General features: G+C 35.9%; 1 protein-coding gene across 4 annotated transcripts; it reads right to left on the reverse strand.

The window, feature by feature from the left end:
• Positions 1 to 3,363: 3,363 nt before the first annotated feature.
• U2SURP (U2 snRNP associated SURP domain containing) lies at positions 3,364 to 57,879 on the reverse strand. 4 transcript variants are annotated; one of them, XM_059391793.1, is made up of 28 exons: positions 57,780 to 57,879; positions 48,526 to 48,570; positions 46,983 to 47,114; positions 44,254 to 44,352; positions 41,434 to 41,548; positions 40,856 to 40,989; positions 38,231 to 38,298; positions 37,556 to 37,650; positions 37,440 to 37,472; positions 37,264 to 37,346; positions 35,907 to 36,072; positions 35,508 to 35,719; positions 34,535 to 34,578; positions 31,314 to 31,418; positions 30,164 to 30,230; positions 29,926 to 30,089; positions 28,560 to 28,722; positions 28,097 to 28,176; positions 27,129 to 27,216; positions 26,022 to 26,144; positions 20,493 to 20,649; positions 19,785 to 19,880; positions 18,960 to 19,026; positions 14,665 to 14,824; positions 9,866 to 9,976; positions 7,458 to 7,576; positions 5,900 to 6,076; positions 3,364 to 4,736 (listed from the first exon to the last, which is right to left on the reverse strand). In XM_059391793.1, exons 1-28 carry the CDS (start codon positions 57,822 to 57,824, stop codon positions 4,598 to 4,600), a joined length of 3,087 nt encoding a protein of 1,028 aa, XP_059247776.1. In that variant the 5' UTR covers positions 57,825 to 57,879; the 3' UTR covers positions 3,364 to 4,597. The 4 variants fall into 4 exon arrangements, with proteins under 4 accessions (XP_059247776.1, XP_059247775.1, XP_059247777.1 ...); XM_059391792.1 differs by having other exon boundaries at positions 37,437 to 37,472; XM_059391794.1 differs by lacking the exon at positions 5,900 to 6,076 and having other exon boundaries at positions 37,437 to 37,472.
• Positions 57,880 to 72,089: the final 14,210 nt, after the last annotated feature.

Raw genomic sequence — 72,089 nt, forward strand, 5'->3', positions numbered from 1 at the left:
ACCTAAAAATGGCTATGATGGTGTATTTTGTTATGACTATAACATAATTAAAAATTTAATTTTAAAAGAAACCAATGGATTATTTTTAATGTAATAATGATATTGTGGTTATGGCAGGTTTTAAAAAGAAAACATTTAGAGATACATATATGCAAGTTGATTGGTATTTGGGATGTTTGTCCTTTTTTTGTATGTTTGAAATCTTGCCCAGTGAAATAAAAAGGAACAAAATGACCCTTCATAGAAGGGGGAACCAATAATAAAATTTCCTAATCAAGAGAATCATCTATCATGAAAATATTTTATTAGAGTTTAAACATATAAAATGTAACATTGTAGCTATAACTGATAAATGTGACACATAACTTATTTCACTTGATAGAAAGCTGCTGAAAACCAGACATGGTTTACTGGGCTCGCATTAGAAAAACTACATGGAGAAAATTACATGAACAGGCTAGTTTGCTATGAAAACAATGTATTTTTATTAAAGTAATTAAAAGTCAAAAAACAACAACAAAAGGGAAATTCCACAACCTTTGCAACTATATAATCTTTATGTAGAAAAACTATAAAGTGACAGTCTGGAAAGCAGCTCCATAATAAACTTAATCCTTACATCAAGAGTAACTAAATTATGGAATCCGTTTACCCAAAAGAAATTGTCTTGCTGTAAAATATTTCAGCTGAGCTGATTTCAACTATATTATTCTCATTCCTAAAAAATTGTCTTTCCTGATATTTCGAATCACCAGAGATGTAACGTACAAGAGCCTGTTGAAGTAAAAGGAGAAAACAAATACTCCAAGCACAATTACATGTGAAAATGAATGAGGGCATTTTATCTATAGAGCTACAAAACTATATAAATAACCAATTATACACATAATCCATTTACACCAAAGCTCCATGAGGTGGTACTGAGTAAACACTGAGGCATTGAATTTTCAACAACGGAACATGGCTCACTCTGAACAGCAGCACATTCCCACCTTTTAGTCTACCGTCACAACACTTCCCCTGGCATCTGCATTTGGGGATTATCTAAATCCTGGGAAGTTGATAACAAAAATGAAGAAAAAAAGCCAAAAGGCAACAAATTAAATACCCCCTATAATCTGTCTAAAACCTGCATGTGAAATAGGAAGAAACCAAGCACTATGTGAGCTTTTACAGTCATGTGTTCTTTTCAACTTAGACTAACTAGTGTCTTCATTACTATCTGGACTGAATTTTCTGTAATTTGCTTTTCCATGAAAGTATAAAAGGAAAACGACAAAGAAAAAAGCTCAAATTTTGTAAATGTACTGTCTTAGAAAAGTGGTACTATTTATTTAAAAAAAAAAACAACCTTCGCTGTTGAAGAGATCACACTGTTGTGGTCATCAGAACAGCTTAAGCCACTTTGGCAATACAGGGATTTATTTGCTCTTATTTTTTAATAATCATAATGATAGGCAATTATCACGGCCACATAAAGTCAGAATTTATGTGATCGCAAAGGCAAATGTGTAGAACACAGCTAATAAATTAAATCATGGTTGGAACCTCTTAAAAATATTTTCAAGACTATTAAAATCTGGGGGAAAAATACAGAAGTCTTAAGCAAGTATTTCTTCTAAGATTCTTTAATTGGGATAAAAGTCTCAGGGTTAGCTCACAGGAATGGTCTGCAATAAAAAAAAATTAGGTCAGTGTCTAGTAATTTCTGCAAACTTTAGCAGAAAAGCCAAGAATATTCTGAGCATCATAAAAGCATTCTTTTGGGTCAGGGCTTTTTGTTGTTTTAGTTCTTTAATTTTTTACCTTCTCAACATATTACAGTTTAGAAATGCCCATATGCTTAACTAATGGGAATAAGGAAATACAATGTCACAGAAAAGATACACAAACATGATCCTTTTCAATCATAGGTCTCTCTTTGGTAAGAAATAGACCACCATTTATTTACTTTCTCTCAGTGTAGGAGGAGATTAAATAGTATTAACCTAGTAAGAAATCCCTGTGTTTAAATGTTAGGACAGAGGGGAAAGAGTTTAAGCCACACTCTTTGTGAAAAGAGTAGGTAACCGAGGATTTCCTCTTACTCGTAGCTATGATAGAGCAAAACTGTCTACTACAGAGCTGGACCAGGTTATTTCCTATAACTAGAAAGTTATCCTATGAACATTTTAGTCAACCTGAAAAAATTCTGCTATCTAATGAAGAGTGCTCTTTAGATGTGAAACATGAATACGCTATTTTTTCAAAAAATGGTAAAGTATCTCCGTCCTTAGAATTAACCAATTTCTGATCTTGTTAAACTTTCATAGAATCCATGAAGAATTAAACAGGCTTATTCTAGATATTTTCTAAGTAAAATTGGAAATAACCATTTGCAATTCCAGAAAAAAAAAAAATCCAATACAATCTAATACACCCATTAGTAAACTTTACAGAACACATACTCTATCAAGCCTAAGCAATCCCCACCCACCCACCCCAAAGGAAGCCAATCTAATCCTCCTTAAGATATTCCTTGTACCTGGATCCACATTAAAAGAACTGCTAATTCCACTGCAGTAGGAAAAATACTACAAATAAGTACCCAAAACTGACCTAACAATTTCTAATCACTCCTCCTTCTTCAGGATATTTTTTTGAGAGAGAAATAAGCATTCCTTGTAATTTGACCACAAAAATCATTACCTGCCATTATTATGTCTAAGCCTATATTAGATACCAACTAATTATGGAATGCCCAAATCACCAGGAACTCAACATTATTGTTATTTATTTATTTATTTATTTATTTGCAAAGAAAGGTATATATAAAATTTCCTCCCCCCAGGCTAGCAACAGGGGAGGAAAAAAACACTTGAAAAATGGCTATATCTGTAGGTTTTTAAAAACCTTTAAAAATGGCTGTATCTGTAGGTTTTTAAAAACCAGCACCAAATGTTCACATTTAATTATTCTAAGCAACATTTAGGAATTAACATTCCCTAACATCATGAACAAACAAAAGAGTGAACAATAAGGGAATAACCTTGAAGCAATATTGCATGTTGGTAAGAACCATTCAGTCCAATAACAGGATTGGCTCATTTATAAAGCTGCTGTAGGTTTGCCCAGTTTGGAAATAGCACACCTCACCACCAGCTAATATACCTACTTCCCACATCATCAGTGCAGCTTATTTTATTTTATAACTAGGCAACATTAAATAAAGCAACTTGAAAATATAGTTTTAAAAAGGTAACTCAAAACAATCCATTATTAGAATGGCTTTCTATGCTATTAAGGGGGAAAAACCAAAACATCAAAACCACTGCATAACGTGTCCAGAAAAGCTGAAAGATTCACAAATAGTAGTAGTGTCAGTTCAAGACTACATAACCCTTTATTACATTATATTGTAGCAATATTATGATCAACATTATACAAGTTTTATTTCGTTCTCATACTGCAGCAATTTTATTCCCACTGTGTAACAGATTTAACTCTGCAAATTGTTTAAATCAACTTTTTGCACCTTGAATTTACAAACCACTGGATGTTAAGTTTCCTGAAAACTATTTTATTTTTAAGCTTTACTTAAAGGTAAAGCTAAAACTCAATTCTTAAAAAACAAACAAAAAAAACAACTAAGGTGCTTTAAATAGAACTTTGTAGAAATATACTGATACCAGTGTTTGAAAGATAACCTACACAGGACTATAAAAGGGCAATTATCATACAAAAAACTTCTATGGCCAACTCTTATTAGAAAATTTATTTTATAAATAAACTTCTTTCATGATAGAAGATGAAACCAAAAGATGGAGAGTTAATTTTTCCTAAAATAAATAGTTGCTCAGGACATAGACTGAGTACACTGAAATCATATTGCTTCTTTGATAAAAGAAAAAATATTCCAGCCAGGCATTCCATTAACAAAAAGACCATGCCACCTTTCCTTAGTTTTTTGATCTCTGGGTACTAGTATTACCCAAGATAGCCTTACCGAAGAAGTTGGTTGGCAAACCTACCAAATAGGAATCTCAGGTCCCTTAATTTTGATAGTTATCTTAGTAAATATAAAACTTTAGCTACTTGAACAATGGAGCTTATAAAGTGCTTTAAGTATAAGAAACACAACAGAAGTGCTAAACTCACTTAATAGGACTTTAAGGGACTTGATGTCACCAATAGGGCAAAAAAACAACATTATAGTTTTCTGTTCAGATTTTATTTGAAATCTAATTCAAATTGTCAAAGCTACAAAAGGGGGGAAGACATCTGTATTATTTTTGCTAAGTCACAACATCCTAAAACAAAATACTACTACTGCCAGCAGATCCATTATACACATTTCTGATGAAATTCATTAGCACAATAAAAATTTCATCTTCAGAAACAGCCACAACGAAAGTAATTTATACAATATAAAACAAGGACAGGTCTACAGATGCAGTTACTCATGAGTTTACACATGCATTCACAAACAAATAAACAAAAAATCCAGGAATGCTCTTTCATTTGATTTTTTGTTATTTTTTTTTTTTAAAAAAACAGACCATTCAGGCACAAAACAAAATTGCATTTCCAATAAGTGACAGCATCTTAAAAATTTATGTCAGTGTTTGTTTTTCTTTGACTTTTTATGAGACCTGTGTGGAGATCGGGACTGGGATCTGGATTTCTTCCCTGACTTTTTAGGGGATCTAGACCGTGATCGCCTAGACCTTTTAGGTGTCCTCGAACCAGATGGTGATCTGAGGAAACAAACAGAAACAATTTATCAAAAATACTTATATGATCAAAATGGACCATCCTTTAATTATCTAAAATGATCCTAAACAGAGCACAATGAAAGTCAGAAATAAAAAAGGCTGTAAAATTTCCCAAAATTTATACTTTGCCTACTTTATATACACACACACACAATTTTATACCTTCTGTGCACTGCATCAATCAGTGGTGTGCTTACTTAAAAAAGACTCATTCCTGAGTCCTACCACTACTCTATTTAATCAAAATCCCAAGAAGTAAGGACTGGGAATTTGCATTTTTAACAAGCTCCACAGGTTATTGATATACCCCTAATCCAAACCTCTTCTACAAGGTAAAGTTCAAAACGGCATCTAAGATCATTCACAAAATTTTTTTCAACACAACAGTGTAGCAGCCTATCTTCCTGAAGGAAAAAGCACCAACTACTACGTATCTTTCAAGGGAATCTTTTAAGATACCATAATTCTGTAAGTGCAGTTCATGAAGATTACCAAAACAAATAAATGTGCTTTTTATATATGTGCAAGCGCCATTTAGAAAAGGAAAAACTTATCTTTTACAAAAATTTTACTAAAAATGGTCACAAAAATAAATTTTTAGGCTATAAAGCAGTTTTAGTTCTCAGGAAAATTCCAATATATAGCACCAAATGAATAAAACATTTCTTAACCAGTTTTCTGGAACTACAAGGAAAAAAAAAGTATATAACACACATTTAAATTACCCACTGAAGAAGGGTATTTATTTCCACAAACATCTACCCAAGAACTTGCTAATAAGATGCAGGGGCAGGAGGGAGGAGGTAATGTATTTTGCTTTCAACCTTGACAAAATCAAAGAATATTCTATAGAAACTGAAGAACAGAATGAGAAGTAAAGCAGCTCCCCCTAGTCCACAGAAAACACTGGATATAATGTTTAAAATTCTTGGCTGGTCTTTACTTGTTGGAAGCCTTCTTGTGCTTTAGTCATGAGGAGACTGGGGTGGGGAGGTGGGAAGGAATAATCTAAAATGGAAGTGTACTTCTCTGGTTTTCTAAAGCCCTTTTAAAAAATGGCTGCCAGCCAAATTATTTTCAAAAGCTGGTAAAAATGACAAGGAAACTGGCATTTGAAATATTACAAAAAAATAACTTGCATTTACCTTTTGGCCTTTTTGCTAACATCTCTAGGAGAATCTTTGTGAGATGACCTGGATCGTGAGCTCTCTTTATGAGATCTTTCTGAACGCTCTGATCGCTCCGATTTGGGTGAAGGGGATTTCACTCGTCTACCACTGCTACTGCGAGATGGGCTAGGGGATGTGCTGTGTCGCCTCTTCCTAAGGAACAAAGCCCCCAAAATATTCCATAAGTGAGTAAAGGATCAGGTATTCATTTTCCTTCTACTGAATTAGCTATTAATTCCTATCAGTTTACACTATTTTCACTAACCTTGTTAATGTTATTTTCCAACAACATTCAAAGCCCTTTATAAAGAACAAGAAAGTCTCAAAGACAGTTTAATCAAAACAAAAACTGATTTCAACTAAATTGGAGTTTCTTTTGCTATACGAGACTGGGACAATGGATAAAATTTCATTAAAGTCTCTGGTTAGATAATAGTATTTGTTTTAATGTTAATCCTCCAAACTTGAAACTTTGATTGTGGTTATGTAAGAAAATGGGGCATCATGTTGGCAAGTTGTTCTTAAATGACTAGGAGGAGGGAAAGGAAGGGAGAAAATTTTAAACAAAAGTAGAACTATTTCAACATTTGTTGGAGAATGTGGGTGAAGGATATCTGGGAATTCTTTACATTATCTTTGTAACTTTTCTATAAATCTGAAAGTATATCAAAATAATAAAAACCAGACAAACAAGTGGTAAATTTAGCATTTAGCCAATCAGTATACTATTTTATTTGTACTTTATTTTACAACAGTATTATAGTATAATAGTATTATAGTATTTTATAAATACTATGTTATTTGTAATTATCTGTAGAGTAACTAAGCCAGAATAAATTTATTTGCATTCACTTGGATATTAGGAAAATCTCAGTTAACTAAAGCAATTTTCTCTATTAAACGAGAGATTTGGGAACTGTGAAAGTAAAATAAAAACTAAAAGAGAAAATTATTTTGATTAGAACGAAGACAAAGTGAGGAGTGAGTACTTATGGCCTATGCACACAAACTCCATTTAGACAGGACTGGGAGACTCAAGTTCACAAAGGTAGCAGCCTCAGCACAGCACAGAAGAAAAGCTTATACTAGAGGCAACAAGGAAGATGTAGCAAGCCTGTTTAGTTATTTAAACCTTAGGGTTGATACCTAATATGGTAACTGAATTCTTGCACTTAACTAAGGCTAAGGTACCATTTGAACCATGCAATGGGATTATGTCCTAATTAACCAAGCCAAGTGCCAACTAACTGCCCCATTTCTCAGTTAATTCTGCCTCCTACAGGCAGGAGCCAAACATGTTTATCATGAAAAAAATACTTTTCAAGTTTGTTGGCATCAGTGATGAAAACATGACAAAATGAAGTATCATCCCAGAACTTAATTTATTTGGGGGGGGGCGGGGTGGGGAGAGAAGGCACATAGTAATGTCATTTATTTTTTTTCTTATGTTCAATTAGCCAACATATAGTATATATCATTAGTTTTTGATGTAGTGTTCAAAAAGCAATACAGGCATTAAATGAGAAATATATACCTTTCTTTCCTTGTTGGAGTACATTCATCTTTTTCCTTCTTGTCTTTGGATCGAGATTCCAATTTTTCTTTATCCTTTTTATCTCTTTCTCGTTCTCTTTCTAATTCTTTCTCTTTCTCCTGTTTTATTTTTTTTAAAGAAAGAATATTTAGTCATTAAAAAATACCAATCTGAGTTAATCTCATTTATGCAATAATGTTTCACTTTTTAAATCACTACTGAAGGTATAATGCCATTTAAAAAAAAAAATACCTACTCTTCCAGGAAAACTAGTTATTTCTTCTACTTATACTGACCAGTTACTGAGTCCCTACCATAGACCAAATAATTACTAAACAACTTTCCATATAACATTGCATGTAATACTTCAAAACATCCCTAGGCATATTACTAATATCCTCATTCAAGAGATGAAAAATGAGACTCAGAAAGGTTAAGTACCATTTCATAGTCACACTGGATGGTGAAGTCAGGATTTGAGTCCAAGCTCTAGAGAAGGATTCTTAACTACTTCCTTTGTCCCTCCACTTAAAAAAAAAAAAAAAAAAAAGGAAAATGCCAACAATATACTGCCCCTTCTATCTTAAACTACAATAAAATAGTTGTGATTCTGTAACAAGTTGATTTAATCTGAGAGCTCTCTCCAAAGCAATAGGCTGAAAAGAAAAATAGTTATTCCCAATAATCGTCCTTAAGAAAATCTTATTAATAACAGGTATCACTTTTAATGGAAATTTTACAACCTAATTTATAAAAGTGCAAACTGACTACATGACTATACAATTATAAAAACCAGAAAGATGACCTATCTGCTTTTTCCCACTGCTACAATCACCACTTCTCAGCTGAAATTATTTCTATTGATAATTAAGGGAGTGGCTACAGAAAATAAACCCATAAAGCCAACTTAGCTCTTCATTAATAGGAATTTAATTTCTCTATGATTTATATGCATCAAGAAAGCTACCTGGTTGCTGATAAACAGCCTATAGCAGACGCTGCAAACAGAAATACTCTTAACAACAACCAGATAGTAAATACTTTCTGCTCTGTGGGTCACATACATTTTCTGTCCCTGGATTCAACGCTCTCATAACAGTCCAAAATCCACTATCGATAATACATAAGTTAAGGCACATGTTCTATGTTCTAATAAGCTTATTTAAAATGAGGTGATGGCCTGTGAGGTGATGAGTCTCCTGACCCTTGGTATATACCTTCAAGAAACACATCCTCCTCTCCAGTTACAACCATGGAATGCAAAGAGATTAAAATATTATTACATGCATTACAATCATCAGGACCAGTGAGTATCTCAAGGTTTAGTCTTCCATGCAGATCAAATACCTGCCACCAACTCTAAAGATTCAGGGAGTACAGATACACCTTTGAAAAATGTCATTTTTCTTTTTTTGAAATGTAAGATTTAGAGTACAGATTTAAAAGTAATGCAGGGGATGCCATCTTCCTCTGGTGATCTGTAGGAACTATTTTCCTAATTAATAATTTTATAGGAATCAAACTAGGTAAAATACTTAAAATATTTTAAACAATTTAATCCTATAAAGAGTTAGCTATTATCTCACAATCCTACAAAACTGGGGCTATTGATCTAGTTTCGCAGAGAAAAGCAGGCCTCAGCGACTTGCCTAGGAGCACATAGTGAAGGCACACAGGGAAGGGGGGCACCAAGACCACACAGGTGTGTGCAGCACCAAAGCTATCTGATACACTGCTGCTCCCATCACCAGTCCTCTGCCATCAATAGCTTTAGTGAGTCTAATTCTGTTCTAGCTTGTTCTTATCTCTCTCTCTCTCTAGTCTTTTTGTAATGATAGTCAAGATACAGGTAAAAATTAATAGCAGTCCCAATAAAATTCCAGGGTTCTTTCAACAATTAACATGCGTTCTAAATTCTCTGTATATAGCCACATATTTTTTACGCATAAAGAATTCAAGGATTAGAATTCACTGATGAGGTATTCTACTACTTGGTGTCCCTCTTTGGAAACAATGGAAAAGGAGTCCTAAATCAACTTCCCAAACTAATTCCATCTTTGTCTTTGTGCCACTGCTGAGGGTTGCTGGCATTTCACTGTCACAAACGTTGAAGTTTCATAATATACTGTCTTCCAGTTTTAAAAGCATGCTCTTAGCAGATTTTCTAGTTCACAGGTAGCATATCCAGAACAAAGTAGTGTGCTGTTGCCCTGAGACTCTTTTCCAAGTTGAAATAATTGCAAAACATCAAATTTCAAATGTTCCTGTCTATCAGTATTCAGCATTTACACATGAAAGGATGTAATCTAAGATATACATTTCCTTAACTATACCAATATACCAATATCCTAGTAGTCAAACAAGTTAACTTTGGAAAATGCATATTATTGAATATACTTATTCCTTACTCGTTGAAGAAGTTTATCTCTGTAATGTTCTACTTGCTCCTGAAAGCTTTGGCCTGGTTTTTTAGGTCTTTTTCCAGATTCCAATTCATCCTGAAACTTCATAACTTTGAGCTGTGAAAGAAGATATTTTAAAATAAATCTTTTCATCACTATAGTTTTTTTAGTGCTTTACTTCTCAAAAAAATGTTTTTCCTTTGAAATATGTGTGTAAAAAGAAAAAAACAGAAACACAGCACAAAGTAGTAACTGATTAGAACTCAGTCAAAAATATAACACCAACATAAAGTTCCCTTATCTGAAAGCCACTTGTTAGAGAGCTCAGCCATGCAGAAATCAAGTGATCACATGTGGGCCCACGTGCTCTCTATACAGCCACATGAGATGACTCAAAAACCCATGAACTACTATTAAGAATCTACTTATTACCTCAGCACAATGATAATGAATTTGCTATCTGGATCCCCAAATGTGAAAGGCAAGGCTGCTAAGCACAACCTACTTTCAACAAGATAGGACAGCAAGCACAACACAAGATACATAACAATTTTTTTTTTTTAAGCAGCATTCTTTATAGTTCACGTAGGACCAAACACAGAGCTGTAGAGTTTGAAGGTTTCACTCTATTTACAGTATAGTGCAATCACTGAACATCAAGACATTAAGAAAAGGTTAAACCACAGTAGAAATATAGAGCACATACTAATAAAAAAAGATTAGAAAATCTTCCAATTCTGTTTATCATTTATCCATATGAGCTCAGAACTATTCGTACAAAACTATTCACCACTGTTTGCACATGTATTATGTATTTTATTTTAATACATATTGTATGTTAATACACATTCTCTATAGGTTCACTTATGTTACATATATAAATATATACTTTATTATCTGTTATATTAATATAAACATAATTATATTAATACGTATTATAAAAATATATATTTAAATTATAATCTAAAGATATATATACATCTTTACTGAACTAAGGGAGAACAAGTAAGATGAAATGCATGAGAACTCAGAGGATGTTGGAGGTGGACACAGAAAGCACATACAGATCCACTGAGTTATAGTACCAAACCTGTCCACCTTGTTTCACTCAAAGAGGGGAAGGAAACATTCTTGTCTAACAGAATTACTATATATGCAAACATCTTGACCTATTTTATTAAGCACTGATAGGTCCTTTAAATGGACTAAATGTTATTATAAATGTTTCATTTTTATTTGGAAACAAGACCTCATTTGTTTTAGGTTCCCCCCCCCCACTACATATGAAGTTTTCCAACAGAATGGCAACAAGTTACAAAAACTTTCTTCCATTCAAAGTGTTACTTTCACTATTTTTGACTTCATGAACATTTCTCATACATTTCCCAATTTTTGCCCTTTTTCTCCTTCCACTTCTATAATTAAGGGTCGTTTATAATCAGAGATTTCAAGTTCCTGCCATTTTCAAAATGCTTAAAAAAATCTTTGCGTTTTGTTGTTTTAATGAGGACTACATTTTAAAACACGGAAGACATAAGGGTAAGAGAGAGGGGAAAGGGGGAAGAAATGTAAATGTCTCACCTCACCACTGTGTGTAGCCTCCTATGACTAAAGTGACTCCGTTCTACAGAATGCATTTGCGACAAATCAGTTTAAGAGTTAAGCACCCAAAGGTCAAATAGACCCGAGTGCTACTTTGGAGAATGAAAGGCATTCCTTAAAAATCTTTTTAAAAATCATTATAAAATCCTTATAGTACCTGCTCATGTGGCCTAACTGAGGAACAAACACAAGTCCGGGGCACCCAGAAAACAGGTGACAAAAGGTCCCAACTCAAATAAGAACAGCACAGGTAATGGCTTGATTGCCAGCTACTTATCTCCCTGTTGCCCTGGGACAGCAACAAGGTTCACCTTCCAACTCAACTACCCACTTTTTCCTCTGGGACCAAGGCAAAAAAAAAAGGTCTTTCTGCTCCAACAACAAAGAAGATAGCCCCCCACACCACCAACCAACCCAAGCATTCCACACCTCCAACCTTGTTGTTAGAAGTGGGGATGCAAACAGAATAAGAAAAGACAACTCCAACATAGGTCAGGCTCTAAGCAGTTATCTGAAAGATTAAGTACTTCCTTCTAGCCAACACCAGTAATACTCTATGCCTGCATGTTTTCTAAGTGCTTTGTGAAGAATGTCAGTATTTTATAACACAAATTCTTTGGTTTTATTAATCCCATGCTAAAAAATGTTCAGCTATATAACTGAAACCAGTCAAAGACGAATACCATATGTTTTCATTCATATATAGAATCTAAGAAACAAAACAAATGAACAAAGCCAGGGGGAAGGGAGAGAGACGCAAACTAAGAAACAGACTCTTAACCACAGAGAACAAATTGACAAACCGACAGTTATCAGAGGGGAGGAGGGAGGCAGGGATGGGTGAAATAGGTGATGGGGATTAAGGAGTACACCTGTGATGAGCACCAGCTGGTATGGCACGGCTGAATTACTGCGCTGTGTGCCTGAAACGAATACTACACTGTGTGTTATCTAACTGGAATTTAAATAAAAACTTAAAAATGCTCAGCTATAGACAACTTTATTACAATATATTTGAAAAGAGTTTTCAAAAAGAAAAACTACAATATATAATTTTGTTACAGTAATTTATAGTAATATAACAACATATAACACTATAATAATGACCTTATATATATATATCCTTATTGAACTAAGGAAGGTCATGTAAGTTGAAAAGCATAAGAACTTAGAGGATGCTGGAGGTGGAGGTAGAAAGCACACAGATCCTGGATCAAATTTAGGGGCAGAAAGAGGACAGGAATAAATCTCATGAACCCTGAGTTCTAGTTCAAATTTGCCACCAGTTGTGAATCTTTATTCCATACAACTAAATCTTAAACAATGGAGAAAAATTAGATAACTCTAAAATGAAGCCAAGACCTAGATTTTAAAATTAGGGATGTGGTTCACAACTTAAATCTCAAAAAAGGGCAGTAAATTGTGAGAAGTAGGCACTACATGAATAGGAGAAACAATCAGAGTATGTAACAACGGAAAGGCCAGACAATCAAAGAGCACAGAAGTATGGAAATGGATGCATGTAAACACACACACACACACACAGAGACAGATACAGTGTGGAAATAATAATGTTCATAAAAGCCATCCAAGTTACCAAAAAGTAAATTATGTGGCTTTCTTCTCCAATTTAAGCCAATAAGGAAATAGGAGTGTTTAAAAACTATCCAACAGTTTTGGCATTTAAAAGGGGTAACTTCACTATCAAGAAAATATATTTTTATTCAACTCCAGCAAAGCAGAGTTCAGTAAGGTTGGGAAGCGTTCTGAAAGTTAAGAAGGGGCATGTGCAGCTTGGAGAAAACCCACAGGTAGAATACTTTCATTGATACATTTCTGCCCCTAAAAAATTTATAAGGAATGTATATAATTACATCCCAGGAAAAATGAATCAACATGTTAACTCTGAAAATCTCTCCTCTTCACTTATAATACACAGTATACTCATTCCGTGTAGGTTAAAACAAAATACTTTCCCTGTTAACATTCTGGCTTGGTGATATCCAAGAAAGAGTTTGGCAAAAACTTGTACCAGTGCAACAGTATTAGAGAACTGGAAACAAGGAAACCACTATGGCAGATATTATAAAGTATTAAGAGGAATAGTGCTGATACACAGTAGGCATGCAAGAGATACTGTTAGTTAAATTAACGGATAAAGAATTAAAAATACACTCTCATATACACTTCTGAGACTCTGGGCTGAGTGCTACACCAGCGTTTACTGGGAATGTTTCATCTCCTTGGGGCAAGGAATGAGGAAAGGTTCCCATTACAACACCCATCCTTCTCTGAGATGTCTGACTAGTTTTGGTAATAAAAAAGGCATTAAAAAAGGAGAGGGTATTGAAGGAGGGAAAAATCTGCTTGAGATTGTTCGGACTCATTGTCGTAAGTTTTCCCCTGTCTTACTGTTAAGTCCCACTTAATGTCTACTCTCCCCACCCCAAAAGGATGCAGATACTTAAAATGATCACATAATTTGAATGTGCCAGAAAACCTCTCTTTTCCTTGTTACATACTATGTGCACTCAAACGTTATGGACTTCATAATGCCAAATGTAATGTACTCATTGGAAGAATCAATATCTTTTTTTTTTTTTTTTAAAGATTTTATTTATTTATTTGACAGAGAGAGATCACAAGCAGGCAGAGAGGCAGGCAGAGAGGGAGGAGGAAGCAGGCTCCTTGCTGAGCAGAGAGCCCGATGCGGGCCTCGATCCCAGGACCCTGAGATCATGACCTGAGCCGAAGGCAGTGGCTTAACCCACTGAGCCACCCAGGCGCCCGGAAGAATCAATATCTTAAAAGGATCTCCTCTGTGCCAGGCACTAGATTTATGATGATGAACAGACAAGCGCCACAGCCCTTTCCCCTCACGTAAATCACAGCCTTGTCAGGGATAGAGACATTAAACAAGCAAGCTAAGAATACAAAATTAAATAAACACACACCACAATACACGTAAAATCACAAGAGAAATAAATAGGGAGAAGTAAGCAAATGCTGAAGTGTAAAAAAAAAGGATAGCAGGAGAGAAGGGATGCTTGAACCAAGAGGCCTACAGTAAGTCAGGTGGTATGAAGGTTTCCAGGCACAGAGAACATAGTATACAAAGGAATGATGCCTAGAGGGAACCTAGGTTGGTGGAATAGAGAAAGGCGGCCAGTAAAGCATAGTTTCAACCTCATTGCCATACTAACTTCAATTTCACGAAGTTTAGCTCGTTTTTCCTCACTCATTTCAGAGTACTTAGAGAACTTGGACTCAGTCATTTCTTCTTTGATTGGATTAGAGTACAAATGATGTTCTTCTGATTTGGAACTTTGAGTATCTTCTTCATCTTCACTTTCTTCTTCTTGACTGGAAATAAACAGAATATATCATATGTTAAGGCAGGAAAAAAATGTTACATTTTACAGTCTGGCTTTTTTATTTTTCAATGTCTCAACCTGTAAATAATGTTAACAAAACGTTAAGAGGCCAATTCATCACTAAAACATTTCTAGAAAATATTTTACCAAATACTACAATTTTATAAAACTCTTGGGTTTCTTCCATATAGAAATTTTTAGCTTCAGCATAATCATTTTAAAAAATTCTGTGTGTGTTAAATGTTATCTGTGTGCCTTTCATTCTGCAACAAACTTTTCTTGCAGTGTTAAGTGAAATGAATCATCAGGCAATGATTCCCCAAATTTTCCAGTTAAGCATGAGTTTGGGAAGCCTAACACTAAAAAAGCCAAATGGATTTACCTTTTCTTCAGCAGAGGCTATACAATGGAAAATACATGAGTTTGTGTCACACAGTTAACTATGAAATAATGTACCATGTAAAGACCTTATCTGATTAGCACATAACCCTAGAAATAAAGCAAAGTATAAATTTTAAATATTATCACACATTAGTACTCATGTCAGAGTTGATTTTGAAAACTGTACTGGTTCTACATCAGCCAAGAAGAAAATGAAAAACTAAGTGATTGCCAAGGGTAAAGATACAAAGAAGAAAATAATCTACCCTTCACAAACAATATAGTGGAAACAGATAGGCAAGCAACTATGTGCAAAGTTGGTCCTCACTGCTGAACAGAGACTGGTAAAAATGTTCTTGAAACACAATTGAAGGGGCCCAAAAAAGCTGTATGCTCTGGGACAGGGCTTTGTTGTGTACATATATGTCAAATCTGGGCAAGACATGTCATCCACACACAAACTCAGAATGTTTATGTATATACAAACAAAATTCCTTTTATAAACAATATTGATTATGACATATAAGCAGGGGTCCTTTCAGTATATATTTAAAGCTATTCATAATAATATGAAAGTAGTTACAACCAAATTTGTTCTAGATAAAAATAATTTGAAAGACTGATAACAGAACTCACAGAATGACAAGGAAAATGTAAGGAAGGCAGATAAAAAGAAAGTGCTCGCAATTCAGAATCAGAAATTTGGTATTAAGACTATGCTACTAGCTTTGTAATACCTTACCCAAATGTCCTTTCCTGAACATAACTAAAATGTTTTACAAACTTTTTACTCTAAGAGCCCCACAAATCATTAGTACCACATAAAGATACAACTCACTATAATACTTAAAGAAAACAGTAAAAGGAAACTATTTCTAAAAAACCAATATCCTTTTTGGAAATAAATCTTTAACTTAACACTTCTCATTAATTTGTCAGAAACTTCCTAAATGCAGTTTTTAGTTAATTTTTTTAAACATAAGAATTTCTTGTTTTATGGTGCATAAATGCTTTATAAGTGTTTCAGATGCTTTTAAATGGCTAAACTATAGGCCTGTGTATGTGTAAATACAGAGGTTTGCTGTGATTATTCCAGAAAGGGGCACTCAAAAAGGACGAGACACAATTAAATTGTGGTATCTAAGCAATGGAAATTACTTAACCAATTCCAGCCTGTTATTTACAAATTTTCAGCAATTTTTTTGCAAATTCAAATATTCCTTAAACATCCTTCAACATTTACCTGAATGCTTTCAATTACAGACAAATACAGAGCAATAACTATATGGATTGACAAAGAAAAATGCCCATGACACTTAAGTAAAAAATGGGGTCAGAGAATAGTATGTGCAGTATACATTATATCATTCATGCTTAAAATAGATATACATGGGGGTGCCTGGGTGGCTCTGTCATTAAGGATATGCCTTTGGCTAAGGTCATGATGATCCCAGGGTCCTGGGATCGAGCCCCATATTAGGCTCCCTGCTCAGCGAGGAGCCTGCTTCTCCCTCTCCCACGCCCCCTGCTTGTGTTCCCTCTCTCTCCCTGTATCTCTGTCAAATAAATAAATAAAATCCTTAAAAATATAAATAAATAAATAAATAAATAAAATAGTTATGCATGTTTTATGTAGACAGAGAAAGGATCTAGATGGCAAGACACCACACATTAACCACATTATTTACTTTCAAAGTAAGCTACACTTCACAACCTGAAATATGTATTTGTTTTACAATTGCTATTTTAATTTTTCAGGGCCCAAGCAGTCTGTTCTCATTGGCTTTGACTTTAGCTCTTAGTTACCAGTGCTTGGTTCAGATCTCAACATAGTTTCATCTTACTCTTTTAAAGAAATGCAAATTCAAGTCTATAAAACCATACAGAATTCACTATAAATGAAATTAAGTTACTACTTGGAAGTTTTCTACAAAACAACAGTAGGGCTATGTTTTCTTTTAATCACTTTTCTGCCATAAAAAATTAATTAATAGTTTCAAAATGGCATTTTGGATTCAGCCACTAGAGAGCAGTAGTGATGCATAAGAAAATTTCAAGGACCAAAAACGTGTATGGGGAAAAAAGTCTTTTCCTTGCTTTGTACTTTCATAAAATTATTTTTACGTTATTGTGATTTGGAGCTCTTATGAAAAATCAAAATTAAAATTTTATTTCCTGTGATCCAGGCCTTGCTGTATAAACATGATTATTCTGTCAACACTAAAATGCAGTCACATTCCAAACTTTAAATATCAAATTTATGCAAAAAAAAAAAAAAAAAAAAAAAAACTTTTAAAAAAAAAAAAAAATGAAAAAAAAAAAAAAAAAAAAGTTAAAACTTTTAGAAATAAAACAAACTGAAGAAATATCCAATGGCATTTTCTACCCTTCCTTCCCCCTAAATTAAATAATTATCTCATAAATACACATAATTATTTTACACCAGTGATGCTACAATGGTGAGATGTTAATAATGATGTATTACAGACATTAAAAAAAAGGTTAAAGCATTATTTTAAAGCAAACTGGCCTGTCTCAATTCCTGTACTCCTACTAAACAGACCTAGAAAGGTACTTCCAACAAGAAACCACATCTACATTTTGTAAATATTTTGTCACCATCACTGCTGACTAGTTCTGATAATCCCAATATTTCTGGAAAGACATCACTGTTGCGAAGTTTTCCTCAGCATATCAACTGTGCTCCCACATATGCTGATCAATCATATTTCCTTAACAATCTAAATGCTACTAATACCCACTTTCTGAATCCATACAAATACCTAAAGTGTGCTGGGACACAAAACAGACTTTCTCCTTTGTTCACTCTTCAATTTGAGAATCATTTTTAAAAAAAAAAAAATTTCTTTTTAATTGAAACTTCTGCTTTGTGTTCTTGAGGTTATCTGTTCTATTTAATAAAATCAACTTCTGGGGCACCTGGGTGGCTCAGTGGATTAAGCCGCTGCCTTTGGCTCAGGTCATTATCTCAGGGTCCTGGGATCGAGTCCCGCATCGGGCTCTCTGCTCAGCAGAGAGCTTCCCTCTCTCTCTCTGCCTGCCTCTCCATCTACTTGTGATCTCTCTCTGTCAAATAAATAAATAAAATCTTAAAAATAAAATAAAATAAAAAATAAAATCAACTTCCTTGCAATGATTTTAAAAAGGTGTCAAGTTCTACATAAAAACTACCAAGACAAACATGCCAGGAGAAACTGGGAGCAGTATTCCTAGAGTCACATTCAATGTTAATACAAAAACAATCCTGGGGTGATTACCCAAGAGCAAAATTTTTCTACATGTTAAAGGAAAGCTTTTTTTCTGTTAGTTATTCTTAGTTCTTTTAACATGTTTACATATAAATAACAGAATGGCCATAATGCAATGCTTAGCAATGTACAATTTAAATAATAACTTTCCCATTCACATTTTAAAAATCACTTTTTGTGGAGTCAAAACAATACCTGATGACAAAGATTTGAAATAAATGCAGTTGACCATTTAGTAACTACCAACTGAGAATATATATACCTACAATAGAAAAATCAACTCAGAAACAAAGTGAAACCAGATCCATCAAGACCAGAAGCCAAAAGCTCTTCTCACTAAAAAAACAATGACAACTAAAAATGATCCTCTCAACAAGTTTAAAAGTGAAGTTGTCCTCTTCACTGTTATTTCAAGCATATCTCTTAATTAAAAAGGGAGCATATATGCAATAAGAAACTAAGTATGTTTCTTACTTTTGATTTTCTTCTTCTTCTGATTCTTCATGCTGGTCAAATAACTCCCATTTAGAAGTTGTTACAGCTGAGTGGAAGGAAAAAAAAGGGTGTAATTCCAAAAGGTAAATTAGCATTTTTGCAGTAGCACATAAGGGCAAAATTGAAAAGTTTTAGAATTGAAACTTTAGAATTGAAAGTTTATATTACAGAAGCATTAGAATTGGAAGTTTATAGAAGTTTGTAAAAAGTTATCTACAATTATCTATTCTTTGAATAGCCTTTTCTATGTGATAAATTTCTTTCTTTCCTCACACCTAGGCTATAATTTTACTCAAATTCATGAAGTGACAAAGTTATCATTCTTATTTTTGTGCTAGGTGGTAACATTTATTTCATTAGAACCTACAAATATTAATAATTACGGATATAAATACTAAGGACACATGTCCAAAGTAAGTATGAAAAGCAGGTCTAAACTGCAACTAATAAGTCAAGCATTACAGGAAGATCAAAGCCTGGTTTCTCTAAAGTGACCTCTAAATAAATTTCTAAGTAGGTATTACCTCCCATCTACATTTTCTATTGAAATGCCTTAACTGAAAGGTTTTAGTGATTTCTCTGATTACTCCCAAAACATCCAAACTAAAAGATCTAAGAAAATTGTAACAGCAACCATAATGAAAACTAAACCACTAGACATAAAATAAATAACTGTGGGTCTTAAGGTTGAAACATTATAAAATACAAAAAAAACCAAAAACAAAACAAAACCAAAAACCCACACTCTAATAATTTTAAGTATTCAATTTTTTAAACCTAGTATTTATTGTCCTTTTTACTCACCCTGTGCTTCCAATTCAGATTCATCTACAGCTTCCCATTTTGATGGGGCAACTTTAAATATGGGCTCATTCTTCTTTGAGTCCTCAGTTGCATCCACTATTGAGGAAAGATAAGACATTAACCCTGACAACTAGGGGATGACTAAATAGTTCATGAGCATTCACTATATTACTGAAAAGTAAAATAAGGCCACACATGGACTAATAATGCTAGTGTCAAGAATTATGACTAATGACCAAATTTTGAACATGTTATGTGTCAATTCAGAATATACAAGTTATTATGATTTCAAGCAAATGGGGAAGTTGTGGCATTAAAAAAAAAATCTTTATTATCTCTACCTAATTACTGTTTAAACTATACAATTCCCACATTGTTCAATCTTTTCATGTCATTCAAATGTACTAAAGACTGTGTACACTTCCTATTTCCAAAAATGATTTTAGGCAACTAGGAAAACTGAACCCATAAACTATGAACAAAAAGAGAACTGACGAAACAAGGAATCTGGGATGATAAATAAAACTGAGCACAAGATTTTGCCTACAGTCTTCCTGGTCAAATGTATTATTGGGTATCTGAATTTTGAAAAGTCAGAAATAAGAGACAGAAAAAAATAATGACAACTTAAACTTCATCGACATGTGTGGAAATTAAAGAGTTTTGGAATCCAACTTATTAGATCATCAGTTTGAAATCTGAACTTACAAGGCACTCCATCAAGATCATCATCAAGGCTCTTTATAGGGACCCCATCAAGATCATCAATGGGAGTAGCATCAATAGGAATTCCATCCACATCTTCTAGAGGTGCACCATCAAGCTCTTCCTCAATGGGGGCACCATCAAGGTCATCTGGTACATCCTACAGAAACATACACACCATTGTTAACATTTTCCTTTGCTTACTAGTCATATTGCTATAAGATTAATTTACAATATGAAGAAGCTGAGAGGCAACATGGGGGGGTTGTGGGGTAGGGAAAGAATAAATGAAACAAGATGGGATTGGGAGGGAGACAAACCGTAACAGACTCTTAATCTCACAAAACAAACTGAGGGTTGTGGTGGGAGGGTAGGGAGAGGGTGGTTGGGTTATGGACACTGGGGAAGGTATGTGCTATGGTGAGTGCTGTGAAATGTGTAAACCTGGCGATTCACAGACCTGTACCCCTGGGACTAATAATACATTATATGTTAATAAAAACTTTTTTAAAAAAAGATTAATTTGCAATCCAATACAAACCAACCAGCTGGATACTTACATTCCCAGGTACAAAGTGAGGACATATCTAGGATATGATTTATCCTCCTGACAAAGAAGCAGTCATTCTTTCATTATTTATGAAATATCTATCAAGTGTTTACTGAAACCAGGTACACCATGTAAGGGACTGAGATACAATGATGAGCAAAAATGAGTTTGTTCCCTTGGTCATTCCTATAACAGGGCTTACTAGAATATTTTTTGCGGGGGCGGGCAGGGAGAGGCAGGCATATATATTATCACAATATGCAAAGAACCATTACGGTGACCGCTACAACAAAGAAGTATATCATACTATTCAAGTGTGCGATAAGTATGTTTCACCTAAGAGGTCTGAGAAGGCTCAATGCGGTTATGTTTAACTGACATCTGAAGGATCTCAGATAAACAGGAAATGTTTCAGAGAAAGGGAGGAAAATTTACAAAGGTCTATGGTAGAAGGAAACGTATATAAGAAACTGAAATGAGGCCCATGTGCTTGGAATAGGGGGGCCAATTAGGAGGATCTTGTAGGGGTGAAAGTGAAAATACAATTGGATTAGGATGGTAGAAATGAATATAAAGGATTCACGAAATACTGAGGACGTGAAAAGCCAACAGAATCACGATGAACAGAATCTGCTATCATTGTGGTACATCTCTTCATGTACATATTTATTTATATAGCTACTTTAATAAAATTAAATCGTGCTGTATACAATGCTCTACCACTTCTTTTTTCTACTAATACATTATCTTTTCATGCCATTAAATAAAACACCAGTCGATAGAAATCAATACATGGAGACCAAATGAAAATTAAAAAAAAAAAAAAAAAAGTTCAAAATCTTTAGGACATAGCAAAGGCAGTTTGAAGAGGGAAGTTTGTATCAATACAGGCCTACCTCAAATAAACAAAGAAAAGTCTCAAATATACTATCTAACCTTACATGTGAAAGAATTGGAAAAAGAAAAACAAAGCCCAAAGCTAGTAGGAAGAATAATAAAGATGAGTAGAAATAAAACAGAAACAAAAAGAAAAATTTAAAAAATCAATTAACCCAAGTGCCAGTTCTTAGAAAAGATAAAACTGATAAACCTTTAGCTATTCATCTAGAAAAAAGAAAGGACTCAAATAAATAAAATCAGAAATGAAGCAGAAGTAACAACCAACACCAAAGAAATCAAAGCATTATAACCAAAGCATTATGGAACAAAAAATCATCTGCCAACAAACTGGACAACAGAGAAGAAATGGATAACTTCCTAAAACATACAATCTTCCGAAACTGGAATCAGCAATCAAAAGCCTCCAAACAAACAAAAGTCTAGGGCCAGGTGGCTTTCCAGGTGATTTCAATCTACAGATGCAATGTAATCTCTATCAAAAAACCAAGAGCATCGGAGGCCTGGGTGGCTCAATTGGTTGGGCTGCTGCCTTCATCTCGGGTCATTATCCCGGAGTCCTGGAACTGAGTCCCACATCCAGCTCCCTGCTCAGCTGGGAGCCTGCTTCTCCCTCTTCTCCCTCTGCCTGCTGCTCCCCCTGCTTGTGCTCTCTCTCTGTGTCAAATAAATAAATAAAATCTTCAATAAAAAAAAAAAAAAAAACAATAGCATTTTTCACAGAACTAGAATAATCCTAAAATTCGTATGGAACCACAAAAGACCTCAAATAGCCGCAGCAATATAAGAACAAGGTGGAGGTATCACAATCCCAGATTTCAAGATATACAAAGCTATAGTAACCAAATCAAGATGGTATTGGGGTGCCTGGGTTGCTCAGGCAGTTAAGCGTCTGACTCTAGGTTTTAGTTCAGATTGTGATTGTGGGACTAAGCCTGGCATCAGGCTCCATGCTCAGCAGAGAGTTTGTTTGTCTCTCTCCCTTTGCTCCTCCCCCTGCTCATGCTCTTTGCTCTCTAAAATAAAATCTTTTAAAAAAAAATAAATAAATAAAAAGGGAAGATGGTACTGGCACAAAAAACAGATGCACAGATCAATAGAACAGGATAAATACCCAGAAGTAAACCCACACCTAGATGGTCAATTAGTCAACCACAAAGGAGACAAGAACATTCAATGAGGAAAAGACAGTCTCTTCAACAAATGAACCTGAGAATACTGAATAGATACAATGCAAAAAACAGAACAAAACAAAACAAAACCGAACCACTTTCATACACCATACACAAAAGTCAACTCAAAATGGATTAAATACCTAAATTTAAGACCTGAAACCATGGAACACAGGCAATAATCTCTGGGGCACCGGCCTTAGCAATGTATTTATGGATATGTCTCCCCAAGCAAGGGAAACAAAAGTGAAAATCAACTACTGGTTTTTGATTCTGATGAAGTCCCAAAAGTTTATTTTCGCTTTTGTTTCCTTTGCCTTTGGAGACATATCTTGAAAGAAGTTACTGTGGCTGATATCGAAGAGATTACTGCCTATGTTCTCCACTAGGATTCTGATGGATTCCTGTCTCACATTGAGGTCTTTTATCCATTTTGAGTTTATCTTTGTGTACGGTGTAAGAGAATGGTTGAGTTTCATTCTTCTATATATAGCTGTCCAGTTTTCCCAGCACCATTCATTGAAGAGACTGTCTTTTTTCCCACTGAATATTTTTTCCTGTTTTGTCGAAGATTAATTGACCATAGAGTTGAGGGTCCATATCTGGGCTCTCTACTTGGTTCCACTGGTCTATGTGTCTGTTTTTATGCCAGTACCATGCTGTCTTGGTGATCACAGCTTTATAATAAAGCTTAAAATCAGGTCACGTGATGCCCCCAGTTTTATTTTTGTTTTTCAACATTTCCTTAGCAATTCAGGGTCTCTTCTGATTCCATACAAATTTTTGGATTATTTGCTCCAGCTCTTTGAAGAATACCGGTGGAATTTTGATCGGAATGGCATTAAAAGTATAGATTGCTCTAGGCAGTATAGACATTTTAACAATGTTTATTCTTCCGATCCAAAAGCATGGAATGGTCTTCCATCTTTTTGTGTCTTCTTCAATTTCTTTCATGAGTGTTCTGTAGTTCCTCGAGTACAGATCCTTTACCTCTTTGGTTAGGTTTATTCCCAGGTTCTTGGTGCTCTAGTAAATGGAATCGATTCTCTAATTTCCCTTTCTGTATTTTCACTGTTAGTGTATAACAAAGCCTCTGATTTCTGTACATTGACTTTGTATCCTGCCACGTTGCTGAATTGCTGTATGAGTTCTAGAAGTTTGGGGGTGGAGTCTTTTGGGTTTTCCATATAAAGAATCATGTCATCTGCGAAGAGAGAGAGTTTGACTTCTTCATTGCCAATTTGGATACCTTTTACTTCTCTTTGTTGTCTGATTGCTGTTGCTAGGACTTCTAATACTATGTTGAACAAGAGTGGTGAAAGTGGGCATCCTTTCCTTGTCTTGTTCCTGATCTCAACGGGAAGGCTGCAAGCTTTTTCCCATTGAGGATGATATTTGCTGTGGGTCTTTCATAGATAGATTTGACGAAGTTCAGGAATGTTCCCTCTATCCCTACACTTTGAAGCGTTTTAATCAGGAACGGATGCTGGATTTTGTCAAACACTTTTTCTGCATCAAGTGAGAGGACCATGTGGTTCTTCGCTCTTCTCATACTAATTTGTCAACTACTGGGACTATACCAAAACAAAGCTTTTGCACAGAAAAGGAAGCTATCAACAAAACAAAAAAGAGGCAAGCTACCAAAGGGAGATGATGCTTGCAAATGATATACCCAATAAGGGGTTAATATCCAAAATACATAAAGAACTTATACAACTCAACACCAAAATAAAACAAATAATCTGATAAACAAATGGGTGAAGAAGCTGAGCACACATTTTTTCAAAAGACAACAGAGATTGTCAACAGACACATGAAAGGAGGCTCAAAATCCCTAATTATCAAGGAAATGCATATCAAAACCACAGAAAGATGTATCACCTCAAACCAGAATGGCTAGTATCAGAAAGAAAAGAAATAACAGTGTTGGCAAGGATGTGGAGAAAAGGGAACCATCATGTACGGTTTATTGGTGAGAATGTAAACTGATGCAACGACTATGGAAGATAGTAGGCAGATCCCTCAAAAAACTGAGAACAGAAATACTATATGGCCCAATAATTCCACTGGTGGGTATCTACCCAAATAAAACAAAAACACTAATTCAAAAAAATACATGCACCCTGATTTTTATTTCAGCATTATTTATAATAATAGCCAAGATATAAAGATAACCCGAGTGTCTACTGATAGATGAATGGATCAGATGTGATGTACACACACATACACAAATCGTTATCATCAAAAAGAATGGATTCTTGCCATTTGTGACAACAGAGATGGACCTAGAAGGTATTATGCTAAATGAAATATATCAGAGAAAGACAGTATGATTTCACTTATACATGGAATCTAAAAACCAAAACAAGCAGACCAAAACAAAAAACAAAAAAAAAACCTGACTCTTAAACACAGAGAACTGGTAGTTGTCAGAAGGGAGCAAAATAGGTGAAGAGGATTAAGATATACAAACTCCTGTAACAAAGCAAATAAATCACAGAGATTTAAAAAAACAGCATGCGGAACAGTCAACAATACTGTAATAACACTGTATGGTAACCTTATCATGATGAGCATCAAATAATGTACAGAACTGCTGAATCACTATGCTATACAGCTGAAGCTAATAGAACACTGAATGTCAACTATACTTCAATTTAAAAAAAAAAAAATGCAGGTATTAGGGGAAAGAAACCCAGTCACCCAGTTTTCACATAAGGTCACAAAACAGAATTCCTATATATATCATTCCATCTTTCAGGCTCTAGCAATTCCAGAAACAAAAATCCACAAGTTAGTGATAAACAGTAGTTATTTTTCATAAAGAAATGTTACATCCATAACATACCACACCCCCATAGCATCTCCAGAAATAAATGCTAAAATAATCAAACAAAGACACTGAGTACATACCTCTGTTTCCTTTTCTTCAATAATATTTACAAGTCCTAAGAAAATATTTTGTAGTTTGATCAAAAATGGTTCTGGATAAATTGCCCAATCCTCCCATGCTCTGAAACAGGTCATTACCCGTTGCTAAATAAGTAGGAAAGAGACAACAAATTATTAATTAGGAAAACACGTCTCAAACTTCATCTCATGAGAAGAGCCATGACAATTTGCTGAATTTTCCTTTAAACCAACATCCTGGATAGAAAATAACTATCATATTTTTAAAAAATCACAAAGTCACCTTCTAACTAAATGGGAATAAAATCAGAAATAAATATAACGAGAAAGCAACAATAACTCTTTTGTTCCTGACCACCTAAGATCAATGTCCCCTACCACTAGTGGTACAAGAGGCCCCATCTGGGAATAATAACTTAGAAATTTATTAAAATTGGTACTAAGGTAGTTCTGACCCAAATTCTTTTATGGTCCAATGATGTACTTTCCTGATTCTCGCTAAGACTTTTCCTCTGTCCCATCCCTGAACTTTTCTATAAGCTCTGATTTATGGTCAAAATTTAAGGTCAAAAAATTTTTAAAAGGAGTTGTTTAAATTCTCTAAATGGTGGAGTCATTAGGCATCTCTTCCCAGTCTAAAAATTTCATTAATAGAATTCTTCGTCTCATGAAAGCAGTATCTATTTATTCCATTATATGCAAGGTACTTTGTTTAGCTTTTCTTAACATTGGTCTACAGCTAAGAGATAATAAAAAGTAACTAAATGTATCTTCTAAACATGAATAACTAAATTGTGTTTCTACTCCAGTCTAATTATATATACCATTACAAAACAAGTGATGTTCTGAACGGTTTTTTGTGCAAAAACTAGTATGTAAAACATTTAAATGTAAGACTTCAAACTAAAACACCCAACAAAATAACACTACATATTTCAAACTTTCAGGCTTTTTGGTACTGAAGATGAAATGGCAGTAAATTTTAAAGCAATAATTTCTGAAAGATTCATGTTATGTCTTATACTTGTCCTATGTACTTTTCTAGCCCTCCAATGTGCTTGCCAGCCCCTACCACATTTCACACTAGGGAAAAAAAAACAATAAACATACCTTAAAGTTTTCAGACTGTAAATGGCCTTGAATTGTACGATAGGTAGCATTGAGGTCTGAAAATATCTGACATAACTTTGTTTCAAAACTGAAATTCAAATAATACATATTTAACAGAGTTTATTTAAAAACCTCTATCTACTTCAGCATGCTATCCAATGAAAACCTCTCCTGAACTTAAAAAAAAGTATAAATAAATTAATCAAGTAATTCTTTAAAAATAAAGAACTAGGTACCTAAACTCTTAAAACTGTAACTGAACTCTTTATTCTGAGTTATTCTCCTGCAAAGAATTAGCTTCTTCGATTAACAAGAAACTACATTTTGGATACTTTATGCTACCTAAACTGATCTCTTCATGCTAGGAAAAGTGACTTGTCCAAGGCAAAAGAAAAAGAAAAAGAAAAAGAAAAACCTAATAACAACTAAGGTTAGGATCCACATCTCCAAATTTCATTTCAGAATCAGCTCTTAGAGGAAAATATCCCTGATTCATAAAATAAACACCAAACACAAATTCTGAAGAATAATTATATGTTAATTACAATAGAGCAACATAATTTCCTATTAACTAGGAAAACAATCACTGTGAACTACAAAATGATCAAAAGAGAACATAGATTCTATAAACAGTTTATATTCTATCTTTGGTCTCTTCCCTTATGTTTGCCATTATTTCTATTTGTTTCAGTTTATTTACTACACAAGTGGCTAAATATGCAATAAAGTTTTTTAACCCTTATTTGTTGTAATTTATCAAGAAACTGGTATGAAAACTTTCCAAACATTTAGCTTAAAGTGGTTTAATGAATGCAACCCAATTTTTTAGAAAACTCTATTAAACTAAGAAGAAATACAAATTATTTCTTATCACTGAAACTATCAATTAACCAAAAAAATCCTCTTCTCTGAATTCCTTACCCTTAATGTTTTATTTCAGGAATATCATCTTACACCATTATACTTACAATTTTCTATAATATGAAGCATTGGCAACTTTGGCTGAAGAATTATACAAAACATCAGAAACCAAATATAATCTGGCAATCTAGAATACCAAAAGATAACATAAGAGATTAAAAACAAAAACCCATAGCAAATAATGTATCTAGAAAAAATTCCTTATTTTTTGCCATCAGTGGCATACAGCTAATGTTTAGCTATAATACTAACAGCTAATTATAGGAGTTAAGAAATTCAACATTACCAGAGCCACTACTTTGACAAGGATAAAATACGTTTCAACCTGTTGATAACCTGTGTACTGATTAACATAACAAGTTTCCCCAGACAGGAGGAAAATTAGACCGCATGGGAAAGATCTCTTCGGTCAAGTTCTTCATGCAAAACCAATTTCAATAAAAAAGAAGTCAACCGTTATCTCTCTTTTACTTAAATAAATGTTCCAGAAAGAGAAAATCATTCCCATACCTTTTTGGGGAGGGGTGTCTTTAAGATGGACAATGACTCAGTAATGCAATCCACTATTTCTTCGGCAGCTTCAGCATTATTAAGACAGAAAACCATTGCATCTCCAATATCATTTTTCCTTGGAGTTAACCCCCGCAGGATTTCTTCTAATTTGTCCCTCTGTCTGAATACAAATGTTTTTAACTTACAAATATTTACAGATAGAAACTTCAAATGTCATTATAGTTTCTGCTCACAAACTAATTTCTTTAAAACCTACTTGGATAAAATTCTGAAGACTAAATTGTATGAAGTCTGATTTTCAAGAGTATTTGAGTTTCCTAGTCCTATTATCCCATTACAGTGGGGAAGGAAGGGAAGCCTTCATGTTTTTTACTCTCTTTTGAAGGAAGTCAGTTACTTTAGCACTTTTGCATCAGATCAGAAACAGGTTAAAGCCGGTGGTGGCAAACTTCACAAAAAATCAGACAGTAAATATTTTAGGCTTTGCAGGTCTACTGACTCATAGTTACTTGACTCCACTGCTATTAACACTAAAGCAGCCATAAACCACATATAAAAGGCAGTTTGGCGGGGGAGGTGCTGGCAGGGGGCGCAAGAAGTGTAGAGCATGACTGTGATCCAATAAAACTACAAAAACAGGAGATAGCCAGATTTAGCCTACAGACTGAGCTTGAAGACCTGGGCAAAAGTAATGAGGAAAATACATCTTCAGAAGCAAATATGCTTCAAATATATATAGCTCTCCATTAGCAAAGGCTCTCACAAACAATGCACCAGTGCAACTAATACTAAAATTTAGACTATGAAGTGGAGTACATAAACCCACATGCCATGATCTTTTAGTCAATTTCTCCCCATGAGGTATACAGAACTTCCTTTTAATATTTAATAGTTATATCTGTTTCTGATTCTTAAACCAGACTAACCTCACTGTACCCATAATGACTGAACACTAATAAGTATGTTCGCATGGTGTACAACTCTTGGGGAAAGACTCTGCATAATCAACCATCTGACTTCACAAAGCTCCACAGTAATTTTTTCCTCTTTAATGTTGCATTCAGGGAGGCTAGAATTCTAAAGATCCCAAGATAATTTCTGTAAGAGTCACAAGTATTCCACTGCTAGAGAATCATTACTTAAGAGATTATCACTGTCTTTTATCTGCAGGAAAAGACAGAGGTCAATAGGCCACATACTTACACTTGCCAAGATTTTTAAAATAACTAAACACATGTATTTTAAAAACAGTCACAAGAAAAAACATTTTATTTTAGGGCTAACATCTTTTTAAGATCACTAATTAACACAATTATTACAGAACTTTTCTTAATATGTAACAGGAAAAGAAAAAAATTCTTACTCTTCCTTAAGTGCTCCCTTTTTACTTGGCTCCTCTACAAAAGCTTCTGTTTCTTGCTCTTCTGACATCCCATGCAGGTATGGATTTAATGGTGGTGGCCTCCAAAAAGATCCATTTTTGAACATACGAAAATCCTCTGTCCGCCACTTAGTCGGAGAATCTCCCTAATAAATGTCCAGAATGTTACTAGGCAAAATACCTCAGAGTCAAAATTAACAAAGTAATTGATTCCACTTGCCTGCAGAATAGAATAAAGCTTCCACCTATAGTAAACATGGGCTGGTGTCTGGTTTTCAAATAAGAACCTAAAACAAAACAAACAAAAAAATACATTCTTTAACAAAGAAGCGTCTTCAAGTAAACATAAACAAGTGAGAAATACTATCTGCCTACCTCATTTGAAGTAAAACCAAAAGCAAAGATCACTGAAGAAAAATCCTCATCCACTGCCTTCTGCCATCAATCCTCTTCCTCGCCCTAGCCCCTACACTGCCTTTGTGACTGACATTAACACTCAGGAGGTATGTATGCATCTTATTGAGTCTTACAATTTTATTGAATACTTAGAAGTCAGATATTATACCTGGCGATAGATTTTCCCAAGATAGAAATTTCAAAAGCAGTGGTTTTTAAATGACTTAGTAGTGCTAAATGAATGTCTTAGACACCGTATCTGTTAAGAAGATAACCAATTTTCTACGAAGCTCTATTGTTCTACTATGAATGAGTCAGTGAAAAACATGAAGAGTAGTGTCTTCCTCCTAGAGGAAGAGGAATAACTTAAATGCTATTTAAGTAGCCTAAATCAAAATCAGACATAAAACAGACCCAAGTACATCCTAGTCTAATTACTAAAACTTCCTTCTCATTCCATTGCAAAAACAACTCCATACTTTTAGAACTTTATTCTCCGAAATATTTTCAGCTCCAAAAAATAAGTAAAAAGTATTTCTTAAATGCAAACCTAAGGATAAAAAAATTGTGGTAAATACATGTAATGGACTATTATACAGTTTTAAAAGGTAAGGAAATTCTGACACACTCTTCAACATGGATGAACCTTGAAGATATTATGTTAATTGAAATAAGCAAGTCTCAAAGTACTAAATGATTTCACTTATATGAGGTAACTAGAGTAAACATATTACAAGAGACAGAAAGTAGAATGGGAGCTACCAGAGGCGGAAGGACCCAGGGAATGGGGAGTTATTGTTCAAGAGGTACAATTTCAGTTAAGGGAGATGAGAAAATTTCTAGAGATAGACAATGGTGGTGATTTTCACAAAAATGTGAATGCACATGATGCCACTCAACTATATCTGTTAAAATGGCAAAAACAGTACATTTTCTATTATATGTATATTATACCACAATAAAAAAATGCACACCTGAACATAGGATTGTTGATTTCTCTGTTCATAATCATAGCTTCAAACATTGGCCCTTCACGTACAACAAACTCTATCATTCGGTGTATCAGGGCGAGCAAATTCCTACAACAACAACACAGTTAAAGAAAATGGATTCAGACCTACCACTATATAAAACTATACTTGACCTAAGTTACTATAATTGTGCAGAAAAAGATTATTCTGCTGACTAATACAAAATTTTATACCTGGAGCATATGTTAATGCCTTGTGCATTAAGAGGGAGTGGGTCAATGGGGATAAGGTAGTGGGAGGGGAAGGGAAGATGAAGGGAGGGAGGGAAACCACAACACAGCTTCATAGCAATAAAGATTTTTTTCTAAATGCCACTTAATTTTATTTTCCAAATGCAAAACATTAAATTATGAATCACAACTAATTGGAAAGCTGCAAATATATAAAATGAGCAAACTTAGAGCTTACATATTATCAAAGCCATCTAAAAACGTACACACTATCTCAGTTTTAAAAGAAAATATTCCTAAACCAAGCACTTTTGTGGTGGTATTGAAATGTTATATACATTGCTATAATTTAGAAAAAATCCAAAACTATTTAACAAGTTTAAGGCCTGATTTAATAAAAAATCCATCCAACTCTTGTGCTTTTCTGGTACACATACAGCAGATGGAGTTTTTATTGAATCTGACCTTTAATGAGGCAACATCCCTTTGGATCACACTTCAAACTAGTTCACACAACTCATCACATGTATAATTCTGCCTGCGTACTATAACTCAATGAAGCAATTATATTGCCAAAGCCTTAAATGGAGTCCTCTTTCCAAAATATTCCAAAATAAGGGACATGGTGAGATGCCTCTCCCATTTTTCATAACAATTACTTTCCAATATTTAAGCCAAGAAGAAACCTGTAACTTTTTAGTACAGTCATTTTATTGGTTGGGCTCATAGAAAAATCTTTATTTTTAAAATCTAGGTCCTAAAATCATGTGATTTAAACACTATTTTAGATACTGATTACAACATCAAGCAAAAATGACTCAGCTTATTATAAGCTGCTTTTGATTTCTCACATCACCAGTCCCCCAGCATATAGACTAGGCAAATAGCAATTGGGAAAAGCAAAAGGATATTGGCTCTTGGTACAAGGCACACACCAAATTACACCTTTAGCATTCCCAACTCAAATTAAGTTCATGTAATTGCTAGAATATAAATAAATATATAGTTATAGAATAAGACATTGTTTTGGCTCTATAATGCCCTGCTTCAGAGTACATAAACAATAAAGTAATTTATTTCATGGTCATTGTAGTTATTTTCTCCCATTTCAAACAAACCTACTTAAATGGACACTAAAATCTCTATATAGTGAAAAAAATTAATTTTTTTGACCTTCTCTAGGTCAAAAAAATTATATGAAAGTTTAAATCTTTAATATAGGGGAAACTATATATTTAAAACTATTAATTCAACCTCAAATTGTTAAAACAAAAAACCAAAAGCAACACTTAATTTTACACCTAAAAATTACTTTTCTTTCACAGAAGTACTAATTATTCTGCAATATGCAGTTCTTGTTACCAAATGACAATGTATTCTGAGCATCCATATAGTTAATGATACTATTTTGAGGGAAGGGAGATAAAGGTAAGCTATGATTCAGTTCCAAAATTCCCACTGGTATGTGTCAAATTAAAGTGAAGGGAAATTTTATATAAATATCGTAATATATAAAATGAATTACTGGAGAACAAATACTATCATCCAGAAACTTGTATGAATTAAGTCAAATGCAACTTGACTTGAATATTATAAATTAAAAATGATTTAGCAAGTTTAAAACAAAGGATTCACTGTAATGGTGAGTTAAGACTTTTCAACAAAATGTATACTCAAAATTTAGTTTAGAAATAAGCTGAGCCACATGTAAAGCTACTATGGAATATGCTTTTTGAATACTACAAAAATACTTTCCTGTGAATGCTTTATCAGTGGAAAAATAACCCACTATAGTTTTAAACAGGCTTGTAAACTGATAAAATGTATTTTTAGAAAATTTAAAGTTTTTCATGTGATTATTTAAAATCAAAATCTGACAATTAGTTGTTGCTAACCTGAATTCAAGATTATTAAAAGAATTGTAATCACAATTTTTTCCTAAAGATTGTGTATTTAACATCATTCTTAAAAGGGTGACTGTTCTACTAGAATGAAACAGTGTAGTACAAAAAGATGATATATTTTAAAGTGCATTATTTTATTTTAAAATGGCAATTATCTTACTCTGGGCAACAATAACCAAAAAAAAAAAAAAAGAAAAAAAGAAAGAAAAACCAAAAAATTGTCTCTCAGTTATAATAAAACCACATTTATTGGAGTCGATCGTACCAATGTCTGGTCAAAAACTGTATACTTTCCCAATCCATCCCATGATGTTTTCCTGGTCCCCCGCTGCCGCAGACAGTTCAGCTGGTGTTGCTCACCAAGGCCAATGTCAAAGAGAATTTGGTATTCTTTTGTGTTCATTTATTATTCAACCAGTGTTGTGTTCCTGTGTTTGGGAAAAGGCTTAGCTTGACTGAGCAAGAGCATACCTAGAGCATGAATTCTTCTGCTTGATCATTATGTTTAAAAAGAAAAAAAAAGGAAAATAAAAGAATTCCAAATACCTTTTGTTACCATGAAAAAAATTTTCTAGCCATGTTCAATGTTCATAAGGATAATAGGAATTCCTAATCAATTAGAAAAAAAACAAAACTATGCTCTTCAGTAAGGAGAACTCAAACTAAGGTTACATATTAAACACAGATCATTCAGGAACCAAGACACACACACCCCCATACAAAAAAAAAAAAAAAAAAAAAAAAAAGGTTGGGTCAAATTCCAACATTACATACAATTTAAGATACATTTAAAACACCTACTTTCCCCGCACAATAGTCTAATATTATTAGACTAACAACTCTAGATTAAATCTATCAAACACATTCTAACTACTAATGCTATAAAATTCCCTACTTTGGTAACAATAAAAACAAAAAGATAATGACATAAAATTGCAATATACTATAGTCAAATATCCCCCCCAAAAAGTACTGGGAAGGAACCATTGCTCAGTCAAGATATTACCTTTACCTGAACACCATTTTTTTTTTAATTCAGAAGGGGATATTGTCTATATTTAGATCAGTAATAATAAAGAAAAACATGTACCTTTCTGTTGGGATAACCACTTTGACTATGGCTTGCGACAGAGTCTGTATATGAAGTCACATCAGATAATAAACATAGAATATGTGAGTATTGTTAACAAGTAACAAGCAAAAATATACATAATGCATTGAAAACACTACACATCTAATCACAAGTTTTGCAGGCAATCACTGCATTTGAAGTAATTATACACTAAGCAATTACATAAATGCAAATGGATGTGTTCAGTGAACAATAAATGTTCACCAAATGCAAAGAATCAGAACATTCCTGCCAGAATGCACATCAATGCACTGAAATAGGTACTACACTGAGAATTATCAGATAAAGATTTTAATTTGTGAAATAATTAACTGTTTGCCTCTGACCATACAGTTTGCTACTTTGTTCCCAAGCCTTTAAAACCAGCCCTGTCATTTTAAGTGTAATTATTTCATAACAGAACCAACAAATTCTTATAAACTTGAAATTAAGTTGGTTTTGTGTTTAATAAAAAGAAAATACTCACCCTTTGCTTTTACTAGAGTAGTTAACTGCTTTTTAAAAAAAACCACATATGTTCTCAAATACTCTAATACCTCAGATCTTGAGAACTAAGTTAGCTAACAGCCATCCAAACAGTTTAACTATTTAGGTCTTTCTAAATGAAAAGTCACTTAACCAAATACAGAGTAACACTTTCTCAGAACAAAGTAAATTTAGATACTGCACTTAAGCAAACCTGGATACAATAGTGGACAAAGAAAAAAAACTTAAGTGGTCAAAAAAGGAATGGTAGCCACAAATAAAAATATGACCTAGTATTTCAATACACGGTTTCCATGGGCTAAGGCAGGGAACACATCTACTTATTTCTTAAGAGTTGTCAAACAGAATTACACACACATTTTCTATAAAATTATTGAAAAGAAATACTACCACAGATTTAGTATTTACAAATTAGATGCGGCCCTATGTACATTTTTTAAATTACCTTCTCAAAATCCTCCTTGTTTTTAGGTGGCGGTAACATTGGAGCATTGGGGTTTTTTAACCTCTCTCTAGGCTGCGCATTAAAAGGCAGTCCTGATGGAGGTGGGGGAAGCGTATGTTCCATCATAGAAGGCGGAATGTATATTGGATGTGGAGGAATAGGTACAGCTTTACCCCAACCTAACTTCATTTCAAATGACATAATCATCTTTCCTGCAAAAAAGAAAAGAAAGGTCACCCTGGTAATTCTCAAAACAAAATAAAAGACTTCTGTTAATTTGAATTAATTCCCATGTTTAACCTTTCCATTTTTGGTCCATTTTTTCCCTAGAGTTTTTATACTTTTCAGAACCAGAAAAAAAAACCTGAATTCTATAGTATACAATAGAAACTTTCTTACCATTTAAATTTTTTAAAGCTCTTTCAGCATCTCTTCTATTCATAAAAGCCACAAAGCCACAATTTCTCTCTCTTGCTCTTTCTTCATCAGTTCTAGGCCACATAATTTTCACACTGGCTAATGGTCCAAATCTTCCAAATTCTTGACAAAGCATTTCTTCATTCATCTATTTAAAGGCATAAAAGAAAATGAATACATAAATAAAAATAAAAGACATAAGAGTTTTTTCGATACGTAGTAAAAAAGGGGAAAATCTATGCAACAGAAAGCAAATTTTTACAAAATGAAGAGTGAGATATATTAATGCTACAATTTTCCATTCAAGTACTAGGACCCTATAAAGGTAAAAACCTTGCCCTCAAGGGACATTCACAAATATTTTCATACTAGAAACACAAGTAAGTGTTCAAGGTGAAGAGGCTGGGTGGCAAAAGAAAAAGCACACCTCTACATCCCCTCCTGCTCCTTCTGAGATCCTGCATCTAAAATAAGCTGTTCTTCACCAGTGGCTTGTTTCAGTCAGCTCTGATTATCTCAATTAAGGCAAAGAGAAAGTATATGTTGCTGATGAAAGTTAAAAAAAAAAAAAGCACCTAATCACTTTTCCCCCCCAGCACCCAACAAAACAGTAAATACCCAATGAGGTCCAAAATATATACAATTATGGGTGCCTGGATATCTCAGTGGTTGGGCATCTGCTTCAGACTCAGGTCATGATCCCAGGGTCCTGGGATGTCGGACTTCTTGCTCACCAGGGAGCCTGCTTCTCCCTCTGCCTCTGACCCTTCCCACTGCATGTGTGCACATGTGCACACACACATACTCTCTCTCAAATCTTTGGGAAGGGGAAAAAACCTGTAATTTTTTAAAAAGAGCATACTATGTATAACCACCACCATTTTCCCCATAACACAAGAAACACTGAAGTAAGGAAAAGAATTCAAACATAAAAGACAGAAGTACAAATTACTAGTCTGCTACGATGAAGAGAAAATAGAAAAAGGACGTCCATTAAGGAAGCATGCTATGCATAAGAGGGTAGTCTCAAAAGAACTCTGTCAACCACTGGACACATCCTGATTTGATAAATAAAATCAGTATACAGTAAGACATTTCAAATTCAGATAGTCTAGTTACAGAAAGTGGAGATAAGTCCTTAAGAACTGTAGCAAGCCAATACCAGTCCACACCACTAAGGCTCAATTTTCTAAGATAATTTTTAAGACTTCAGTAGCCTTTAGGTTTCACCGAACTTGCTTACTTCAGATTCTTGACTTTATTTTTTACTGGCAAAGTAGTTTTCTTCCATAATTATAAAGAATATGAGCCAACATTCATCTAACTTTTCTAAGATTACCTGTGGATTAATGTTTCCAAGATATAAATTAGTAGTGCTTGGATCTCCTACATCATGTGAGCCAGGTGCATAATCATCAAGAACTAGGACAAAGAGGGATAAAAAAATTATAACCTGCAAAATACAAGGTTTGGACAATTTCTATTAATTAAAAAAGCAAAAAACTGTATTACCACCAGATGATCTATTTCTTCTTGAAGGCGCATCCACTTTAAAAGAGGGAAAAGCAAACAAGTCTTAGTTTTTAGAATAGTTAATCACAAATATAAACATTAAAATAAATGCCACTTACTAGAACGACGCTGGCCATCAGAATCTGACTGAGGTGGCTCAAATCGGCTTAACCTGCCTTTTGTTTTATGTCTCTCATCACGCTCTTCCTGAATTCTGTTGAAAACATTTATAATCACTAATAATGAGGCAAAAGTTATTTATTCACATTTATTAGGAATACAACTTATCCAGGTACTATGTTCATATAACTTGAAATACTTTTGAGTAATTAAATGCCAGTACCAATAACCAGGATGAAAGAATCCCTCAGCTATAACAATCATAAGCAAATTTCTGGTATGTCATGCAAGCATTAGAATACAAAGCTCACTTCTAAGGTGAGAAGAAAATTCAACAATAAAACATTAAAACAAACTGAATTTGTTCTTTCTTGGTTAAGTCTGCTCACTGCTCAGTAACCGCATTTTTTCCACTGCAAACAGGACTCCGGACATGAGATAAATCAATTGAATTGCATCCATATTATGCTACCAACCTCAATGCTGGATGAAATGCTAATTCATTTTCAAACATACCCTAAAAAAAAAGAAATCACTATAATTTCTAAAACAACCTCATCATAGGTTAAGGCCTTTCGTGATAACTAATTGGTACTCTACATTCTTCATACCTGCATCTCTAAGTATCAGCTCAATATACCTATGACAGCCATTCTCCGCACTATAAAACTTACTGTTTCAATTCTTCTTTGAAGAGTTCCAAATTGCTTTTTTTCTTTTCCTTCTCCCCTTTCTTCAGTGGCTATGAAGGATATGACAAGTTATACTTCAAACAAAACATGGTCAAACAAAATTAATGGTTCAATAATCAGATCATTTTAAATAATTTTTGAGTACCAATTATGTTCTAATTATTTAAATTAAAAAGAATGTCTCTGTTCTCACTGTACTTCCTTTTCTCGTCAATTAAGAATTTAACAATTCAATTATTAAGGCAATTAAAGAAAATGACGAGTAGTCTTAAAGTAAAGGAACCACAAACTTTATCTCCCAAATGCCTGTGATACTTAGGCCTCAATATTGTTAGAGGGAGCAAAACTAAAGAACATAAAGTAACTGAACTGCCAAGTGACTGCCATGAGCAACCATTGAAAATATGCACTTCTTCAAAACAATCACCTTAGGAGGACTATGAATTATTAAAATAATCAGTAACATCTTGGAACACCTCTTTTAAAACTGCTTTTGAGATCCCTTTCTTAGAAGTGCCAAAATAATTCAATGGGGAAAAACAGCCTTTTTTTCCCCCCAGAAACAGTGTGAAAACAATAGAATATCCACATGCAAGAAAAACTGAAGTTGGTACTCTTCTTCACACCACACACAAAAATTAACTCAAATGATTCACACACCTAAATTTAAGCACAAAAACTATAAAACTCTTAAAAAAAAACTATAAAACTCTTAAGAGAAAAACATAGGAATAACTCTTCATGACTTTGAAAGAGGCAATGGTTTCTTAGATATGACATCAAAAAGCACACCTGCCATAAGAAAAAATCTGATAAACTCAACTTCATCATAATTAAAAACTTTTGTGTTTCAAAGGACACTATCAATAAAGGACAAAGACAACTCACAGAATGGGAGAAAACATGTGCAAATCGTATAGCTGATAAGAGACTTGACTCTAGGAAGTGGAAAATGCAACAGAAAAGACAACAAATAGCCCAACTAAAAAATGGGCCAAGGATATGAAAGACATTTCTCCACAGAAGACTACAAATGGATGATAAACACATAAAAAGATGTCTGACGTCATTAGGGAACTGCAAATCATGCCCACGATTAGGTACAAATTCATACCCACTAAGATGACTAAAATTTTAAAAACAGACAATTTTAACAAGTGTTGGTGAAGACATGTAAAAAAATTAGAACCCTGGTAATGATGCTGATGGGACTGTAAAATGGTACAGCTAATTTAGAAATGAGTTTTGGCAGTTTCTCAAAAGGTTCAACAAACAGTCGACCATTTGACCCAGCAATTCCACTTCTAGGTATATGTAAGAGAACCGAATACATACGTCCACAAAAAAGGCCTACGCACAAATGTTTATAGCAACATTACTCATAATGGCTAAAAAGTGGAGACAACCCAAATGTCAAGTGATAAATGGATAAACAGTATGTGCTATACCCATAAAACAGTATTATTTGTCTATAAAAGAGAATGAAGTACTACTATATGCTAGAATACAGATGAACCTTGAAATATTATGCTAAGAAGTCAGAAACAGAAGGCCATATGTTATATGATTCCATGCATGAAATGTCCCAAATACACTAATCCAAACAGGCAAAAAGTAGATTAGTGGTTGTCAGAGGTAGGGGATGACTAAAAATAGTTAACATTTCTTTGTGGGGTAATAAAAACATTCTGAAATTAGAGATTAGTGATTGTTGCACAAATGTGAATACACCTTAAAAAAATAACTGTACTTTAAAAGAGTAAATTTTATGGTATGTGAATTACATCCCAATAAAACTGCTTTTTTCCACTGCCTTCAGAGCTATTTTAAAAGTCACAAAAGAAAAGTCAGTCTCACCATTCAGTGTAATCGTATTTCTTCACCGAGTGTGGCTCCAAATGACATGACTCACATCTACCTTCTAACCCCCATGAAAAGTCCCCACCATTTTCTAACATTGAGAATATTTAAAAGAAAGTACCACTAGTTGACACTAATTCCAAAAATGTTCTAGGCAAAAAATACATTATCAGAATACATATAGTCTTCCAAGATAACTGCCACTACACATGCTGATATTATTTAAATACCTCAGTTCAGAATTGCTTAAAAAGACAATCCCATAATATTTATACCTAAAATATAATCAATCTTTTACTTATTATGACTAAAACACCAGAGGTTCACTGCTCAAAGAACATGAAAAGAGGGGTGCCTGGGTGGCTCAGTGGGTTAAAGCCTCTGCCTTTGACTCAGGTCATGATCCCAGAGTCCTGGGATCGAGCCCCGCATCGGGCTCTCTGCTCAGCAGGGAACCTGCTTCCTCCTCTCTCTCTGCCTGCTTCTCTGCCTACTTGTGATCTCCGTCTGTCAAATAAATAAATAAAATCTTAAAAAAAAAAAAAGAACATGAAAAGAATACTATCTACATGCTGTACTCTAACTTATTATCAATTCTCTAGGAAGATTAAACACCAAAACTCAACATCTACTCCCAAAATAATTAAAAACAAGAAACCAAAGTCCTGCTTACAGTGGAAGTAACTAAAAAATCATTAGTAGTATCATCTCTGAACATAAAAAGTCACTTATCTGGGTATGACTTACAGGTTTTTTTGTTTCTATCACAAGAAGAGATGGTGGTCTTTCATTGGATGACTGATTTGGAGGATTTTTTTGATCTGCAAATCTTGAAGAGGGCTTATAAATTTTACCTCTTTTTTCATCTGTTTCATGTTCTTCTGAAATTTAAAACAGTTAAGTTTCAAGACTAATTTTTAAAATTATTTCATATTATTTATCATTTTTATTTAAAAATAAACAGAAATTAGTAAAATGCTTTAAGCACTAAGATATATCACTACTGACAAAATATGAAGTTAAATTCATATTACCACCTTAACTCTCAAAAATACTAATAAAACTATGAAATATATTAAAATGTTTGCAAAGTGTTTCACTGTATTCAACAATGAAAGATATTATCTAACTTATCTGGCTCAAATTTCTCATTAATATACATCTGGCCACTTATCCTACTAATTGATAATTAGTATCAACACTAGAGGGTGCTGATAGAAAAGAAATGTGAAATTCAAAAGACAACAAACATATTTCATAATTACCTACAGTTATTCTACTAAGACATTTTGGGTTTGCTCAAGGACTATGATAGTCACACTAACCTTTAGCTGCATTAACAACACCTCCACGCACAAATGTCTTCACTTTATTACCATCACTCCCCTCAAAAGCGGCAAGAAATTCCTCATATATCTCGGCAGCTGCCTTTTCATCTTCCTAAAAACACAGGAAAATATTAATACCACTTCGTCTGAAAAATATTATTGTAAACAGGGCAAAACTCATTAAGGAATAAGTAAACAAAATCTTTCCCTTCACTGGGAAAAGCAGGTTATGCAGTCCTAATAGGTAACACCTAATCTTTAGCAGATGTAGATACTAATTAACCTTGAAACTAAGAGAGACTTTGATCCTTCATCGGCAATTTGTGGAACTAGAAAAGGACCCACTAAGTAAATTTGTTTAGAGACATCAAGAGTCAAACTACAGGACAACTATGTAAAATATATTACTTTTTTAAGGTTTTTGACATTTCCAAAGCATGATGATTTAATTCAGTGGTAATAAAGATTTCCTTCACAAACAAAGACATGAATATCAGAAGCTGAAGCAGCAATTAACTCCACAGTTGGCATTAGGAAAAAAGCTCAAAAGAACCTTAACAATTTCAAATGTAACTCTTCACAATGTCCCCAAAACATGTATGCATAAAAGGCCAATGGAACAGACAAAAAATAGAGATGTAAATCCAATAACACTTGGAAATTCAGTATTCAATAAAAGAAGCATCTCAAATCAATGGAGAATAGAATGACTTTTCTTTTTTTTTTTTTTTAAATCCAAGTTTCCACTTTTTTTTTTTTTTTTTTAAGATTTTATTTATTTATTTGACAGAGAGAAATCACAAGTAGATGGAGAGGCAGGCAGAGAGAGAGAGAGAGGGAAGCAAGCTCCCTGCCGAGCAGAGAGCCCGATGCGGGACTTGATCCCAGGACCCTGAGATCATGACCTGAGCCGAAGGCAGCGGCTTAACCCACTGAGCCACCCAGGCGCCCCTAGAATGACTTTTCAATGAATGATGTTGGGCTGACTATTTGAAAAAAAGATAAAAATGAACCAATTCTTCACATCACATACCAAGAGAAACTGCAAATGAATCAAATTTAATTTTTTTAACCTGAAACTCTTTAAGGGACGCCTGGGTGGCTCAATCGGTTAAGCATCTATCTGCCTTTGGCTGGGGTCATGACCAGAGTCCTGGGATTGAGTCCCACATCAGGCTTCTTGCTCAGCTAGGAGCCTGCTTCTCCCTCTGCCTGCCATTCTCCCCGCCTGTGCTCTCTCTTTCTCGTGCGCTCTCTCTCTCTCTGATGAATAAATAAATAAAAATCTTAAAAAAAAGAAACTACTGGGGCACCTGGGTGGCTCAGTGGGTTAAAGCCTCTGCCTTCGGCTCAGGTCATGATCCCAGGGTCCTGGGATCGAGCCCCACATCGGGCTCTCTGCTCCACAGGGAGCCTGCTTCCCTCCTCTCTCTGCCTGCTTCTCTGCCTGCTTGTGGCCTCTGTCTGTCAAATAAATAAATAAAATCTTTAAAAAAAAAAGAAAGAAAGAAACTACTGAAGTATTAGAAAAAACATGAGGAAATTCCTTTATAAGCTAGGAGTAAGAAAAACACTGAAAACTAGAAATCATAAGGGAAGACTGATAAATATGATTACATTACAATAAACAAGTTTCTGCATGGAAAAAATACCATAAGCAAATAAAAAGACAACTGACAGACTGGGAAAAAACACTGCACCTTGTGTCATACGTAGACAAAGTGTTAATATACTTAATATACAAAGTTTCTTTAAAAAACAGAGTACTACTAAATTCTAGAAAGAATGGTTTACATAAAAGCAGACAGCTCACAGAAACAAACACAAAAGCTGTTCAACATTACTTACAAAAGAAATGCAAATTTAAAACTGCACTGAGATACCATTTTTCACTGAGCAGACTGCCAAAACTTCAAAAACATCCTCTGTGGCAAGTCTATAGGGAAACAACCTCTCATACATTACTGAGAGATGCAAAATGTCCCTGACCTTATAGAGAGCAATCTGACAATATCTAACAGAGCTACATTTATACATTTACCATTCAACCCCATAATCTCACTTACAGGAATATATCCCAAAGGCAAATTAGCAAAAAACAAAAAACAAAACAAAAACCATGTGCATAACACTATCCATTAACAACACTATCTGTAATGGCAAAAGACCAAAACAAAAATGTCCTTTATAGAATTTTAGTGAAAAATTACTATGTCTACACAGCTATTTAAAAACACAAGGAATATTTCATTATACCTGCAGTAATCTCTGAGATACAATGTTAAGTGTAAGAAGCAAGATGGAGAAAAGTATAGTGGATATAGCATATCACTGATCACCTAAGAAAGAGGAGTACAATACCTGTTTATACACATTTGCTTATACAAAAAGAACAGACCAGAAAAGAGCCAAATCTTACACAGAAGAGACAGTGGAGGAGATAGGGATACAAACTGGACTCCTCCAAATGTACCTTGTGTTACAGATTTGACTTAGTGTTGAGAGCTGAGAATACCCTGGTCAAGAACCTTTGAAAATGGGCACCTGGGTGGCTCAGTGGGTTAAGCCTCTGCCTTCAGCTCAGGTCATTATCTCAGGGTCCTGGGATCGAGCCCAACATTGGGATCTCTGCTCAGCGGGGAGCCTGCTTACCCCCTCTCTCTGCCTGCCTCTCTGCCTACTTGTGATCTCTCTCTCTTTCAAATAAGTAAATAAAATCTTTAAAAAAAAAAAAAAGAACAAAACACCATTTCTCTACTGTCTGTGCAGCAGAGAACACATTTCCAAGGATAACTGAAAATACAATTTTAACATTACCTTTTTCTTTAATTCTTCTTGCTCTTTCTTACTTAAAGTTCGTTTAGCCGTACTCATTTTTCCAATACTGAAGGCTTTAAGTTTGTTTTCTAGAAGAGGCTATGAAAAGAAATAAAAAGCATACCTTTACAAAGACATTCTTAATACTATCTATTAATACTTAATATCTATAATATTTAATACTATTAACTGGTACAGCTCATATGATAACCAAGTCTTCAGATTAGATGACTTTACAAAAGAAATTTCACTGTAAAGGAGAAAAACTGAGGCTACTCTTAAGCATCAAGTGCCTACCTTGGGCTTGATTCTAAATATTCCTTAAAGAATGTCTTCATTTGCTAGCTCAAGGCTGATAACATACAAAAACCATTATCTTTATAAAAAAGGTTAAAAAGCAGAGAGAGAGATGCCAAGGTTTAGAACTCATTCAACAAACTTGCCGGCAGCAAGAATAAAATCACTTGAGAAAAAGTACAGATGGTTCTGGGCAAAAGAAGCAGTGATGGAAAACAGACATTCAAATAGGGAGAAGGCACTATTTATTTCCAAGTTCAGTATCTAAATGCCATCTATAACCTCCATTACAGGTACCACAAATCACATCACTTCCTTCTATAAATCAATAAATTCACTCATTCTTCATCAGTACTGACGTTTATAAACATAGTAGTAATATTTCACATTTCAGCAGAAGTAAAATCATCCATAGATCTTTAGTTGCTCAGTTATTCATTTAAATGTTAGATTTTGATTCATAAACTTAAAAGAGAGTAATGTCTATTAAATATACCCTAAAATATTAATCTGTAGTTGAAATCTGAAGGTTTTGCCTACCAAAAAAAGAAGTTAACCAATTAAAAATCAGACTTTATCAATCCCCTGGTTTTTAAATAGGCTTGCCCCTGAGAGAAGCTGAACAGAAGACTAACACTGCTACAAATTATTTTAAAGAAAATTACTTTGAAAAAATAAAAGTTTATAACCCAAAATGAGATTTCACGAATAGATTCAAAGTAAATTTTCCCCTAAGTAGAAAGAAAAATGTTTGGTCATCATTCACCATCTTTAAGCAAATGGTAATATTACATATAAATTCAATGAAAAACATATACAAAACAAAATCAGAAGGGCTCAAATTTTATTTATCTATATTCTAAGAAAGTAACCTTACACACCAAAGAGAAAAATGGTTAAGGAAATTATGGAATGTTTACATAAAGAAATACAACCATCCATTAAAAAGTTTCAAATAATTTTTGCTAAAATTAAAAAAAAATACTGAAAAGAGTTTGTTTTGTTTTGTTTTGAAAAGAGTATTTTAAAATGTATTCCTGGAGTGCTTATGTGGCTCAGGGGGTTGGGCCTCTGCCTCCAGCTCGGGTCATGGTCTCAGGATCCTGGGATCGAGCCCCACATCGACCTCTCTGCTCAGCAGGGAACCTGATTCTCCCTCTGCCTACTTGTGATCTCTGTCTGCCAAATAAATAAATAAAATCTTTTAAAAATAAATAAATAAATAAAATGTATTCTTGTAAAATGGATCTTAGCAAAGTAAAAATATATTTATGCTTAGAATATTATACCATAAAAATAAAGTGCTATCAATGTTAATATTGGCTGGTGATGACTACCTTCTTTGTATTTCCAAATTTAATTTTTATTAATTTATTAATTCCCCAAATTTAATCACAACAAGAAAAAGTATATGAAAAAGAAAAAAGACTAAAAGAGCATGAGAACCCTTTGCCGATACACGTAGTAAAGAAGTTCCTTCTCTGGGTTCTCATACTGCCTTGGGCACCATACTAACCATACTGAATAGTACCTATCCCTCTTTAAATCCCACAGTGAGATTATAAGCTCTCTAAGAGCAAGAACTGCATTTTACCCATCTATTTATTTCTAGTGACTGGCATGTGGTACTTGGTTCAGTAAGTGTTTGGTATAAGGGAGGAACAGTAAATCTGACCATTAACCATTTCATATCCAAAACACTCCTTGGTTTTTTTTCTTTTTAATTTTTTTTTTACTTTTTTTTTTACTTTTTACTTTGGTTTGTTTTTTTTTTTAAAGATTTTATTTATTTATTTATTTGTCAGAGAGAGAGAGAGCGCGCGCGTGCGCGCATAAACACAAGCAGGCACAGTGGCAGGCAGAGGCCAAGAGAAGAAGCAGGCTCCCCAAGGAGCAAGGAGATCGATGCAGGACTCCATCCCAGAATCCTGGGATCATGGCCTGAGCCGAAGGCAGCGGCCTAACCAACTGAGCCACCCAGACATCCCACTCCTTGGTTTTTAAATACAATTTTAAATTTTGCAAGAGTCCTATCTCATATATAAACAAAAAAAGGCGGGGGGTACGCCTGGGTGGCTCAGTGGGTTAAGCCTCTGCCTTTGGCTCAGGTTATAATCTCAGGGTTTTGGGATCAAGCCCCATATACCGGGCTCTCTGCTCAGCAGGAAGCCTGTTTCCCTCTCTTTCTGCCTGCCTCTCTGACTGCTTGTGATCTCTCTCTCTCTCTCTCTGTCAAATAAATAAATAAAATCTTAAAAAAAAAAAATTCCTTACATGAACTTGAGTTTATCATTAACCCAAATACAAAAAAGAATGCTATTTTCAAATAGTACATGATGAAACAAACAGTACAAAACCAAAATACCAATCACCAAGTTCTATCAAGGACAGATTAAAATCATTTATCCTTTCTTATCTTTATCAACACTCACTCTTGAGAGATTTTGATGAGGAGAATCACAAAGGCTTTCACGGGTACTCTCATTTCTATAATTATGTTTTCTTGGGCTCTTAGGTCGTGTCCGACTTGGCATGTCACTATCTGAGGGTCCAGATGCATCCATCTTCAGGAAAAGTGAAACAAGTTTTTAAAAATCACTTATGTAGTACTAAAATCACAACCCAAATGTCCAAATAGTGACAAATTTCACTATACACTATCAAAACTCTCATCCCTTGATATCACCAACGATTTCATCAGAAAAGTTATTCAGTACAGGTAAAGTTTTTAATAATTCTAACTTGTACCTGAAAGCTCAAATTTTATATCAGTAACAAATAATTGTTTTCTTTGAAGTAACAGATCTGTTTCCTTCACTTTTAAAAGAACATCTGCCAAATACCCAAGTCTGATTTACCAGTCTGTCAGTTGTTTCTTCAAGTAAAAATGGTATGCCAGCGAAAAAAAGGGCCAGTTTTCATTTCTCAACTTAAATAATCCACCAAGCACCTTTCCTCAAGACAAATATACTTTGAGAAGAAATAGTACCTTATACGTTCTTCCCATTTCATCACACAAAACATAAAAAAGACCCACACACAAGGATAAAATTAAGCATTAATACCTGTTACTGCTTCATCAAGAACATTTTTAAGTGAAACTAACTTATTTTTACTTTTACTGTGCCAGGTGGGGAAGAACACAATGACAACTAATACATTTTGGCAACACTGGCTTGATTCACGTTAGATGCCAACAATTTACCCATACATTGCCTTTTCACCACGAATGCAAATGTCAACCTGATGAAACAGGCAAATGTGTTTTTATTATTATAAAACAGCTGAACTCACAAAACCCAGGAAAAATTCTCAGTAACCCCCAAGAGTCTGAAAGCCATACTTTGAGCACTGCTTTAATAACATGCAAAGGAATGTTTATTGAAGAACTGTTCAAATGTCAAAAAGCTTTAAGCAAGTATATGCCCATCAAAAGAAATACAACTTAAAAAATCATGTGTACTTCTCCCTATGGAATATTACAACGCCAGCAGAAAGACTATATTAGAGCCTTAACTGTTGAGGAATTTCCAACAGGTATATCATGTAGTGAAAAAAGAATGACTGCATATAACACAAACCATAACCAATGTACAAGTATACACACTTGTATATGTAGAGAACTTTACAAGCACAATAAAAAAACAAAGATACACACATACTTGGTTACTAATATGGTCTGAGGGGGCAAACTTATACAAACAGAACACACAAAAAAAGAGGGCACCTAGCTAAAAACATGATAGAAAACAGACACAATGTATTAGTATTTATTTAGCAAGTAAAATCATAAATGTAGAGATACAGAGAGAAATTAAATGTTAGAGAAAAAAGGAAAGGTATTTGGCTGGCTCAGTCCATGTAGCATACACCTCTTAATCTAGAAGACATGAGTTGGAGTCTCACAATGGTTGTACAGATTACTTAAATGAATGCTTTAAAAAAAAGAAGACACAGATTGCCTTTTATACTCACATGTGCATCTGAAGATCCAGATGAATGAACATCTGATGATCTGGTCTGCAATTATTAAAAAGTCAATATTTAAGTGATCTGAAAATATATTGTGCTAACAAAACAAGTATGTCTCATGTTATACAACTTAATCTTCCCAAACTCGAAGCAATTTTGCCTCAGCTAATAAAACCAGACAAAGGAAATCTAGAACTCAGAAAAAGATTGTGATCTAAAATAAATGTGCAAGTCAATTCTTTAAAATTCAGAATGCCTATGTGCCAAAATATGATACAAATGAGAGTGGGAGGTATCTGAGGAATCAACTTTATAAACTGTAATCTGGAAACTTAACCACTATTTTTATGACAGATTTTCGTGCAAAAGCTCTTTCCAAGTCCTAAGATACACTGTTTACTGCCACAACACTGACAGAGCAGCAACTTCTTGTTATACAGCAAAGAAACTTCCCCTCCTTCCTCCAACTACTCAGTCATATAAGAAACAGATTCTAGTAATAAGAAAATCCACACATAAACCCTTAATGTAAAAGGTACAAACTATTTCTGCTACTGCAGAAATAGTTCAAGAGAAAGAAAAGGCTTTTATCAAATCCACTGCTGGTTACCATTTACAAGTTGTTTTAAGGAGACTGCTTCTAATTCAGCATGCCATTACTGCTGACTGCTGCACAGAAAAAGTTCAGTCTTCAAGTAACAGTACTTTCCAACAATGTCTACTGTTAAAATCTCATCTTATTTTTCTTAATTGATGTACAGATTAAATTACATATGGCACTCAATGTTTTGTTTTTTCACTATGCAGATGAAGAACCCAAGCTGCAAGACTATTAACTAAATAACATGTGGCATCTGTCTCAAATTTTTACTTGGGAGTCCCAGAATTTAACTGTCATTGAGTTCTTTTTATTTTGCAAAGTATTGGGTAGTGAGATTTTACTTATTTTTATGTATAGTCAAATATTAAAAGTGAAACCAAGAATCTTAACACCACAAATATCTGACCCTCGCTCCAAGTTCTAGATTTCAAATAAAATGCACAAAACATTGTATTAATTTTAAAAGAAAATTGAAGATTTGTAGATATATAAAAGACCAAATACAGCAAAACTCATGTAAGTGTACACATTATTGCTCTACTTACCTTCTCTAAACTTAAGGCTAAGAAAAGCTGGTCAGATTTTCACTCTGAATCAATTTGTTCCTCTGAACTCCACTGTGCTGGGCCCTAAGCAAAATAAACTCAAGACAACCAAGCAATAACATACCTTCCATCACTATTCTTTCTATCTTTCTTTTTCTATATCCAGCTTTATTGTATGCTTCCTCCTTTACTTTCTCCTCACATCTAACCCAAGAAGAAATTGTTTAATATTTAAATTTAATTCTCTGAAACACACTCTGAAACAGTTTGAAATGTGCCTATTTGCACACACTTAGAAATTAGAAAATGCAAGAGAATAACTACTCTTTTTTTTTTTTTTTTAAAGATTTTATTTATTTATTTGACAGAGAGAGATCACAAGTAGGCAGAGAGGCAGGCAGAGAGAGAGAGAGAGGAGGAAGCAGGCTCCCTGCTGAGCAGAGAGCCAGATGCGGGACTCGATCCCAGGACCCTGAGATCATGACCTGAGCCGAAAGCAGTGGCTTAACCCACTGAGCCACCCAGGCGCCCCGAGAATAACTACTCTTAAAAAGAAAAAAAATTCAGTCAAGGCGCTGAACAGATTGAGAAAGAAAAAAAAAAATCAACTGCTTGCCAATATACTAGTATAAACCTGCTAAGTAACAAAAATGATACCCTAACTGCAATAGTCCCAAAAGTATAAAACATCTAGAAACCAACAAAAAAAACATATACAACCCCGGTGAAGAAAACACAAACTTTATAGAAGGATTCGGTTATTCAAGTCACCTTTTGAAAAGACCCATCATACTACTACTGGATGGGAAAACCCATTATTAAGACAATGTCAATTATACCCAAATTTATTTATACATTTAATGCAATTTCATTCAACAGCTCAATACCACAAAGGAAAATCCTTCTAAGGGGGCGCAGGGGTTGCCAAAAATAATTCTAAAGTTCACCCAGATGAATAAGCCTGCAAGAGCAGCTAAAACAGTGCTGGTCTTTATCTTCTAGGTCACCATATCCAAATCATCATTTCTAGGATTTAAAAATAACAGGCGGCACCTGGGTGGCTCAGTGGGTTAAAGCCTCTGTCTTCAGCTCAGGTTATGATTTCAGGGTGCTGGGATCGAGCCCCACATCAGTCTCTCTGCTTGGCGGGGAGCCTGCTTCCCCCTCTCTCTCTGCCTGCCTCTCTGCCTACTTATGATCTCTGCCTGTCAAATAAATAAATAAAATCTTTAAAAAAAATAAATAAAAACAGGATAGCTTATGAAGATGCACAGCTGATTTCAATTAACCTAAGATGGCACTGGTCACATTTACTACAAACCAGACGTTTTCCACTGATTAGCAGCTATAATTACACAGCGTTTAAAACGGAACTCTTTAAGCTTAAGAGTTAGAGAGATGAAAATAGTACTAAGATTTTTTAAATAACCAACTTCTAAAACCAGTGGTCCAAGTAAACATTAAATGTAATGCTACTTCAGAAGCTGAACATCTCCCTCTTCGTAACCTAGAACTGACTATATTATTTGTCTTGGGTTTGGTTTTTACATTTTTTTAACTGAAGAACAAATTAATGATGCTTTCAGATCTTTTGAAGTCTAGAGCACAGTTCTTCATCCATAAGCATCCAAAAGAAATGAATCCGCAGAATTAAGGGAAGCTTAGGACAATAAGAAGCAGACACAAGGGGCATCTGAATGGCTCAATTAGTTAAGCTACTGCCTTCAGCTCAGGTCATGATCCCAGAGTCCTGGGATCAAGTCCTGCATCTGGCTCCCAGCTCTGCGAGGAGTCTGCTTCTCCCTCTGACCTTCTCCCCTCTCATGCTCTCTCTGTCTTTCCCTCAAATAAATAAAAATCTTTAAATAAATAAATAAATAAAGGGAAGACGAAGAAGTAGACACAAGACAAATTTATCTCAGGATAGAAAAAGCAGAGAGTAGAGATGTAGTGTCCTCTAAAGCATCAATTTACATGTCCACAAGTTTAACAATCTCTCCCACAGGAAGCACATCAACACCTTTATTTTACTGAGATGACTTCTAACTCTTTATTTTCAACCTTAGTCCCTCTCCTAGGTTCTAATCTGCTTTCAAACTACCTACTGAACATCTTCACCCGAATACTTGCAAGCTCCTCAAACAACATATTTAAAACTCCTTCCAAAAGCTTCTCCTATTGACTTTATTTCTGACAGTGGATTGTATCTCACTCACTCATAATATGGAAGCAGTAAAACGTTTTTAAGAGCACAGACTCTGGAATCAGACTTCCTGGTTTTAGCACTTACCAGTTTTGTAAACTTGGCCCTGTTTCCTTCATCTGTAAAGCTGAATAGCACCCTGCCTATAGGATTATTGTGAAGGACAGAAACAGGTAAAGCACCTGGAAAAGTGTCTAGCACATAATAACTACTCAATAAGTGTTAGCCAGCAACAGCCTTGTAACAGGATCATCCTGGACCCCTGTATCCCCTCATAATGACATAAGTCAAATTCTGTTCATCCCGCCTCTAATACAGCTCTTCTCTGGGGACTCTTCTCTTCCTTTCTAAAGACACAACTGTGGTCCAGATCTTCCCTTAATTCAACCATTTACTGGTAGTATGACTTACATTAGAGATATAAAGTAAAATAAGACATACCTCCTGCCTTTAAGAGCTAATAAAAAAGTAAAGTAAAACAATGGTCACTGGAGAAGAGGGGAAAGGCAAATCTTAATGGGAGTGGGGAAAAAGCTTCCCAGAGAAGATCTGAGCTGAGATTTCTGCAACAATCCTCAATATTTATCTGGAGCACTGCAATAATCTTCCAAGTGGTCCTCCTCACTCCCAAATTCTTCCTGAAGTATACCCCCAAGAATTCTTTCCTAAAGGACTTTACTGCCTCAAATTTTCCATGGCTCTCTAATTTTACTCCACAGCATTCAAAATCTCCACAATTTATCTCAAACTTATCTTTCCATCTCAGCAACTCGTATTCCCTATGCAAGTGCTCTATGCACTGACTAAATGAGATCACTTACTAATCCATTTCCCAGATTTATTTTTCTTTACCTCGTCCATCTCTTTTTATATCCCTATCTCTATCCTTCAAACCTCTGCTCATTGTTGAGCATTGCTCAAATTCCTTTTTTTTTTTTTTTTTTTTTTTTGACAGAGAGATAGAAAGAGAGAACAAGTAGGCAGAGAGGCAGGCAGAGGGAGAGGGAGAAGCAGGCTCTCCGCTAAGCAGAGACCCCGATGCGAGAGGCTGGATCCCAGGACCCTGGGATCATGAGCCAAAGGATGCCATTTAACCAACTGAGTCACCCAGGCACCCAAATTCCTCTATTCTTGAAGCCTTCTCCTTCCCACCTTCCATTTAACCAGCTGTCACTTCTCTCTAGACTTCTAGATACCTCTACTTTGTGCTAGTATCTGTTGACTTTTCTTCCACGAAACAGCACACTCCTCAATTTGTATAGTCTCATTTCATATTTTCTTCTCAAAGTCAAGCACAAGATCTGCCAAGTGATGGAGCCTCTATATGTTTGTTGACTTTACCTACTAGAACAAGTACCTACCCAACAAAATTGTTACACTCCACTATCAACATACTTTGCTGCCCACTCACTAACAAGTGGCAGCCACCTATTTTAATATCACTCTCCAAGGCAAACCAAGGGTCACCTCTCAAAAAAAACTTTATAGATCACTAAGACATGTACTATATAACATAAAATTAAATAAAAACCCAAAATGACTTTTAAAGTTATATTTAAAACACGACCAATACATGAAAAGTTGTTAAGTACATTTGAACATCCCATAGTTAATCTAAACTGAGGAAAGTCTAGCGAAAAAATTTAACTCCTGAAGGAAGAGACAGCTAACAGTACCAAACAGCCTTGAGTGCTACTGGCAAACACATCTTGCTTTTTGAAAAATTATTTCAGCACAATATCTAACACATGTCTGATCTGCAATATTAAAAACTTCTTAAAAATAGTATGAAGCAAGTTATTTGTAATATTAATGTTTTCGAGTTTAATATCCTGTAGCCAAGTTTTTACTTTATTTTTTAAAAACAATGCTCTTTGTGAAAAAGTGGTAGAGAGGCAGCAGTCTTCAACTTGCACACCAAATGAACCCCTCTTTCATATGCCACTAAGGCAAAGGAGAATGTTCCATGGATTTAGTTTCCAGGAAGAAAAAAATCTTCAGGAATAAAAAAAGAAAATAAAAACTGGACTTTCAGAAAACAATTAATCTAGTAAGATGGGTTTTTTAAAAAACCATATCAAGAGTCACATTCCCGAGGTGCCTGGGTGGCTCAGTCCTTAAGTGTTTGCCTTAGGCTCAGGTCATGACCCGAAGGTCCTGGGATGGAGCCCTCCACTGGGCTCCCTGCTCAGCAGGAAGCCTGCTACTCCCTCTCCCACCACCTCTGCTGTGTTCCCTCTCTCACTGTGTCTCTCTCTGTCAAATAAATAAAATCTTTAAAAAAAAAGTTACATTCAAGCACCAGTGCTGTAAATACTCTAAAAGAGTACCAATCAAGAAAACAGAAGTTCATAATTCAACTCTCCACCCAAAAAAAAACCACCCACAAAACTATCTACCTTATATTTTAAGATAAAATTACAATCATAACAAACTTTTAATCTAAACTAAAACTAGCAACCCATGAAGAACCTAATTTTCAAGATTTGTTTCATTTAGAGTATTTTACCATATTTAGGGCAACCATCTCAAGTCCCCTCCTTCCTTGGGAGCTTTGTACTATCACTGTGCTGTCGCTCAATAAACCTTGCTTTATTGTCCCCCACCAAAATAAAATAAAATAAAAATAAAATTTAAAAGTAGAGTATTTTACCATATTTAAATCTTACATATCTTTAGGTACCATCAAAAGAATATATACAAGAAGTAATAAATACCTAAGGATCAGAAGCCTTGAATGTAACCTCATTTTACTTATTTCTTAGAAGTGAAATACTTTCATTAATCAGCAATCAAAACAGTTCCCTAACCAATTCAGCACTAAATGTCTAAGGAAGCCAGCAATATCTTCTACCTGTTCATATACCTAACCCAATTTCTGACAATATGGCAAAAAAGAAATACTGTCACAGAGAGAAATAACAGGACACGTAAATCCATTACGATCACAGTATATCCCACACAGAAAATGTAAAAAGAAAGAAAATACCACATTCGCTTCATATCCTCATTTTGCTGTGCCAGTAAACAAAATTCTTAAAATCAAAATAATAAACTAACCTTTATAAATTAAATTCTAAGGAAATATGTTTAATAATTTCCTAAGGAAATAATTATTCTCCTCCCAAAATCAATGCTACAACATGGCACCAACAGCCCTCTCCTATTATAAAGCAATACTTTAATCTGGTAATAAATAAATGCATAGAAAATAATTACAACTAAGACACATCAAATAATTTTGCGATTATCAATAAAGAAATCCTGAATACTGAACATTTTATTTTTAATTTATTTTTATTGAAGTACAATCAACAAAATTATATTAGTTTCAAGTACACAACATGATTTAGTATCTGTATATATTATGAAATGATCACCACAGTAAGCCTAGTTAACATATTTCACTATGCAGAAATCTTTTTCTTGTGATGAGAGCTTTCAACATCAACTCTTAGCAACTTTCAAATATGCAATACAGTATTAACTATAGTCACCATGCTGTACATTACATTCCCTTGTACATTTTTAAATTAACATTTTCCTCAATGTGCAGAAATATGATTAACAAGCATGCCAACCTATATCAATGGGAATTTAACTACCAAAGAAGAGTGAGCATGAAACAAAAGAATCTGTTCATTCCATCTGTACTGTAGTATACATCATTCATCTGATCTCCCAGAGGAAAGAAAATCAAATCACAAAGATCAAAGGCTAGAAATTCCAAATATTGTAGTATTAGCCAAAAAGATCTGATACTCTCTCCAATAAATTCTGGACTTGTGTGAGAAACAAAGCAGCAGTGTGGGCAGTCATTATATGATAGGTGATGACTTAGATTCTAAACCTTAGGATTAGAATTTATTGAACATTTTTGAAAAGTTAGTACTTTTTAATTCCTGTAAGGACAAAAAAGGAGAGGGAAAAGGAACAAAGATTATGTACTTCATAGACATTTATTCATTTAATCCTTACATCAACCCTATAAAAAAGAGATTACATCCATATTACAAATGAGAAAACTGAGGTTTGAGAGTATAAGCAATCTGCCTTCTTATCACAAATATAATCAATTACCAATTCAGGATTTGAATCCAAATGTCTTTTGTTTGTCATCAAAATCTATAATCTTTAACTGTATCATGCAGCTCTTCAAATTAATCAAGAAAATCACATCAACATCATTTGAGTCCTGAGATACTCTGATTCCTTTTACAAACATCGGTAAGGAATCTCTTAATAGCATGAACGGAAGATAATCTAAAGCAATATATAAACTGAAAATATTTATTATTGGAAGATCCAACAATTTCCTTATAGGAACAGCCACACAAAACCATGAGAAATAGTATTTTAGAAGAAAACCTGAACATATATATTGAAATGTTTTCCATGTATCCAAGGAGTCAAGTAGGAGATACTTAAAATATTACTTTGAAAGAAACTAAAGCTGTGAAACTGGCGCAAATTAGTAAGGGTGTAGTAGCATTATCAACAGTTCTCAAACAGCAGCAAGCAGGGCTGTTTTTGTGGCTCTGGGAGGTAGTGACCTAAGCGATGTACCCAACCATTCCGCTCAACGCTAAGGGAAAGGTACTGGAGAGGGAAGAAACTGACAAAGAGTAAAAGTAGGATGTAAAAACAGCCAAAACTGGCCCTCTACCACAGTTTCTACAAAATTAAAGGATGAAAGGTAAAGACAGTACTAATTACAAACTAATTATGGACATCATTCACAAAATATCATAAAGATTATGACTTATTAGACATAAACCAAATATAAAATGGGTTATTTCTCAGAACAAACTAATCTCAGGATTCGCCCTGTCCAACCTAAACTTCCTAATAACCGATTTATAATCATACACTCCGCAAAATGTTAACAGTCCCTAGAATCTTTAAGTGTTACACAACTTCTTTTATTAGCATAAAAAGCTTAATAACTACTTCAGGCAGTACCTATTACTTTTAATATCGTGTTCAAGATGAGAAACTAGAAGTAAAAAAAAAAAAGAAGATTAAATGACCGGCCCAAGATGGCAACTAAGACCTGATGCTAACCACCACCTAACTACTGTTAAACTACTTCTACAGCTCAGTGGTTTCACAAGACGTGCACACGGTTCCCTGTTAACTCAAAATTAATTTAACAATCTTAAGTGGCTTCCAAGTCTTTGGAAGTTCTCTTTTGAGGGGAACACACAACATGGAGATGCAGGAGACCCCGAGTCCTTGAAAACGAACACTCAAAAAAGAAAAAAAAAAAAAAAAGTGCTCATTTTATACTTCCTCTTAAGTGAGGTAAGACCACGTGTAGAGCGTAGCAATAACCTTGGTGATGCAGCTCTGCAAAGGAGAGCTGCTCCCGCCTCTGCACTTCCCACCCCGCGTCCCTCCACCATTGGTCCTCCCCTCACAACTTGCAGGCCTAGATGTTATTTACTCCCCGGAGGGCAAGAGGGAAACTGAGGGACACCGGAAGCGTGTGAGATCTAAAACCTAAGAACCGAGGAAAGAGAGGCAAACACTTAAACACCGGGAAGCGATTCCCGCCTCTCCCAAGCGCTGTCCGGCGGCCTCAGAGATCAACAAACAAATACAGGGGCGCGTTTTCACGGCTTCAAACCTCAATCTAAATCCCTGACTTCACTCCAATGCCAACCGCAGGCCGAACTAATCAGGCCACCCACCCCGGGCCCGCCAGTCTCGAGCCGAATCCAGCCTGGGACTAAAGGGAGACACCAGGCCTCTCAACCTGCGCACCATAGTGCGTCGGGCCCCAGGCCTACAGTCGTGACCAGAACAGGGAATCCCAGCCCAACCTCCTCCCGCTGGCCAGAAGCGTCTGTGGGCCCCAGAGGACAGTGATAAACTCACTAACTTACAAAGTCCTCTAAGAAATTACCTTCGAACTGGCCTTCTGAGATCCGCCAGGCGTTTTGTCCGCCATCTTGAGCTTTGCCCCTCCTTCGGCGGCCGCAGCAGCACGGGCGAGTCGAGCACCGAAAGAGTGGATCTCAGTGGAGCCCGCCAGAGGCGCCTGCAAGACTGAGTAGTCGACTGCCGAGATAGGGAATTCGGGCGGAGCTGTGCCACGTGACTTCCGGTGGCAGTCGTTTTCCCCGACCAAGACCAGTCCGCTGGGTTTCGCGGGTGTTTCACCTGCTTGTCTTCTCTGTGGGGTCCTAGGAGTTGGAGAATCTCCTTGTACTGGCTTTCAGGGCGGGCTGATATTTCACTTTTTTCCCCAGTTCCCGCCGTTGATAGGTGCGAGCCAGTTGAGTTATTTGGGTGAGAAGAGAACAACTCCTTAAATACAGACTGGTCGGCCTGGGAGCTGATTGGGGGCCCCGCGCTCCATGGCCAAAGACGGCGTTCGAGCCTTACGCCGTAGTGTGAAAAGCAAACCTGGAATTTTCTCAAGTTAGTTTTAGACAAGCCAGTGCCTCGAGAGTGGAGAAAATGAGCATTGACCCAACCTGAGAATCCGGCCATGGAGTTATCCGATACACTGTTAGGGTATCTACAAAGTGGGTACATGCAGAGAGAGGGAGATGGAGAGAAAATCATAGACCGTATTCTAAGTCTAGCATACATGTAAGGTGTGTATCATTTAAAATTACATTTCCTGCTTTAGTGGTTTCATTTTTAATCACATAAATGGAGAGGTGCACCATAAACTTTACGTACCAACCACCTTTTTAAAGTTCTTAATGGGATCTGTATTCAAAGGAGGAAAACTTGGGGTGCCTGGATGACCCAATGGGTGAAGCACATCTAACTCCCATCTCACCATAGGTCTTGATCGCATGGTTGTGAGTTCAAGCCTGGCATTGGGCTTCACACTGGGCATGAAGCCTACTTTAAAAAAAAAAAAAAAAAAAAGGAAAATTTGCTTGAGAAGATCGTGCTTGAACTGAGCCAGGCAAGGAAAATGGAAAATGGCATTCCAGGTAGAGGGAGTAGTTGAAATAAAAGCCTCAGGGGGATGGGGGGCGCAGAAACCTAGTAACATGTATCAGTACAGCTCCTTGTGCAGTCACCATACACAGACAAGTTTTATTAGAAGAGATACAGAGAGAGTTGTGGCTGGAGAGATGGGTGGGAGCAAGTTAACATAGGGCCCTGAAGTGAGCAAGTGCTTAGGAATTAGAATCCTAGTCTGAGATGAATAGTGGCCTTCAACAGGGTTAAATAGGTCTGTGATGTCAGGCTTGAAGTTTTAAAAGATTGCTCTCATTACTGTAGGAAGGGAAGAAGAATTCATTTATTCAAAATATTTTTGAGCCCTGTTTTGTGAAAATCCTGTCCAAAGTGTTGAGAGCCTTACAGAGACAAAAAATCACTGCCTTACTGTGATTTAGAATTTAAGAATGGGGGAAAGAAAACCAGAATTAAATTGATGCTGCAAAGAGAGACCAAAGAGGGGGGAGGACCCTGAAAGAAGTAATTCTGAGAGTAAGCGTTGGGTAAAGAGATAGGGAGGTTTCACAGAGAGGGGAGAATTTGAGCCAACTCTGAAGAAGTAAACTTTGTCTGCTGGGGGAGGGTTCGGGGGTTGGGGAAGGAAGGGAGTTTGGGTGGCCACGAGCAAAGCACTTATTACAGGATCTGACCCATGGCAGGTCCTCAGTAAAGGTGAACACTCATATGTACCTGGCAATGAGGAATCAGCAATTTCGGGTTTCTGTGTGAGCAAATGGGGATGGAAGAACAGACAAATAAGCAAACAAGAAATGATCCCAAGTGACAAGTACTATGCATTAAAATTAAATTGGAATGATGCTTTGCATTCTCCAGTCCAATTGAATTTATTTCCAGTCTTGGGTTTTATCACACTTTTTCACTTCCAGGCTTTTTCTCCCACCCTCATTCTGGTCTTTAATTGAAAAGTAAATCGATTTTACACTCTTACCGAAGATATCACTTTCTCCAGGAAGCCTTAAAGCTTACAGGAGGGAGATCCCCCAACAAGCCTAAGATAGAGACTCTGCTTCTGTTTCCATAGGAACCTAACACTTTCCCACTCAAAATGCTCATCAGACTGGACCTTAATTGTTTACAATCTAGGGTGAGAAAGTGAAATCACTGGGGTGCCTGAGTGGCTCAGATGTTAAGCGTCTGCCTTTGGTTCAGGTCGAGATCCCAGGGTCCTGGGATGGAGCCCTGTATTGGGCTCCCTGTCCCACTCCCTCTGACTGTGTTCCCTCTCTCATTGTCTCTCTGTCAAATAAATAAATAAAATCTTTAAAAAGGAAAGAAAGAAAGAAAGAAAGAAAGAAAGAGAAATCATCACCTGAGATAAAGGAAGAAGGAGTGGGACTGGCTGTGCCTACTCATGTTCCTGCAATGCTGCGAGCTGATTTTGTCTACAAAGTGCATAAAAGCATGCTTTTCATTCAAATCCCCAAAGTTCTACTGCTCACAAAAATAATTTTCTCCAAATGTTTACCCCTAAAGAGTTAGAATAAAGGAACACACACTTCTTTCTCTTTTTCATACAGTAAAGAACCAAAGAAAGCCGGACAAATGTGACCTGACAAAAAGTAATACATAGGCTTTTATTAAGGCCTGATTAAATATACCTTTAAAAACGCAATCATGAATATAAGCAAAGCTCTCCTTAACACATGTATGTCATGAAATCTTTCCCCTATTACTCAAATCACAAATTAAGGAGGATGGCATAGCATGAATCATCCAAATGGAATATGACAGAATCCGAAATTTTAATTAGATTCACAATTACTATGGCCAAGGGACTACACATAAGTAGTAAGAAAATCATACAATTTACTACAATTAGAATTACTTTTTACAATCACACTAAAACCATGCTTTTTCTCCTCCCACTGTGCTAGTGGTTCTCTAGTCCCTGTCATCTGCTTTAAAGGGCTCTCCCTGCAGCTGTGTTCAACGAGGATTGCAAAGTAGTGCCAGGTGCGATCCACAAAGGTGTTTTGTTTGGTTCAACCGAAAAGGTTTTTGATTTTTGAAATTTGAGCTAGCATTTTAAAATTCGGAGATTTTTATGTTTTTATGCTCAGGGTTTCCAGTGTTTCTTGAAAAATGGGAAAGTCTATGAGATGCCCGGGTGGCTCAGTCAGTTAAGTGTCTGCCTTCAGCTCAGGCCATGATCCCAGGATCCTGATCCTGATTCCTGAATCAGGCTCCAAGGAGCCTGCTTCTCTCTCTCCCTCTGCTGCTCCACCTGCTTTTGCTCTCTCTCTCTCTTTCTCTCTCTCTCTCAAATAAATAAAATCTTTTTAAAAAGGAAGGGAGAGAAAAAGAAAAGAAAAATGGGAAAGTCTGACAACAACTCAGTAGAGATGAGCCACAGTGACCTTAAAGGGAACTGAGCACTCCAGTTCACTAGACCTTCACCACACGTGTGGTGGACAAATGCCGCACCCTGGCCTGCTTGTAGGCATTTGAGTTTACTACCTCTCAGGTACAGTTTAAGTCTTATTAGTGGTGATGAACAAAATGAGGCACAAAAGACTCAATGCCTAGGACCCACAATATTTTCAGGGACCTTACAAATGTTAAATTTCTTTTAAAATAAGGGGGGGGGGTGGATTAGAGAGACTGAAAAAAAGGGGCAGCATTTAACAATACACACAAGGAAAGAGAGAGGCCTTACAAACAAAAATCTCCTGCAGTGTGCCAGTGGACTGTTCCTACTTGGTGGCACTTTCATTCTGCAGAATTTTTCTTTTAAGATTTTATTTATTTATTTGATAAAGAGAACACAAGGGGAGCAGCAGACAGGAAGAGGCAGAATCAGGCTCCCCGATAAGCAAGGAGCCTGGGATCATAACCTCAGCTGAAGGCAGATGCTTAACAACTGAGGCATCCAGGCTCCCCTCATTCTACAGGATTTTTTATGCGGTTTTTTCCTGCTCTCTAGACTTCAAGATAGAGGCTTGTGAAAGCACAATCCCATCCATTTGTTTATTTGGCAGTTAATGAATTTCTAGCATGTACTAGTGATGAAGGATAGTTAGAAAGCAGGCAGGCATGGAGAGGAGCGTCCACTCTAACAGGAAACTACCCTTAAAAGGATTTACACCACCTTGGAAGAAGCCCTCCACCTTTTCCCACGTGATAGATAACAAAAACCTGGTTGGATGACAGGCACAGGGAGGGTTAATCAGATTAAAACAGCACGGCCAGTAAGGCCATAAAAACCCCTAGACTTAGAAACTCCAGTGTCAACCCTCTCAGGTCCCCTCATTCTAGGAAGCTTTGTACTATCACTCAATAAACCTTGTTTTGCTGCCCACCACTCTGTCTGGTCTACCTCTTCATTCTTCAAAGCAACGTGACCGAGAACCAGGCCACCAATGGAGAAAAAAATCCTGTAACACCGGGCTCTGAAAAAAAGATAAAGAGGGAGAGAGAAACAGCTAAAAATCAGACTTAGTTCTTCCTTTAAGAGAAATTTCAGCTGCTTCTAGGAATAGTCAGGGAACAGCCTTCAAGGAGGGTGTGTCCTGTGTGAAATTAAAGATTCTTTCTGATAAACTTAACTGCCTGTCCACCCCACAATGCTAGCCTGACAGGATTTCAGAGGCAATAGTGGCTTCTCCTACCCCCCATAAAAAAAATACTACCCAACTTACTTATTGATGATATCTAGAATTCCTTTGATAACAGTAATTAGCAGAGGCTTTTTTTTTTTTAACCAAAAATGTCTAGGAAATAAAAGATACCTAAAAATGGTGTCAACAAGTATATAGCCCAAGAATGGGCGTGTGATATGTTGAAGATAATAAAAATTGCTGTTTTAGCTATGATTGTGGAGAGAACATTACCATGAGCATGCTACCATGAAGCAATTATTTTATCAATGAGATAAAACCTAAGATGATCTAGATGGGGTATTCCAGAAATGTGTATTCTGTGTATTCTGGTGTTCCCGAGCGAGTGAGTGGGTGTGTAGGTGTGTACGTGCGTGTTTGTGGCAAAGGTATACATACTGAAGGATCTGTGGCGAGGCAAAATAACTAGCAAAAGGCAACATCCCATAGCGAGTCCTCACTGGCCATGACCTGGTGATCCAAAGGTGGGCTGGGCTTAGATCACCAAGAGATCAGGCCTCAACTTTTGACCTGCTTTCTGCCGGTGGAGAGGCTGCATACCCCATGAAGACTGGAATTCTTAAGACAAGACCAAGTAATATAAAGGCTAGGTGAAGAATGAATTTATGAAGTGAAAATGAAATGATTATTTCCCTTATCAATTTCATTAGGTTGGCAATAACAGAAGTTCAAGTGTACTGGTCATAAACACATAAGGCGGGTGTTTGGTGGCTCAGTGGACTGAGCGTCCGCCTTTAGTTCAAGCTGTAATCCCAGGTCCCTGGGATTGAGTCCACATCAGGCTCCCCACTCTGTGGGGAGTCTGGTTCTCTCTCTGCGCCTCCCCTAACTCATTCTCTCATTCTCCTTCTCTCTCTCTCAAATAAGTAAATAAAATCTTAAAAAAAAATAATTAAACACATAAAGCTTTATTTTGATCTTGTTATCATGGTAAGTCTATCAGAAAATATAACATACCTTTCTTTTGCATGTTTTGTTCTGTTTCCTTCTCATTGACTTTGCCTATGTCTTATTTTATTCTTTTATTTTATCTTTTTTATTTTGTCTTTTCTGTTTATTATTTTACCTTATTAAAGACAAATTTATTTTATTATTTTTATCTTTTCTGTTTATTTTATCTTTTCTATTGTTACTGTAAGTTGTTTTTCCACTATTTATATGTCATAATTGTTGTTTATATATTGATTATTTATACATTAATGTTCTGTCCAGCCACTTTGCTGAATTCCTTTATTATTTGTATAGTTTTTTCATTTTTTCCTCCTAGCCTTTCAGGTAAACAGTCATATCATTTGCAAATAATTGCAAAATTACCCCCTTCTGTCCCTCCCCCACCATCTTTTGTTTTTCTCTTGTGTAATAACAGCCAGACTTCCAGAATAACATTAAGTAAGAATGGTACTAATGGATATCCTTGTCTTGTTCCCTACTTTAATGAGAATGCTTTTAGTATTCTCATCAGGATAAGGCTGACTTTTGGGTTGTGAGTTGAATTATATATTTACTTTTAGCTAACCATGGAACTGAAAATATATAATTTTAAATTCTCGTAGAAAAGTTGGGGACTCTGAGGATATGCCAAAGAATGCCGATGGTCAGACAAGATGGTTAGAGAAACACTTAAGAAAAACCAGGACATCTCAATGACTTTGGGAAAAACAAAGAAACAGAGTAGAAACGTCCTGCTCTCTGCACCAGGGAGAATGGGAAGCTGGGAGGGCAAATGAGAGGGAAGACATTTAGAAATCTATGTTAGCTTCCTGTCGCTGACATAACAAATTACCACCAAGTTAGTGGCTTCTAGCAACACAGATGTGTTATCTTATATTTCTAGAGGTCGGAATCTTTTTTTTTTTTTTTTAAGATTTTATTTATTTATTTGACAGAGATCACAAGTAGGCAGAGAGAGAGAGAGGAGAAAGCAGGCTCCCTGCCGAGCAGAGAGCCGGATTTGGGGCTCGAACCCAGGACCCTGGGATCAGTCCCCTGGGATCAGGACCTGAGACAAAGGCAGAGGATTTAACCCACCGAGCCACCCAGGCGCCCCTAGAGGTCGGAATCTTAAAGGTGCCAGCAGTCCTGTGTTCATTAGAGTTCACCTACGTTCCCTCCTGATTCATGGCCCCCTTGCCTATCTTCAAAGTTAGCAGCATAGCTAACTTCTCTCCTCTCTGACCTCTGTTTCCATCCTTCTATCTGCTTTCTGACCCTAACTCTACTGCCTCCCTCTTACAAGGCCCCTAGTGATTCCCTTTGGCCCACCATGACAATCCTGGATAATCTCCCCATCTCAAGAGCCTTAACTGACTCACACCCCAAGTCCATTTGCCATGTAAGTGAATGTATTTGCAGGCTTGGAGAATTAGGATGTGGACATCTTCGGAAGGTTGTTGTTCAGGCCACCACAGGATCTAAAATAAACTTTCTGCTTCTGTATTTTGTCACTGGTTGGCAAGCACAGCTTTGATTCCATCAGAAAACTGACATGGGAATGGTCCTGATAAATATGGTCATGTCAAATCAATTGAGTTCTGAAATTGTTACTGGAGAAATCACTGGGTGTGGTTTCAGTGAAGAAGGGATAAGACAGGCCCCTGTTGTCAAAGACTTACCGCATATAAAGAAGACAAGTGTGTCTCAATAAGAGTGTCATAAGTGAAGACTGAAACTGTATTTTTGCTGTATCTACAGAGTCTAGAACTAGAGAAAGCACCAAGCAGGCACTCAGTTAGTATTTGTTAATAAATGAAATCTATATCGGGGCAGTTTAGGGGCGCTCAGAATATTGGCACTGCAGAAGAGGAGAGGGAAGACCTCATGAAGGATGCTATGGAACTTTGGGGCATGTCTGTCTCAATCTCAAGACTTCACCTCTGGGGCAAACTCCCTGGAGTTAACTAGAAGCTGCTCAGAGAGCAGAATGAGACCCTTTCAAAATGTCTCATTTTAAGAAAATGCAAATTTTTCTATTTGGATAGGCTTACGCGTCTCCCTTCATGTAAAGATTTTGAAATAATGCAACTTCCCTCTCATCCCCAGTGAAAAAACCATTTTCAAGAATTGCGTCATTTCTACACAGGCAGGCTCAACGCACAGCCAAAGTCGTTTACTGTTTGCCACTTGGGGGCGCTGCTGTGCTTGATTAACAGAAACACCCCCCATCCTTCCTGGGGATTCCGTGGACACACACAGTACCTCCGTGATGAGGTTGGTGCACTTGTCACATTTGTTGCTATAATGAAAAATCTTTCTAAATCCTGGTTGTTGTCCCCTAAGCTTTCATTGGGCAATTGGGCTAGTGCTGTTGCTAAAAAAAAAAAAAAAATGTGCTAAAAAACAATTTAGAAGGGGAAGTTAAATGTGATGAAATCATGGAATACTGTGTTCTTATTTAGGAGAGAACAGTCCACTAAATATGAAAGATAATAAAAATATTACAGACAACATTAGAGATAATAGCTTTATAGTCAGGCTTGCTCTATTTCTCTAGGAAAGCAGGGACAGGGCTAAATCCCATGCCTATTTCCGTGCCAGGCACACAGGAGGCAGCCGCTATATATTTGTTGAATAAATAATAAATAAACGTGGAAGATTACCCATAAGCCACCTGATAGCCCCAACCACATATCTATCCTCTCAGTTTTACCAGAACATAGAGACCAACAAAAAGTTCCTGAAACCAAATTCCAAATATGCAGCAATAAGTTTCTGAAAAGTTCAGCTCAAGTTAGCTGCTCAGTTGTGGTCTAATCAACTGTGCCGAGGAAAATAGTGCCACATAGCACAAATGGCTCCCAGAGGCTTACCATAGGATGAATGAAGATTTGGGGGAGGAGGATGTGTGAGGCCCACAGCAACACATTTCGGACCTCAACTCAATGTACAAAATGATTTTTAACTTCTAGAACTGTTTAACGATGGAACAGTCTACCTTAATGAAAAAAGCATTACTCTGTGAAAATACAAAGACAGAAACTGATTGTAGAAGGGAGGAGGAGGTTGGAGGAGAATTATATCTGGGCTCTAAGACTTCTTAGACAGAACATTCTCTGTCTTTTTAATGTTTGAAACATCAGTAGAAAAGATGATAATGACCAAAGCTGTAAAGTTTCCAAAATAAATAATTATTTAGTGTATACTTGGTTTGATAGTCATTAGTGTCAGTTCCCCCAGATGAAGTTTGAATCTGAGAAGCTAACTGTTGAGTGCTTTTAGAAATCCATACAACGTTAGAGGAGGACATTACCTAAGATTCTAATGACAGGAGCCAGCACGGATTATCAGGGACGCTGAGACCTAAACCAGGAGTCCATGCCATTTTTGTATAATGTACTAGGAAAATACCCTGGTAAATCCAAAATCAAATTCAACAAATAGCAGAGCCTTGTTCCAGTTTCATTTAATAAAAATCAGTGACCCCATTTGTCCTATTTAGTAGACTTTGATTTTTGGCTTTTCTTTCATGATTTCTCTTTTGTTTTTTATTAAAGCTTGTGGGGAAAAGCTTCCTCAAGGAGCTGTGGAAAAGTAGACAATTCTTATACTTGGAGTGGGAAAGTAAATTGGTACAACCTTGCTTGAACGGCAATTTGGTCATAGTTACCAAAATGTGAAGCGTATATACCTTTTGACCCCGCAATTACCTTCCAGATGTAGTCTCACACCAATAAACAATGTGTGCAGCAAAGACACCCTAACTAACTGCCCATCAATAAAGGACTGTTTAATAAAGGTATGGCATAGCCAAAAAAAATAAAAACAGTGTGGAGTCAGGCCTGAAATCCTACGCCATTGCTAGAAGAATGAGGGAGGTCTTCATGGACTGACTTCAAATTTGCTTCAAGATACACTGTTGTATGACAAAAGCAAGGCAGGAAACATTTTTGTGCTTAAAAAGAAAGGTATCTATAGATAGAAATATAGTTTACACATGTGCACCAGGCATCTTCTAAGTTTACCCCAATGATCTCCAACCTCTGGTTACTATGCTCTGTGTAATTCCCTTCCCTTGAGATTGGATTCAACCTAGAGATGTGTTTCTAACGAACAGCAAAAGTGAAAGGATGTCACTTCTGAGATTTGGTTATAAAAAAAACTTTGGAGGCGTCTGGATGTCTCAGTTGGTTAAGCGTTTGACTCGTGGTTTCAGCTCAGGTCAGGAGATGGAGCCCTGTGTGAGGCACCAGGCTAAGTAGGGAGTCTGCTTGAGATTTTCTTCCTCTCCCTCTCCCTCTGCCCTTTCCCCACACAGGTGCTCCCTCACTCTCTCTCAAATAAGTAAATAAATCTTAAAAAAATTTTTTTTTGGCTTCTAGTCTTCCTTGACTTTTCTGGCTCTTCTTGGCTATTTGCTCTGATGAAGCCAAGTACCATGCTGTGAGGTACTTTATGCAGAAGCCCATGTAGCAGGAAACTGAAGGAAGCCTCAGCCCAAAAATTAGTAAAGAAATGAGGCCATCTGTCCAACAGCCTGTGAGAAACTAAATCCTGCCCACAAACCCTTGAGTGAGCTTGAAAACAGATCCTCCCTGGTAGAGCCATGAGATGACTACAGCCCCAGGTGACAGCTCAACCACAACCTTGCAAGAGACCAAGTTAGAGGCCCAGCTAAACACTACATTCCTGCCCAAAGAACATGTGAGATAATGATCATTGTTAAAGCCACTAAGTTCTGGCATAATTTGTTATACAGCAGTAGACAACTAATATAAGCTGTAATGTGTGTTTATGCATATAGACAATATATTTCTTTAAAAATTGGCCACTGTGCTTGCCCCTGTGGAAGGAAACTGAAGATTCTGGGAATTAGGGGAGGGAGGAAACTTGCTTTTTACTGTTATACCCTTTGGTCTACTTGAATATATTGTTTATTCAAGAAATGAACAGAGACAGATAATAACATTTTTAATACCTGCCAATAAACAATAATTTCAAAGACCCATTTCTAAAATTCTCATACGAATTTTTTTTTCTGTATCTGCATACATTAGCTACTCACTCACAAAGAAGTTTTTTCATAGTTCTCTAACTTGAGCACGTATCACAACATTTCACAGTAAAAAAAGAAAGAAACTCTTTCATACTTTCTGGGGGAATGGGGAAAATGTCTTCTTTTCAATCTCTTTTTCTGCCCCTCCTGGTCTGACTCCCCTGTGCTCCAGCCACACCAAGGTTCCAAGTCCCCCATTAGGCTCTGTTGTTTCCAGTCTCTGTCCCTTAACTCACACCTTTTCTCAAGTCTGGAATACTTTTCTTCCCAGGCCCCTCCCCTGACTAATTCCTATGCAAAATACAAGACCCAACTCCAACTCCAACTCCAACTCCTCCTCCTCCTCCCACACCCTCAGCCCATTCTTTCCCCAACCTGCTTCTTGCCTCTCCCCTTCCCCCACATCCTGCAATTCTCTTTCTGGCTATGCCTCCCAGACAGTTTGGTCCCTTACTTCTTTGGACTGCCCCTTATTTCACATAGTTCAGGATAGGTCGTCACCCCACTGTACTGCCATTTTTCTGTCTTGTCTACTAGTCAGTAAGCTCCATGGAGATGAGAATGGAAAGGATAGAAGGCAGGGACATGGGAACTGTGATACAACATACCCTTTTCACTTCCCCCTTCCCAGTGCATAATCCTAACCAGAACAGTGGGAGTAGATATGTTTAGCTCGCATATAGGTCACTTACATTCTTGACACAAATTCACAAGAGATATTTGAAAATTTATACATGTGTCACTTTAGGGTGCATGTATAAAATACCTTTAGTTACGATTGACAGAAGCTTCCTCACTTGTGTAGCTTAAACTGTAGGGAAATTTTATTTCACCCATCAAGACACTCAGAAGTAAGACTGGGGCAGGATTTGTTAATTTAGCAGCTCAGTCTCATCAAGGACCCAGTTCCAAGTTTCCATCTCTCTGCTATCTTCAGTGGGTCAGCCTACCCGTCAGGCTAATCTCCCCCCAAGTAGTCATGAATGGCTACCACAGCTCCCAACACCACACCAGAAGAAGCGTTCCTTTCTTCCTGAAAGCTTGTCTATCTCTTTTTTTAGGACTGAAGGGAAAGAAACCTAGAAACCACTCCAGCAGACTTTCCCTTCATGTTTCGTTGGCCATTGTTGTCACCCTTGCCATATCTATCAAGAGGGCAAGGGGAGTGAGATAGATGATAGATGATTGTGATCAGCTTATATGGAGCACCTGGCTGGCTAGGACATGCATTATCTGAAAATCTGTCTTCTGCTAAAAATAAGGAAGGGCGTGGGTAACAACAATGCTGCCTTCTATATTGTGAGGATCTGGGCTCTCTTACTTTTTTTTCTCACTATTATGCTAAATTGCATATATTATAATTAGAAAACACCACATCACTCCCAGCACCTGGAGATCTATTTTTAAAAGTACCACACATGCAACCCAAATCCAGCTCAGAATATGTATTTTTAAAACTTTGAGCATTGGCACTACTAGTCTTGTTGTTTGGGAAAGATACAACAGGGTCTGAGCAAGAAGAGTGAGGCAGTTAAAACTGGGACGGTGCTGGTGTTTGCCGAGGGACTGAGGTGATGACTTTCTTCCCTCTCCCAATCGGCCAGGACTCTTCAGGGAGCTTAAAGAACAACAGACCAGCAGCTGACAAGCTGGGCATAGTGTGGAATAGGGCACACAGCTTCTCCAGTCAGGCTGACTACTTTAAATCCTAACTCCACCATTAATATCTCATGAAATTTGGGCAATGACAGTAGATTTTCTGGGCATCTGTTTCCTTATGAGTAAAACAAAGATAATAATATAAACCTTGCAACTTTATGAGATTAAGTGAATATCTGAAATGAAAAACATATGGCAGAAGGCCTATAACATAAGAATAAACTATCAAACCTATCATAGTAAAAACTAAACAAACAAAAAACAGGGTTATAATAGCACAAGAACTGACAAATTGGCCAACGCAAACATAAACCCATTTGCACAGGGAAATTAATGTACAACAAATGACAAAGTGACAAATGTAACAGAGGTGTCACCACAAATCAATGTGGAAAGGATGAATTGTCAGGCAGATGGTGGTGGGGAAAGTGACTCACTATGAAGAAAAAGAAAACCTGGTCCCTATCGAACACCATGTCCCAAAGCAGGCTCCTGAGACTGTGCTGCAGAAATCCCTTTTCACTTTCCAAGCTAGCAGTATGGTTTCAAAACCAATGAAGGATCTAATTATCTAAGGAAGAACTCTGTAAAGCTGATGGCAGAAATTGTTGTAGGGTATCTTTGTGACCCTAGGAGTTGGGAAGCATTTCCTAAACAAAATTTCACAAGCACAGACCATAAAACAAAAAGTTGATGCATTTAAGGGACATCTGCCTAGCTCAGTAGGTAGGGCTTGTGGCTCTTGATCTCCGGGTTGTAAGTTTGAGCCCTGTGTTGGGTGTAGATATTACTCTAAATAAATAAATAAATAAATAAAATCTTTAAAAGAGGTGCCTGACTGGCTTACTTGGTAGATTATGCAACTCCCAATCACAGAGTAGTGAGTTCAAGCCCCATGTCGGACATGGAGCTTACTTTAAAAAAAAAAAAAAAAAAAAAAAGTTGATGCATTTGATTACACAAAAAATTAAAGAATTTGATTCAGTGAAAGCCATTATGGATAAAAATAATAGATTACATGATAGAAGATATTTGTAGTATATAAAAATGAAAAGGTATTAATATCTAGAATAAGCAAGAGCTACAAACCATTAAGAAGAAACAGTAACTGGGGCACCTGGGTGGCTCAGTGGGTTAAAGCCTCTGCCTTCGGCTCAGGTCATGATCTCAGGGTCCTGGGATCGAGCCCCGCATCGGGCTCTCTGCTCATTGGGGAGCCTGCTTCCTCCTTTCTCTCTGCCTGCCTCTCTGCCTACATGTGATCTCTGTCTGTCAAATAAATAAATAAAATCTTTTTAAAAAAATAAAAAATTTAAAAAATTTAAAAAAAGAAGAAACAGTAACTTTACAAGAAAAATGAGCAAAGGACAATAACAGACAATTTAAGAAAAGGAAGCCCAAAGTCCACCAAACATATAGAGAAATATTCAATTTTATTAGTAACCCCAAAAGAATCCAAATGAAACAAGATATCATTTTATATCTATAAGATAAGCAAAGATTAGAAAGCTGGATGATGCCAAGTGTTGGTATGATGTGAGATATATCATACCCTGTGATGAGGAGTTATCAACTTGTCTATTTTTTTTTTCCATTTATCTATTAAGTGCATAGCAAAATATCCCAAACTTGGTGGCTTAAAACAACAACCACTTTATTTAGCTAATAATTCTGTGGGTTCTCAGTTGGCACTGGGCTCTGCTTAGTAACCAAGTCTGGTCCAATTCATTTAGATGTTCTCTGTTCTCAATTCACTTAGATGTATGGGGCTTCAGTTAAGGAAGCTGAAGCACTGGCTCCTCCCTCCACATGGTCTCATCCTCTAGCAGGCTAGCCTGGGCTTGATGACATGATGGTAGAATGGCTCCCAGCTAAATAACAGTAGTTGTAGGATTTCTTGAGGTCTAGGCTCAGAACACAACCATTTTCCATCACCTTCCATGAAAGCAAATCACAAGGTCAA

This window comes from Mustela nigripes, chromosome 2 (assembly GCF_022355385.1).
Source record: "Mustela nigripes isolate SB6536 chromosome 2, MUSNIG.SB6536, whole genome shotgun sequence".
Taxonomy (NCBI): Eukaryota; Metazoa; Chordata; class Mammalia; order Carnivora; family Mustelidae; genus Mustela; species Mustela nigripes.

What these genes read in the sequence shown, in the direction of transcription:
- U2SURP (XM_059391792.1), bottom strand. Translation starts at nt 57,824, where the DNA reads ATGGCGGACAAAACGCCTGGCGGATCTCAGAAGGCCAGTTCGAAG. An exon ending in TGTTGTTAATGCAGCTAAAG is followed by an intron (nt 40,990 to 41,433) that starts GTTAGTGTGACT and finishes TTTAAATTTCAG; the next exon opens with AAGAACATGAAACAGATGAA. An exon ending in TTGGAAACATTAATCCACAG is followed by an intron (nt 36,073 to 37,263) that starts GTAATCTTAGAA and finishes GCCTTTAAATAG; the next exon opens with ATGAATGAAGAAATGCTTTG.